This window comes from Trachypithecus francoisi, unplaced genomic scaffold (genome assembly GCF_009764315.1).
Source record: "Trachypithecus francoisi isolate TF-2019V2 unplaced genomic scaffold, Tfra_2.0 Lachesis_group2, whole genome shotgun sequence".
Lineage (NCBI taxonomy): Eukaryota > Metazoa > Chordata > Mammalia > Primates > Cercopithecidae > Trachypithecus > Trachypithecus francoisi.
The window spans coordinates 150184593-150252733 of NW_022681465.1; the positions used below are offsets into that span (position 1 = coordinate 150184593).

The 68141-nt window shown below is 43.4% G+C and overlaps 3 protein-coding genes across 15 annotated transcripts; 1 reads left to right on the forward strand and 2 right to left on the reverse strand.

Moving 5' to 3' along the window:
• The first annotated feature begins 11480 nt into the window (after positions 1-11480).
• Positions 11481-25508, forward strand: GNPDA1 (glucosamine-6-phosphate deaminase 1). 2 transcript variants are annotated; one of them, XM_033180816.1, is made up of 7 exons: positions 11481-11562; positions 12519-12648; positions 17910-18011; positions 19465-19647; positions 20666-20850; positions 22849-23023; positions 24025-25508. In XM_033180816.1, exons 2-7 carry the CDS (start codon positions 12525-12527, stop codon positions 24123-24125), a joined length of 870 nt encoding a protein of 289 aa, XP_033036707.1. In that variant the 5' UTR covers positions 11481-11562; positions 12519-12524; the 3' UTR covers positions 24126-25508. The 2 variants fall into 2 exon arrangements, with proteins under 2 accessions (XP_033036707.1, XP_033036708.1); XM_033180817.1 differs by lacking the exon at positions 11481-11562 and adding an exon at positions 11626-12266.
• On the reverse strand, positions 14381-14899 carry LOC117065692 (60S ribosomal protein L23-like). The gene has a single exon (XM_033180818.1). The coding sequence runs from the start codon at positions 14856-14858 to the stop codon at positions 14436-14438; it is 423 nt and encodes a 140-aa protein (XP_033036709.1). The 5' UTR covers positions 14859-14899; the 3' UTR covers positions 14381-14435.
• Positions 25509-35154: 9646 nt separating the features above from the next.
• On the reverse strand, positions 35155-57394 carry RNF14 (ring finger protein 14). Of its 12 annotated transcripts, XM_033180826.1 has the most exons (10): positions 57184-57311; positions 55473-55646; positions 52512-52681; positions 51607-51704; positions 50939-51090; positions 47058-47585; positions 45232-45460; positions 41119-41291; positions 39733-39863; positions 35155-36612 (listed from the first exon to the last, which is right to left on the reverse strand). In XM_033180826.1, the coding sequence occupies exons 6-10, from the start codon at positions 47511-47513 to the stop codon at positions 36555-36557; spliced, it is 1047 nt and encodes a 348-aa protein (XP_033036717.1). In that variant the 5' UTR covers positions 47514-47585; positions 50939-51090; positions 51607-51704; positions 52512-52681; positions 55473-55646; positions 57184-57311; the 3' UTR covers positions 35155-36554. The 12 variants fall into 12 exon arrangements, with proteins under 12 accessions (XP_033036717.1, XP_033036711.1, XP_033036720.1 ...); XM_033180820.1 differs by lacking the exon at positions 51607-51704 and having other exon boundaries at positions 57184-57394; XM_033180829.1 differs by lacking the exon at positions 50939-51090.
• Between the last annotated feature and the right edge of the window lie 10747 nt (positions 57395-68141).

A 68141-nucleotide genomic window follows, 5' to 3' on the forward strand; every position in this document is an offset into this window, starting at 1 on the left:
TCGCCCGGCTAGTTTTTTGTATTTTTTAGTAGAGACGGGGTTTCACAGTGTTCGCCAGGATGGTCTCGATCTCCTGACCTCGTGATCCGCCCGTCTCGGACTCCCAAAGTGCTGGGATTACAGGCTTGAGCCACCGCGCCCGGCCTCAAATAACTATTTCAACATACTGCTAACAAAGTATTTTCTGGTTCCAAAATTGCGAGCAAAATTTCAAATGCTAGGATAAAATCGACTGCCCTAATTTTAAAAAAGCTTCATTTATTATTACAGAGATTATCAAATATCTAAATGTCTCATCTTTTTATGGCATAGCTAGAATACAAATATCACAATACAGGTTCAACTTTTCCTGTGTGCACTAGTTTTCTCATGAAAAACACTTGCAATAAGACAATTACAGGTAAAATCCCTTCTAGGTGAGACTTCAGAAACAATAGCAAATATTTGCAGATCCTCTTGAGTTAGCAGTTAATGAGAACATTTTTACTGCTTTTGTTGGAGATAATACAAATAGAACTTTTGGTGGATGTATGCATACAAGTACACTGTTTATTTGATGTTGGAGCAAAGCCTCAATGATTCTATGGAAGGTATCAGTAGTCCTGCCCATGTTCTCATAATGCTGCGTAAATAGCATTGGATGGATGTCTTCTATCGAAACTGAAGTAATTATCATGAAATTGTTCTCCTACTTTAGTATTTATAGCATTCTAACTGAACATTTTAAGGATTTTTATGATTTTGGCATTCAGAATTCTTCATTTCTCTTGCATTCAAAAATCCATTGACTCTCTTTAACAAATATAGTTGAGAGAATCTTCCATTTATTTCAAGCACTGAAATTATACTTTAATTATGAAGAAAAGGCCCCCCAAGTTCTTGACTTTTAAAATAATCCATTGAATGATGCCTAGTTATTTCTCATTCATAGTTTTCAGTGTCAATTCTGCAATAGGATTCTGCAAATTGAAAGAGCAAATAGTGTTATGGAAGTATTACTCCATTGCTAAATGTATGTGTTGAATGTGTTGAAGGAGAATTGATGAAAAACGCATCCCTTGAATTATCAAAACTATTCTTAAAAGGGACATTACATATGAACAGGAAAATAAATTTTAGCTCAAAGTGGACAATTATTACAACACTTGTTATGACCATCTTTCAAGATGGATTTCATCCCTTGAAAAATTCATTTTTTTCACATGGATGTTACTAAATACTCTTCTAGTGTGGGTACAAGTGGAATCACCATGTGTGTGATGAAAAAAAGAATAAAATCTACACTACACTATATTACACTGTTTTTTTTAATACATTGTATTTTTAAATTTATTACATGAGCTTTCCTTCTTTTCACTACACTACATTATGTGTTATGCATACAGGTACAATGTTTATTCAAAGTTGAAGCAAAACCTAAATGATTACATTACGTGAAAAATTTCATGATAATTACTTCAGTCTCAATAGAAAACATCAATGCTATTTAAGAAATATTATGAGAATGTGGGCAGGACAGCCAGTATCTTTCATGGGATCATTCAGGCTTTGCTTCAACTTTGGATAAACATTGTACCTGTTTGCATACATCCATCAAAAGTTCTATTTGTAATCTACATGTAGTGTAGTGAAAAGAAGGAATAAAAACTGATGACAATGCTCCTTTTTGTCAGTGGACAACATTTTAAAGAGTCATTGGCCAAAAGAGGCAATGTGATCCTGAAGAATGGAAAAGCAAGTTATGCATGAAAGATGACACATGTGCTTCAGCCAATCAAATTTGAAGAGTAATTCTCAGAGTTGGTAACTTTATGCCTGTGTATGTTCAATACACTGGCTTGTAAAGCTAATGTCAAGCATGATTTCTCATTAATGAATATTCAGTGGCCAAAAGAGCAAAATAAATTGGATGCAACCACTGCAGAAGTCATGATAAAATGTAAATGGAACACAGACTAATTGCAAGGAATTTTATAAACAAATTCTGCAAAATGAAGAACAATTAGGGCGTGCCAAATCTCCAGGGAAATATAATAAAAAGGTATGTAATTTAGATATTTACAATTTATTTCAGATAAGCAATGAATATGTTACTAAAAGTAACTTACTAAAAGTATAAGTCAGTGCATGCAATATTTTTCTATCTCAATGTACATATGCACAGGCAATTATAAATAATTCAGATTTCATTGATGTCCTGTACTTTTATTTGTTAAATCTACTCCCTCAGCCTCTGTGCTGCTGGGCCTTTGCTTGTGCTGTCTGTAATGCCTTCCTCCTCCTCTTAAATGATCAAATCCTGACTCTTTTGAGCCCATCTCAAAACCCTAGTAATAATGGTAATCGTCCCTTAGTGAGGGCTAACTCTGTGCCGGGCACTGTTCTAAGTGCTTTATATATGTTAAATCATTTGCTCCTCCCTGAGACTATTCTTCTTGAGAATAATAGTACAAACTATGTGGCAGGTATTATTTGCCTTAGATGCATTACATCATTTACCCTTTGTGAGGCCACTGCTCTTGATAATAATAGTACGTACTGTAAGATAGATATTATTTTTCCTATTTTACGGGTGAAGCCATTAGGGAACAAAGACATGTCATAACTTACACAAAAATTACACAGCCCAAAAGTGGTAGAGCTGGGATTCGAAGCCAGATAGTGTGGCCGTGGAGTCCATTTCTGAACCCCGGACCTGCATGTACCCTGCTCTGCCCTGTGAGACTCTTCAAGATATGACCCGCTTTCCCATTTAATGTTAGAACCACACAATTTATTATATTGTTTTTTCCTTGTGACGGAGCCTAAAATTACTAAATTTGTTCTCATTTCCCCCTTTAAAAGGAATTCTGCAATAGACAAGAGGTGGAATCAACTCAAGCATCCATCAACAGATGAATGGATAATCAAAATGTGGTAGGAAGAGGCATAACTACAGTGATGATAAAAAGCTCAGTGAGACCAGATGCGGTGACTCACGCCTGTAATCCCAGCACTTTGGGAGGCTGAGGCAGGCGGATGACTTGAACTCAGGAGTTCAAGACCAATCTAGGCAACATGGCAAAACTCCATCTCTACAGAAAAAATAACATAAAAAAAAACTGGGCATGGTGGCATGTGACTATAATCCCAGCATTTTGAGAGCCCAGGGCAGCAAGATTGCTTGAGCCCAGGAGTTTGAGACTAACCTGAGCAACATAGTGAGACCCCATCTCTACAAAAAAATTTAAAAATTCACCTGGCATGTTGGCCCATGCCTGTAGTCCCAGTTACTCAGGAGGCTGAGGTGGGAGGATTGCTTAAGCCTGGGCGGTGGAGGCTGCAGTAAGCGGTGATCACACCACTGCAGTCCAGCCTGGGCAAGAAAGCAAGACCCTGTCTCAAAAATAAATAAATAAATAAATAAAAAGTTTAATGATTGCCAAGAGGTTCAGAGAGTCAAATAGGTCCTAAATTATAGTGTCATATAGAATAGTTTCACTGTCCTAAAAAAATCCCCTATTTTTGGGGGGATTTTTGACACTATGCATGTGTCAAAACCCAGAGCATACAAATTTTTAAAACATCATTTAGGAGAAGGATCCCAGGATAGAATATAGAATGTGGCAAAACAATATAACTGCATTAAAATGTATTAAACAACCTCACTGAAAGTTATAGAGGGGGAAGGATGCTGACAAGTAACTTTGGAAATTAGTGGAGCCTGTCAGATGAAAGGCAAAAGAAACTGTACATAAGCACTGTGCTCTACTTGATAAAGTTGTTTCACATGGGACTGAGGGTTACAATCCTGGTACTGCTATACATGTGTACTGAAATCAAATAATTAAGTAAATGGATGGCAGATAGTAGGGGAAAATGTGGTATATACATACAATGGAATATTATTCAGCCTTGAAAAAGAAGGAAATCTTTCACATGCTGCAACATGGATGAAGCTTGAGGACATTATGTTGTCAAAAAATTGTTTAATGGCTATAAAGTTTTAGTTTTTCAAGATAAAAAAGTTCTGGAGATTGGTCACACAACAATGTGAATATATTTAATACTATCAAACTATAGACTTAGAAATGGTTAAGATGGTAAACTTAATGGTGTGTGTGTGTGTGTGTGTTTACCAAATTAAAAAGAAAAAGAAAGGCCAGGTGTGGTGGCTCACACCTGTAATCCCAGCACTTTGGGAGGCCAAGATGGGCAGATCATGCAGTCAAGAGATTGAGACCATCTTGGCCAACACGGTGAAACCCATCTCTACCAAAAATACAACAATTAGCTGGGTGTGGTGGCGCACACCTGTAGTCTCAGCTACTTGGGAGGCTGAGGCAGGAGAATCGCTTGAACCTGGAAGGTGGAGCTTGCAGTGAGCCGAGATCGTGCCACTGCACTCCAGCCTGGTAACAGAGCAAGACTCTGTCTTGACAAAAAAAAAAAAAAAAGAAAGAAAAAGAAAGAAAAAGAAAGAAAGAAGGAAGGAAGGAAGGAAGGAAAGAAAGAGAAAGAAAGAAAGGAAGGAAGGAAGGAAGGAGGGAGGGAAAAAAGAAATTCCTCCTTTGCCTTCTAGGCTTCTCCCCTCTCTTCTGCCCTCTAAGAAGCCAATTTTTGGTGGTTTCAAATCTGGGCTTTTGCGATGAGAGAGAAGGGAGAAACAACTGAGAAGCCAAAAGGACTGAGAGAAATTTACTACAAGGAAGAGGAGAACAGAGTTAAATTGAAAGGAAAGCAAAGTAGAAACCCACTTTGGTTGGTCATGTGGGTGTGCTGTTGGGACAAAGAGATTTTTTAGTTAGAATTAAGAATGAGTAGTTGGGCCGGGCACGGTGGCTCAAGCCTGTAATCCCAGCACTTTGGGAGGCCGAAACAGGTGGATCACGAGGTCAGGAGATCGAGACCATCCTGGCTAACACGGTGAAACCCCGTCTCTACTAAAAAATACAAAAAACTAGCCGGGCGAGGTGGCGGGCGCCTGTAGTCCCAGCTATTCGGGAGACTGAGGCAGGAGAATGGCCTGAACCCGGGAGGCAGAGCTTGCAGTGGGCTGAGATCCGGCCACTGCACTCCAGCCTGGGCCACAGAGCGAGACTCCGTCTCAAAAAAAAAAAAAAAAAAAGAATGAGTAGTTGGCTGGGCACAATGGCTCATGCCTGTAATCCCAGCACTTTGGGAGGCTGAGGCAGGCAGATCGCTTGAGGTCAGGAGTTTGAGACCAGCCTGGTCAACATGGCAAAACCCCGTCTCTACTAAAAATACAAAAATTAGGTGGGTGTGGTGGCATATGCCTGTAGTCTCAGCTATTTGGGAGGCTGAGGCAGGAGAATCGCTTGAACCTGGGAGGTGGAGGTTGCAGTGAGCTGAGATAGTGCCACTGCACTCCAGCCTGGGTGACAAAGCAAGACTCTGTCTCAAAAAAAAAAGAAAAAAAAGACTGGTGGAGAAAGTTTTCCTGGTTAGAAGTAAAAGAAATTAATGAAGGAGAATTTTAAGAGGTGCTCTGAGTTTTGATTTGGATCATCTTTGATTTTCTTCTAGAGACACTAATAAAAATGTTAATTTTCAGTTGCTGGATTGTTTCTCTGAATATCTCTGATGAGAGAATAATAATAATATTAGGTTAAACAGTATGAAATTGCTGATATTTTATAGTTTTTGACCCAGAAAAGTCACAATTTCATATGGTTTAATAACTGGTATTTATTGACCACCCGCCATATGTCAGGTGCAGTTCCAAATGCTCTACACGTGTCAATTCATTTCATCCTCACAGCTAGCCTATGAGTGGCCACTATAATTATCCCCATTTTACAACTGAGGGAGCTGAACTACAGAAAGGTTAAGAAAAGTATCCCAGCTAATTAGTGATTGATCCAGAATCTGAATCCAATGGGCTTTTGAGCCAGTATTCTGAGCCACTTGGGGCTTTGGCTTTTATGTGCAAGGTACCACTGAGCTACAGGGAGTATGGGAAATGCAGGGAGTAGTGACATAATGGCTATCATTATAGGAAGTAAGACAGGGCCTCTGAAAATGAAAAGGTGGAAAACAGCAAGTAGCAGAAAGAAAGGCTCAGCAAAAGCCTTGGCAGGGGATTCCACAAGCATGTGGAAGGGGGCATGATGTTGGAGTATAGGGGTGGGGAGTGGGGAGTCTCTGACGGGTCTGACATTGCACCTTCAGACACAAGGGAGTGGGTACAAAGGTTAAATCTCTTGTTCGCCACCCTCCCCATTTGTGGATTTTTTTTCTGAGCGTATTCGATACACTGCTGCAAAACAAATCACTCGATTTAGCAGCTTAAAACCACAAGTGTTTATTATCTCACAGCTTCTGTGAGTCAAGAATTCAAGAATGACTTAGTTGAGTGGTTGTGGTTAAGGGTCTCTCATGAGATTTCAGTGAAGCTACTGACCAGGGTTGCAGTCATTTGCAGTCTTGACTGGGACTGGAGGATCTGCTTCCAAGATGGTTTCCATGGCTGTTGGGAGAAACCTTGTTTCCTCGCCACCTGGGCTTTTCCATAAGGCTGCTCCAGTGTGTCCCCCAAATGGCAGCTGACCTCACTGAGAAAGTGATCCCAGAGAGAAAACAAAGAAGAAGCTGCAATGGATGCTATGACCTAACCCTAGAAGACACACCCATCATTTCTGCACTGTCCTGTTGGTTACACAGGTCACCCCATCCACTGTGGAATGAGACTACATAAGAGTGTGAAGCACTAGGAGCCATCTTGGAGGCTAGCTATCACACCAAGTTACTAAAATTCATAAAAATGTAATTCCTAGAGCCTGGAGGTCCACAAGGGTGTGGACTTGGCTTTGTTCATTGTTGTGTCCCCAGAACCTAAAATAGTGCTGGGCACATAGTAAAGGCTCAATAAATATTTTATAAATGAATGACAAAGAAGACCGTAGGGCAGGTGGCACTTTACTTGGCTTGGATGGAAGCATAAGATTCGTTAAGTTTTCAAGGTTTTGTTGTTGTTTTTCCTTCAAGACAAAATCATTCATTTCATACAAATATTAGGCAGAATGTATCCTACCCCACAGCACCCATTTACAAAAATATGAGTCAATGAGACAATGCTTTAAAAACTTTTAGCACAGTGCCTAGGACAGAGTAGATGGTCAATTATTTTGATCAAATCTTTTTATTAAAATTTTTTTTCTTTTTTTTGCCAAATGGGGGCGCAGTTTGTTTGTTTGTTTGAGACAGTGTCTTGCTCTGTCGCCCAGGCTGCAACGCAGTGGTGCAATCTCGGCTTACTGCAACCTTCACCTCCCGAGTTCAAGCGATTCTCATGCATCAGCCTCCTGAGTAGCTAGGATTACAGGCACGTGCCACCATGACCAGGTAATTTTTGTATTTTTAGTGGACACAGGGTTTCACCATGTTGGCCAGGCTGGTCTCAAACTCCTGGGTTCAAGTGATCTGCCCGCCTCTGCCTCCCAAAGTGTTGGGATTACAGGTGTGACCCACCACTCCTGGCCAGATCAAATCTTAATAACAAGTTAGTGTGTGTCTATGGCAGATTGTATTTTTTAAACATGGTCATACCCATACATGTATCCCATCCAACATGCTTTTCTTATGATATTACTGAACTTCTTACACAGAAAGATAGGGGTCTATGTTTTCTCTTTTTAAATCTGAGTAGGGGCTTGTGATTTCTCCAACCCACAGAACTCAGCAGAAGTGATGCTATATGACTTCTGAGACTAGGTCAGAAGAAGGATACAGGCTTAGCCCACCTTTGTCTCGATACGCTTGCCGTCGGACCCCACCACTATGTTGTGAGGAAGCCACGGCGACGAGAGCCATGTGTGAGTGTTCTACTGACAGTGAGCACCCGTTGCCAGACGTGTGAGTCAATGAGCTTTCATGTGATTCCAGCCCCAGACTCTGAGTCTTTCAGTTGAGGGGCAAGATATCATCGCCACTGTATCCTGTCTGAATTTCCAGCCCACAGAAACTGTGAGAGATAGTCATTATTGTTTTAAGCCACTAAGTTTTGGGGTAATCTGTTATGCAGCAATACATAACTAATAAAATATCCTTCCAGAATTTCCTCTAACTAGCTTCAGGGGAAAATGATATTTAATTATGTATTCACTCATTCACTCACTCAACCACCAAACCCAAAAGGGTATATTTGGCTTCAGACATGCTATTCTAGGGGGCTCAAATGATGTCATCAGAGTTCTGTGTCTCTCTTCTATTTGTTGTACCTTTCTGTAGCTCTAAGCTTTGCTCCATTTTACAGCTCAAGATTTCAGGAGAAGAGTATTTCCCCCCAGTAGCAGCATAAACCCCCAGGAAGACCTGAATCACCTGCTGTAACAGTGAGTCATGTTTTCAATTTCAAGTCACAGGCAATTCTCCTAAAAGCCAAAAGGACATTTACTATTTACTTATAAGAAGTCCAGAGTAGGAGGTCCCAGCACTAGTCAGATATCAAGGACATAAGTGTTTTCTCTCCTCCCCTCTATCCTTATGCTTGGTGCCTCACAGGTACAACGTGGCCTCCCCAGCTTCAGTCATCACAACTGCCTTCAAGGCAGGAAGGAAAGGGAAGGAACCAGAAACTGCCAGTTTGTTTCTCAAGCACAGCACTTTTCTCAGGAAGTAAAATCTCTAACCAGAAGCCATCCTCCTCCCTCATGGGGCAGAACGAAGTTACTTGGCCACCCCGTAGCTGTGGGAGAAGCTGTGAGAGTCGTTGACTTTCCAGTTTCTCCAGTGGCAAGCAGCTAGGGAGAAGGAGGCTGTGAATGGCTGCTGGGTTAGTGTTTTCCATGCCTGCCTGGCCTTGAACTGATCATGGCCAGAGCCATGGAGTCTCTAATTGGTTCGCTCCTAGGTCAAAGGGTAGGGCCAGCACCATACAAACAATGAATTGAGCAGAATTTGGGGGTTAACAGCTGGACAGGTTGTTTGCCCAAAGCAAGGGTGCATTAGAAGGTATAAAAATATCTGACCATACAAGAGTTGCAGAGTATTCCACTGTGTGGATGAACTCACAATTCTTCTAATTTGCCAACTTTGGTTCCAAGACAAGAGGATGGGAGGATAAGTGCAATTTAAACACAGGTGTGGAGTAGGAGGAATACAGGGAGACAGGAGGTTAGGGCTAGAGAGCATTTCAGTATGGTTAGAGAGTGGGCTGCAAGGAGGGTTAGGAGGAAATAAGGGGTAAGTAATTACAGCTGGCTGTGAATGCCATGCTATGCTATTTCATTTAATAGTCACAACAGCCACAGGAGGGCAGTATTACTTAATTTCCACTCAATTCTCATGTTGCAGGTAAGAAAACTGAGACCTGGAGAAGTTGAGTCATTTGCTTGAATTACTCACTCAAGAACCAGAAATTAGCCAGACCAGAATTGAAAGGCAGGTCTTTCCGATTAGTCCCCATGTTGACCCAAGAGCCTCCAGGCTTCACAGAGACCCTGCACTGGTTCCCTGCAGAAGGGGTAACTTAGGGGAAATGGGCTCAGTCACCAGAAGTCACCGTCTTCCTGGAAAGGTCTGGATGCAGATGCTGCAGACCTGGCCCATGTTATCAGATCTGTTTGGAGATTGGAGTTGGAGCTTCATTGTGAAACATCTGCAGTCCTAATGCTGAGACATTTCTGGCTGGGCGCGGTGGGCTCACGCCCAGCACTTTGGGAGGCCAATGCAGGCAGATCACCTGAGGTCAGGAGTTCGCGACTAGCCTGGCCAACATGGTGAAACCCTGTCTCTATTAAAAATACAAAAATTAGCTGGACATGGTGGTGGGCACCTGTAATCCCAGCTAACCAGGAGGCTGAGGCAGGAGAATCGCTTGAACCTGGGAGGTGGAGGTTGCAGCGGAGATCACACCACTCTACTCCAGCCTGGGCAACAGAGCGAGACTCCATCTCAAAAATAACAAAAAAACAAAAAAGATTTCTGACTGAATTTAAAAATAAACAAAAACTACACCAACACCAAGCCATTCACAGGCTCTCAGGATTTGGAAAATAAAAAACAAACAAAAAATAACACTGAGGCAAAAAGCAAGTCCCCCACACTGTAAAGGTATCAGCTCCAACATCTCTGATGTCATCAGGGCCTCACCAGATGAAGCCTACTCCTAGCAAGCTGGTCTGGAGCTGCAGCTGGGCCCAAGGGCTGGGTGAGCGCCTGGGGCTGTCCACAGTGAGCAGATTCAGCAGAACTGCAGAACGTGGCCACCCGGCTGACTGAGGAAGGCCCTGTCACCTGGCATGAAGCCAGGATTCCTTTGGCCTTTTGCTGCTGGAGGAAAACTAGGCTGATTCAGGAGATCTCGCCACTGCTCCCTAGCACTGACCAAAGTCCGGGATGTCAGACTGTGAGGTCATATATCACAAGTCTCCGTATTCCTTTGAGCCCCAGTTTCCATATCAATAAAATGGCGGTAATCATATCTGACGATTGGACAGGATTCTATGAAATAATGGGCACAAAGCTCTTGCAAAACCCTATGTAATGGAAGATGTTACTGATGACCAGCACTCAAGTCCTTCCTCCAGCCTCTGCATGGAAAGTTCCCAAGTGTCCCTAGAAGTCTTGAACACTCTAATGTTGACTGGAAAGAATACGATGGATCTCTTGTTCTGATATAGAAGCGTCCCAAATTCAATCATACCAGCTGGGAGGCAGTGCCCGCTAGCGGTAAAAAGCATGGATTTGGGATTTGGACAGATTCCCCTGAATTGAAGTCTTAGGCAAACCACTTGTGCCTCTGGCCAAGTTAACTTTTCTCTCCAAGCGTCAGTTTCTCCACTTGTTAAAAAGTAATGGCAAACCTACTACTGGAGCTTAATAAGGATTAAGTGAAATAGTGCAGGTCAAATATCTGACCCTTGATACACATAAGCCTCATGTGTATGTGTCCCATTTATGTAAAATAACAGTGTAAGTATATTCATAGAAAGCAATTCAGAATGTACTCTAAGCAATGGTTATCTTGGTGTGGGGAGTTGGGGAAACCAGGGACCTGCCTTTTTCTCTATTATATAACGCTGCAAAGTTTGATCTTTAAAAAAGGACATTAAGAAGTCCAATTGTATTTTAAACAACAAAAGTTTTAATACCTGGGTAAATAAATGGCATCTAAATAAAGAAACTGAAGACAGAGCCAGGCCCAACCCTAGGAGACTGACGAAGCGATTCTGCTTTGCCTGCCCCCAGCTCAATCCCTGCACTAAAAACCCCGGCCCCAGCCCCAAGTTCCAGAGGGCTGCATTCCTGGGGGCGACGCGGCACCCCTCAAGTCTCCCTCCTCTTGCACACACACACACACACAAACCAGGCTCGAATCCCCGCCTCCCAAGGGAAAGTGTGTTTTTTACGGTCTGTTCCAGGGCCTGCCGGGGCCACGGGCCAAGGTGGGATTGTGAGTGGCCGGAATCCCTCCGCCGGGAGAGTCAGTCCCAGTAGCTGCGGCCCCGCTGAGTCAGCCCAGCGGGCGGCGCACGCGGCGCCGCGTGACCCGCAGCCACGTGACCCGCGCGGGGCCGGGCCGCCGGCGCAGTAGCTGCAGCCGCCGCGGGAGGCGTCCGCGTAAGTGGGGAGAAGGGCTGGCGGGGACCTTCCTCGCGGGCCGGAGCGCGGAGCGCTGTCCCAGCCCTACGGCACCCGGGGTCGGGATCCCGGGGAGCCGCTCTCACACATTTTCCAGGCGGGATCGGAGGGGCGATGGGGTGGTAATCGGGGTGGGGGACACGCTGTACCCCACCGACGACCGCGCGGGCCACCTTCGCCTCTTGCTTTCCCACTCCCACTAACCGCAGTGCTGGGGGAGCAAAACGTCCTCCTTCCGGAGCGATTGCCTTTTCCCTTTTGTGCTTTGGGGGAAACTGAGGACCCAGAGGGGTTCGCAAAGCAAGGCGGGCCAGTAGGAACACCCCTCCGCTAGTCCCTCAGCACACAGCTCCCGAGGCAGAGCTCATTGCCCCACCTGCTCTAGTGGCCCAGCATGATCCTATGACCTCTCTACTTCTTGAGGAAGAGTCATGGGGTAGAGGGCGGGGAGCGGGTCGAGTATCCCGCTCCCGTGGGGGCAGGGATGAGGGAGGCGGGGCTGAGCAGAGCATCTATCCGGATGGTAACAGCCAACATAGTAAATACTAAGTGGTTTACACGCATTCTCTCATTTCATATTACCCGTCGTGAAGTCTGTGAAGTAGGTACTATTGTCCCAATTTTTACATAGGAGGAAACGGCTCAGAGAAAACTTAGGTCCTTTGACCGAGGTCCTTCAGTTGGTAAGTGAAGGAGCTGAGATTAGAACCCAGATCTGCCCCCAGTAGCGCCTCCTAGTGGACTGTGGGTGGTGGAGGCGACTGGCCCAACCTCTTAGCTCCTCTGTGAATAGAAAGTCAGGCCTTTTTCCTGGCTCAGACAGCTTGGGAAGGGGGGATTGTTGCTGGGTAAGAGAAGCTTCTCCCACCACCTCCATCTCTTTCTCTGCCCCTTACCATTGATTCCTTTCTGTCATCCCCTCTCCCCCACTGCAGGACAAGATGAAACTCATCATCCTGGACCACTATTCTCAGGCCAGCGAGTGGGCGGCTAAATACATCAGGAACCGCATCATCCAGTTTAACCCAGGGCCAGAGAAGTACTTCACCCTGGGGCTCCCCACTGGTGCGTTCTTGGATGGAGAGGGTGCTGTGGATAGGAGTGGAGAGAGTAGGCAACAGGGGCCAGGTACACGGGCTCACTCAGCCAAGGGACTTCCCCAGGGGCTCTGGGGTACTGGTGCTGAGAGAGCACCTTCCTGCCCCTTCCACATACAAAGGACCCAGCTTCCCTTATGGGTTGATTTAGTGCTGCCTGTTCCTGCAGAATCCTGGAGCAGAAGGGATCTTGGTTAGGCACAAAGAACTTGATTTTTAGGCTACATCCTAAGTCAGCCTTGTCCACCAGGGTTTCTTTTTTTTTTTTTTTTTTTTTTTTTTTTTTTTTTTTTTTTTGAGACGGAGTCTCGCTCTCGCCCGGGCTGGAGTGCAGTGGCCGGATCTCAGCTCACTGCAAGCTCTGCCTCCGGGTTTACGCCATTCTCCTGCCTCAGCCTCCGGAGTAGCTGGGACTACAGGCGCCCGCCACCTCGCCCGGCTAGTTTTTGTATTTTTTTAGTAGAGACGGGGTTTCACCGTGTTAGCCAGGATGGTCTCGATCTCCTGACCTCGTGATCCGCCCGTCTCGGCCTCCCAAAGTGCTGGGATTACAGGCTTGAGCCACCGCGCCCGGCGCACCAGGGTTTCTTAACAGAATTAAGTCCTGATACCCTAAGGCATTCATTTTATGTAATGAATTAATTTCTCTTCTCTGTATCTAGAGGGGTACTAGCTAAGTACCATCCTTGGGAGAATTGAGAAGATAGTCACTTAGGTAATTTTCTGTAAGGCTTAATTAAACACAGGACCTAAGTAAAAAACAGTCCTAATTTCTTTTGGAAAAAATCAAAATGTTGCTTTTTCAGAAAGATATTTTGACCCCAGCTCCTCAAGACAAATGTCCTGATTATTTCTTTCAGAGATGGGTGGGTTTGCCCTAGTGGTCCTACCTGGCCCATCCATTAGAGTGTGTATATGTGTATGGTGTGTGTCGGGGGGTTCTTCAAACTTTTTCTTTTTCTTTTTTGTCTTCCTTGCAGTCCAAACTTTTTCTGTAAAAGGCCAGTAGTAAATATTTTAGACTTCACTAGCCATATAGTCTCTGTTGCAACAACCTCACCCTTCTGTTGTTTGAAAGCAGCTATTATTAGCCTGGCACGGTGGCGCTCACCTGTAGTCCCAGCTACTTGGGAGGCTGAGGTAGGTGGATCGCTTGAGCCGGTAGATTGAGGCTGCAGTGAGCCAAGATTGTGTCACTGTACTCCAGCCTGGGTGACAGAGTGAGACCCTGTCTCAAAAAAAGAGAAGACAATATATAAGTGAATGAGTATGGTTGTAGGCCAATAAAACTTTATGGACACTGAAGTTTGAACTTATATAATTTTCACATGTCACAAAATGTTATTATTCTTTAATTAAAAAAAAAAAACTATTTAAAAATGTAAAATCCAGGCCAGGCACGGTGGCTCACATCTGTAATTTCAGTGCTTTGGGAGGCTGAGGTGGGCAGATTGCTGGAGCCCAGGAGTTTGAGATTCGCCTGGGGAACATGGCAAAACCCCATCTCTACAAAAAAAATACAAAAATTAGCTAGGCATGGTGGCACATGCCTATAGTCCCAGCTACTGAGGAGGCTGCGGTGTGAGGTGTGAGGATTGCTTGGGCCTGGTCGAGGCTGCAGTGAACCATGATTGTGCAATTGCACTCCAGCCTAGGCGACAGAGCAAGATTCTGTCGCAGAAAAGAAAAGAAAACTATTCTTTTTTTTTTTTTTAATGGGTTTAAAATTTTTATTTTTACAAATATACTGGAGAATCATGCAATGCTGCCAGCATTGGATGCAATCCGGGGCCACAAGTCTGCACACTCCTTTGCTACTGGTCCTGTAATGGCAGAACCTTTCATCTCGCCTTTATTGTTCACTATGACCCCTGCATTATCTTCAAAATAAAGAAACACGCCATCTTTTCTACGGTATGACTTTCGTTGTCGAATGACCACTGCTGGATGTACCTTTTTTCTGAGCTCTGGTTTGCCTTTCTTGACTGTGGCCATCACCATGTCACCCACACCAGCAGCGGGAAGTCTGTTCAGCCGTCCCTTGATCCCCTTCACAAAGATGATATACAGGTTTTTGGCTCCTGTGTTGTCAGCACAATTGATCACAGCTCCTACCGGAAGACCCAAGGAAATCCGGAATTTCGCACCAGAGGACCCACCACGTCCTCGCTTCGACATCTTGAACGCCGGAAAGAGGAAAAAAGCAAGAAAACTATTCTTAACTCATGATCTGTATAAAAACAGGCCGCAGTGCTGGGCATGGTGGCTCATGCCTGTAATCCCAGCACTTTGGGAGGCTGAGGTGGGTCCATCAGTCAGGAATTCGAGACCAGCCTGGCCAACATGGTGAAACCCCACCTCTACTAAAAATACAAAAATTAGCTGGGCATGGTGGCAGGTACCTATAATCCCACTACTCAGGAGGCTGAGGCAGGAGAATCAGTTAAACCCAGGAGACAGGTTACAGTGAGCTGAGATCGTGCCACTGCACTCCAGCTTGGGTGACCGAGCGAGACTCTGTCTAAAAAACTAAAAAATAAAAAAATACAGGCCACAGGCCAAATTTGGCCTGTGGACCAAAGTTTGCTGAGCTCTGCAGTAGAGGTTTGTGGGAGTAGTATCTACCTGTGCCTGTGAAACCACCAATGTCGCAGGCCCTCTGGAAGCTGTGCTAACATCCTGTCTCCTAACTGTGGAGAGACCCAACCTCTGTATGGATCAGAGTCTGGTCTTCTGAAACCATTCCCTCATTCCCATCATTGCAGAGTCAGATCCAAGCTCTTCAGAGTGGCATTAAGGCCCTCCAAAACCTGACCTCTCCCTGCCTGTCCTGCTTGAACCAACAGGACAGCATTTCCACACGGGTTCCTTGGAACATTCCTTCTGTTAGATGTAGCACCTGTCAGGGTTCTGAGTGGAAACCGCAGAAACCAACTCCAGCTAAATTAAGCAGAAAAGGAGTTTATTGGCTAGATATTGGGAAGTTCAGAGGATTCATGGGAAGGCTAGAAGTTTGGAAAATGGCAGGAGAGAGGAAGCTATGTGGCTCAGGCATAGCTAAGGCCTTGTCACATGGACCAACTGATTATTTTGGGTGAGTTGTGGGGAGCTGCCATTCACTCAGCAGGTATTTATTGAGTGCCCTCTGTGTGCAGAGCTGTTCTAGCCTCTAAGGATACAGCAGTGAACAAAAAGGATATAAACTTCTGCCTTCTAAGGCTTAAATTATAACGGGAGAGACAGATAATAAACAATTAGCAAAATATAGAGTATGTTAGATAGTGATAAGAGGAAAGAAGAAACAGAAGCAGGAAAGGATAGGGAGTGTGTCGGCAGGGGTGGGGCTGTGCAGTGTTGGATATGGTGGCAGGGAGGGTCTTATAGCCAGGGACCAGGTTCTATGGAGCCTTTTTTTTTTTTTTTGGAGACGGAGTCTCACTCTGTCGCCCAGGCTGGAGTGCAGTGGCCGGATCTCAGCTCACTGCAAGCTCCACCTCCCGGGTTCACGTTATGGAGCCTTAGAAGGACTGGTGTTGCTGAGGGTGAAATGAGAAGCTAATGGTGGGTTTTGAAAAGAAGGGTGACACCGGGCGCGGTGGCTCAAGCCTGTAATCCCAGCACTTTGGGAGGCCGAGACGGGCGGATCACGAGGTCAGGAGATCGAGACCATCCTGGCTAACACGGTGAAACCCCGTCTCTACTAAAAATACAAAAAAAAAACTAGCCGGGCGAGGTGGCGGCGCCTGTAGTCCCAGCTACTCGGGAGGCTGAGATAGGAGAATGGCGTGAACCCGGGAGGCAGAGCTTGCAGTGAGCTGAGATCTGGCCACTGCACCCCAGCCTGGGTGACAGAGCAAGACTCCGTCTCAAAAAAAAAAAAAAAGAAAAGAAGGGTGACATGATGTAATCTCGATAGTTTTTTTTTCCTTTCATTTTTTTAGTTTGCAAAATTTCAAATATTCAGAAAAGTTGAAAAAAAAAAAAAAAACAGATCAGTACCATTCACCTAAATTCACCAATTGTTACCATTTTGCCACATTTGCTTTTACCTTTCTCTGGCTCTTGTTCTGTATCTATACACACACAAGTTTTTTTCAGACATCCGGACACTTCTCTCTAAATCCTTCAGCACATATCTCCTGAGAATTAAGGACATTCTCCTACACAACTACGATACCATCATACCTAAGAAAATGAAAAATCACGCCATCATCTCATATGCAAACTATGTTCACGATTTTTTCTCAGTTGTCCACATTTATCTTTTATAGGTTGGTTTTTTAAAAATTAATCCAGTGTCCAGTCAGGATTCATACATCTTTAGTCTTTTAGTATACAGTGTCCTCCTACCTTTTATTATGTGTGTGTTTTTATGACATTGACTTTTTTGTTTTTTTTCAAGATGGAGTCTGGCTCTGTTGGCCAGGCTGGAGTGCAGTGGTGCGATCTTGGCCCACTGCAACCTCTCCCTCCCAGGTTCAAGTGATTCTTGTGCCTCAACCTCCTGAGTAGCTGGGATTACAGGCATATGCCCCCATGCCCAGCTAATTTTTGTATTTTTAGTAGACACAGGGTTTCACCATGTTGTCCAGACTGGTCTTGAACTCCTGACCTCAAGTGATCCACCTGCCTTGGCCTCCTAAAGTGTTGGGGTTACAGGCGTGAGCCACCACACCTGGCCATGAGATTGACTTTTTAATGAGACTCAACTAGGGCTTCGCTGCTCCTCAGGGGAGTCTTCCTTGAACCCTGAAGCCCTGGGTGAGCCTGTGCTTTACCCCATCACAACTGATGTTCCTGCTTTGTGTTCTACTCCTAAACAGCTGAGTTATTTTAGAGTAGCTACTGTCCCTTGCTCCCCTGTGTCCTTATCACATGGCCCTGTGCCTTGCACATAGTACTTGTTCAGGGAGTATCATGTCAATAATTAAGTATGATGTTCACTCAGGTACTAATCAGAGTGATTTCAGTCATCAGTGTGCTGGATATTCGGGATTCAGCAGTAATCAAGGCAGACACAGTCCTGCCCTCCTGGAGCTTAAAGTCTAGTGGCAAAATAGGCATTAAACAAGCAATTAATGGATGGATGGCAGGTAGGATTGGAGTACTGGGTAGGACTTCAGATCTGACAGGTTCTCCCTGTGAGCAGCCCAGACTCATTCCTGTATACCCTCTGGGCTTCCAGACTTGGGGTGCAAGGGGTGTTCATGGCTGTGGTCACTCTTTCAGGGAGTACCCCACTTGGCTGCTACAAGAAGCTGATTGAATACTATAAGAATGGGGACCTGTCCTTTAAATATGTGAAGACCTTCAACATGGATGAGTACGTGGGTGAGTCTCTCTTTCAAGGTTCTTTCCTGATTCTAGGAGACTGATGCTCCTCCTCTCATTGGCCCAGCCCTGGAGAGGAATCAGGGAGCCAGTGACATTTGATGATAGGCTCAATTATCAATATTTACCTCTTGGTTTACTCAGCTATAAAATGGGGCTAGTAAAGCTGCCCTCACAGGTTGTAAGCATTAAATGGTATCATAAAAGATGTGGAAGTTTCTTACACATAACAGATACTTAATAAATATTAGAGTATCTCCTTCTCCTCTGCCTGCTCCCCAACTCCATGCCATTTCTTTCTGGAACAAATGATTGCAAGTGGGATCCTGGCTGGGGTGTTTCCCCTAGGATCTGTATCTGTGCTTTCTCTCCTGTATGTGGCCTCCAGCTCCCCTTTCTGCCAGGTACACTTGGAGGGGACCCGAGATTGGTGTCCTTCCTGCTGCTGAAAGGCTATACCTTAGTCTTCTATCACCTCCCCTTCACCCAGTCCTTTTGTAATAGCTTCATTTTAACATCCTTTTTAAAAGAAAAAAATTGTGGTAAAATACATATAACATGACATTTACCATCTTAACCACCTTTCTATGTATAGTTCAGTAGTGTTAAGTGCATTCACATTGTTGTGCAACCAATTTCTAGAACTCTTTTCATCTTGTAAGACCCAGGCTCTATACCCGTGAAACAATAACTTCTCATTTCCCCCTTCACCAGCCGCGGAAACCACCATTTTACTGTCTGTTTCTATGAATTTGACTACTCTAGAATCAAACTAGAGTATATAACTGGAATCATAAAGTATTTGTCTTTTTGACTGGCTTCTTTCACCTAGCATAAAGTCCACAAGGTTCATCCATTGTTGTAGCATGTGTCAAAATTTCCTTCCTTTTTAAGGCTGATTTTACATATTCTTAATGCTTAACATTAAACATTATTATTATTTTTTTCCTGGCTAAAAAAAAAAGTTGATTTGGGGAAGCCTTGAGATAGTTCCCTCTAACCACCTGGTGTTCAAGCTGGAATTTATTCAGGCTGAGTGGGGTAGAACTGGAAGTGGATGGTGGGGTGAGAGGCACAGGGTGAGGGGTGTGCTTGCTTGCTTTCTAAGATGAGTCCAGCCCTACCCCAGGGGGCCAGAGTGTCCCCAGCCTCTAACCTATGGTCATTGCCTTATGAAAAGCAGATTAGAATGTGGGGTTTCCCAGGCCCTTGGTGTGCAGTTACTCTGGCCCAGCCCTGTGGCCACAGATGGTGGTGCTGGGTGGGTGGACACTTACGGATACTGGCTCAGTCTGTCCCGAGTGGCTAGGGGTCAGAGGGCTGGTGCCTAAGGCTCCCAGATGGGCAGACCCCTGGGAGTGTCTCTGTAGGTCAGCTTGGTGTCCTGGCATCCTTCTTAGGAGGGGGGCTTTGGCTTGGCCTAGGCATGACTGAGTGCCCCATGACCCCACAGGCCTTCCTCGAGACCACCCAGAGAGTTACCACTCCTTCATGTGGAACAACTTCTTCAAGCACATTGATATCCACCCAGAAAACACCCACATTCTGGATGGGAATGCAGTCGACCTACAGGCAGAATGTGATGCCTTTGAAGAGAAGATCAAGGCTGCAGGTGGGATCGAGCTATTTGTTGGAGGTAAGCTTGACACTCTGCAGCACACATGTCCAGGGCCAGACCCATGGGAAGGAGGACAAGACACCATGCCTGTCTCCAGACAGCTTCCTCTGGGTGTGCTAGTGACTGCAGAGACAGGCGGGAGAAATGGGCCCTGCTGGCTCTGTTACTCAGGAACTGTGTTATCTTGGGGATCTCTTTCTGCAGTTTGATGCCTTGTCTGTAAACAGAGGTTTGGGTTTGGACTCTGAGATTCTGTCTACTCCCCAGTCTTAAGGTTTTATGGATCAGTCCTGGAACTTATCTAAACATTTAACATCATGGACTCATGTAGTTCCAAAAGTCCCCACACAGCCCCTATAGATAGGCAGGTGAACCCCAGAGAATTTAGGTGACTCACTCAAGGTCCGCAGGTGGGAGCAGGTGTCTGCTTCTTGGATCTGTGCTCGGGTCCTCTGGGCTGCCCTTCTGTGTGTCCATCTGTCGCCACCTCTGGAGTTACCCATGAGGGGTAACATTGAATTGCCTTTTATTACTCTAGAGATCACTGTTCTGTACTTAAAGGTGGGGAGGAGGTGGGAAGGAGTTCTCATCCTCTGAGATTTTAGAACCTTGGCAGCCCCTGTCCAGGTTCTCTGAGTGTTTTGTTCACTGCACCTCTATCCCAGCAGCAGGACCCTCTAACTACAGGTAGAAGAGACAGAGAAGGTCCACTTTTCTGACAATCTGAGGAGGCAGAAGCTGTTTGGAGTGCTTCTTCCTCAGTTTTTTGGGGGCTGTAGCAAGTTAACAATGTGTATGCCTCAGATAGAAATGGTGGGGAGGGTCTCCTCTGAGACAGTATGTCAAAGAGAAAGAAATGGTAGGAAGGGGGACAGAGCACATGTTTAAGGTGTACCTGCCCAGGGCTGCAAATAAGAAAGGTGACACAGCTTTCAATGATTTTTTTTCAGACCCTAGTTAGGGAAGGAGAAATTGTTCATTCTTGAAATCTTGGATCCCTGAGACTCACAGGGCTGCGTGGGCTCTCTCCCTGTAGGCATCGGCCCTGATGGACACATTGCCTTCAACGAACCAGGCTCCAGTCTGGTGTCCAGGACCCGTGTGAAGACACTGGCCATGGACACCATCCTGGCCAATGCTAGGTTTTTCGATGGAGAACTCACCAAGGTGCCCACCATGGCCTTGACGGTGGGGGTGGGCACCGTCATGGATGCTAGAGAGGTAAGGGCGCAAGGGCCCCACCAGCTTTGCGCTGGGTGGACTTGTCTTTCTCTTATTAGTCTTAACTATACTTGTACCACCTACACTCTTATTAAAGATGAAGACGGCCGGGCGCGGTGGCTCAAGCCTGTAATCCCAGCACTTTGGGAGGCCGAGACCCGCGGATCACGAGGTCAGGAGATCGAGACCATCCTGGCCAACACGGTGAAACCCCGTCTCTACTAAATATACAAAAAATTAGCCGGGCGATGTGGCAGGCGCCTGTAGTCCCAGCTACTCGGGAGGCTGAGGCAGGAGAATGGCGTAAACCCGGGAGGCGGAGCTTGCAGTGAGCCGAGATCGCGCCACTGCACTCCAGCCTGGGCGACAGAGCAAAGACTCCGTCTCAATAAAAAAAAAAAAAAAAAAAAAAAAGATGAAGACATGATAAATAAAGCTAAAATCCCTGCCGACCCTGTTACTCACTGTTCCTCTTGCCTCTTTGGAAGACATCATTATTCCCAGTGTGAGGTGAATCCCTTGAGCATGTTTTTGGTGCCTTTGGCTGACTGCCTGGGACAGCAGGCTCTCTGGCCTCGGGCCCCTTTCATGCTTTTCACAGGCAGAGAGGAGGCCAGCATCACTAATGTTGGAATATGAATTTTGTACCTGACCAGCTATGGAGACAGGGGCTCCCTTTTTCCTTGTAATTGGTAGAGGTCACTGTTTGGACACCAAGGATGCTTGTGCTTCTAGCCCCGTGCTCAGAGATTAATAAATGTGGTGAAGTGTGATTAAAATATAAGTGTTTTAAACTGAATTTAGCTTTTTCCCTAAAAAGTTGACTATCATTTGAATTTGAATTTTTTGTGGTTCCAATTTCCTTATTTTCATTAGAACTTTAGAAGCATTTTCTCTTCCTTTCTGATGTGTATTCAGTGGGAAGCAGCTACAGACATGTTAGATTTACAGTTCTTTGCCCAAGCCAATAAACAAGCATCTAAATCAGTGAAAAATTCCCTGTTTAAAGTGAACTTCTGTGATTTGAGTGACAGCACCCAGATTTCTGTTGGGTAATCTCCAATCAGTACGTGGGGTGGGGGTGTTTACTTGCTGTTTTTAGCCTTGCAGCTTAAACCTGTCTTTATCATGAGGGCATCTTGATCTGGGAAAGGACCTGGGACTGGAAATCAGGAGATTATCTCTTCTAAAAAGAGTTCTGGGTTGCTGAGGGGTCCGGAATAAATAGTCACATTCCCTCTCTGCTTCTGCGTTCTAATCTTTTAAGAAAGGAACAGTACATCCTGTTCACAACTCTGTGGTGCATGTGAATTAAAATGAAAGGAAATCTATAGAACTGAGTTTTTTTTTTCTCTTTTCCTGCGTTTGAATAGAGCTGAGTTCTTTAAGATCACTTACATTCTTGATATCTTAACTGTTAAGTGGAGACTGTGCCTTTGTTTTATTATATATTAACAAAAACCATCATCCCAAGTCACATTAGTTCATAGGTTTAATGCTGTGAACTGAAAGTGACCAGATAATGGGGCAGCCTTTCTGGGATTCAGCCTTAGAGGCCCCACAGATAACTCCCACTATTGCCTGCAAAGCATCCTTGCTGGTGGTATAGGTTAGGAGCCCTCTTTCACAAACTGTGCTTGTGGAGAGTCACCAAGCTGACGGGATAGCGGGCCTGGGCATGGCATGTCTGTTGACAGGGCACTTTCATAGGCATCATCAAAGATACCTGGAGGCACTGTCACGTGGTGGTCAAGAACATGAACTTTAGGGTCATAAATGACCCTGGGCAAGTTACTTAAACCCCATGTTATCATATAACATGGGGATAATGATGCCGCCTGCCTCGGGTTCTTTGTGTGATAAAGCACAAGGAGCACTGAGCAAAAGTATGTTGCATGGTAACTACTTACAATATGATATGAAAAACAATCATCCTTACAACTGTTTAGGGTGTCTGGAATGCTCCCCTCTATCACAGACTTGTTTTCTGATCCCCAGGTGATGATCCTCATCACAGGTGCTCACAAGGCATTTGCTTTGTACAAGGCCATTGAGGAGGGAGTGAACCACATGTGGACCGTGTCTGCCTTCCAGCAGCATCCCCGCACCGTATTTGTGTGTGATGAGGATGCCACCTTGGAGCTGAAAGTGAAGACTGTCAAGTATTTCAAAGGTGAGGGAGGTGTGGGTCCAGGAGGAGGTGGTCAAGCTCAGGGTGTACCAGGAGGGAGTAGTAGATCCAGCTTTCATCCTCTGGTCATTTTACTTGACAACTGTAATCTTAAGAAATATCAAACCCAACTGCATCACACCACACTGTCATTTCTTTTCCACCTGTGACTGCAAAGATCCATTTCTGGAGATATATTTGCTCGGAGAAGGAGGAAAGAAAATGCCGAGTATGGTCCAAGGACTATGTGGTGACCTCACAGTGCCAATGAGCTTCAGGTTTTCTCTTTTCAAATCTTACACAGCCATTCCCCTCTAGGTGAGACACTGAATTATCAGGACGATCTTCCTTTCTTTTACTTTTTTTTTTTTTTTTTTTTGAGACAGGGTCTCACTCTGTCACTCAGGCTGGAGTGCAGTGATGTGATCTCAGCCCACTGCAACCTCCACCTCCCGGGCCTCAGTGATTCTCCTTGCCTCAACCTCCCAAGTAGCTGGAATTACAGGTGCCCACCACTACACCTGGCTAATTTTTGTATTTTTAGTAGAGACGGGATTTTGCCATGTTGCCCAGGTTTGTCTCAACTCCTGACCTCAGGGGATCCACCCATCTCGGCCTCCCCAAGTGCTGGGATTACAGGCATGAAAGCTGCCATGCCCGGCTCTTCTTTTACTTTAAAAGGATGCACACTGCTTTAGGCAAACATGTGAAAATCCTCCTTTACTCAAGCAGGTCAATTAGGAATTGGTTCTTTGCTGAAAAGACTAACCTTTAAATAGCCAACTCCCATAGTGATTGAATTTATAAAAGTTCCATGAATATAGTACTCACTGTGAATAACTCTTCTTGTACTCTTAGGGTGTTTATCATTTGGGGATCATAGAGAAAAGAGGGAAGAGTCAGCTCTAAGACAACATTTGAGAGCTCCTGGATGTTATGATTGATAATCAAGGAACTCTTGCCACTGTCTGAATTAACTACTTTTTCTTTTTAATTTTTTGTAGGTTTAATGCTTGTTCATAACAAGTTGGTGGACCCCTTGTACAGTATCAAAGAGAAAGAAACTGAGAAAAGCCAATCTTCTAAGAAGCCATACAGCGATTAGCCTGTGCTGGGGCCCAGTGTCAAGTAGCCATAGGGAAAGGCAGGTCTTTCTGGAAATTGTCTTTAGAAGAAAGAATTGTATTTCTTTAATCTAGTATGGTTACTCCAGATAAGTGGGTAAACTTATTGTTCTTGGCCATGAGGCTGGGAGCCTAGTCATGGAGTTTAGCTATAGGGAGAATGATTTGTTTGTAACTTAATCAGAAAAAAAATCTCTGCAAAATGTACTCCATCATTTCGATGTCTACCAAACCCAGGTTGGGAGTTTTAAACTTTTTGTTCTGCTTCAGCCACGGTTCACATGTACAACACACTCCCGTCAGGAATTTCTCTCCTTACATGCACTGATTTTCAAGTGGGAGGGAATTAGGGGCGTGTGTATATTGGACACCACCTCTTTGAAAAGTCTTGAGAGTCCTTCTTGCACAGGCCTGCCCCTTGGTTGAGAACCATTGTTCCAGGTTAAGGCACAAACTCTCAATATGTAAAATAAGTGCAAGGAAGCAGGCTCTTTGGTCAGTAACAAGTGCAGTGGAAAGAAAACGATCCCTTCCTTCCTTCTTCCAGTTGTTTTCCACTTCCACAGCTTTTCTCTGAACTGGGAGAACCTGGGGGTGGATTTGGGTGGGTGGGGTCACAAAGAGGCAGCTTCTACTGATAAACCCAGAGCCTCAAGGGGCCCAGCCATGTCAAACTTCTCTCCCTCAGGGACTCTGCAGCACCAAGAGGAGGAAGGTGAAAGCCGTTTTCCCCCTAGAGCCCTGTGTTTTTGTGAAAGGCCTCACTGTGGCTCCTCTGTTTTACATACTCATTAGTAAGTAGGAGGTCCCCTGGGGCAACAGACACTGCCACAATTTCAGTGTTGTGTTTAGCCAAGAGGACAGTCTGGGCAGGCAGCTTAAGTGTGAGTTTAGTCACAACTCCTGAGTGTCCTGCTGTCCTGCTTCCCTAGGAGGTGAGTGCCAGGAAAACACACCAAATGTTTCTAGTATTGTTTCCCCACTTAAAATAGTCCTGCTTAGATTCACATGGTGTGGTCTGATGTTCTGAGAACATCAGGAAATACAACTCTTTTGCCCATTTATCCTTCTCCGCGGATCCCAAGGTGGTCTGTTGCTCTGGCTTCCTTTCATTGTCTTAGGCCTTCATGGAGTGGATGCTGCCTCCTCCTGGCTGTTTTTGTGCCTGTTTGAAGCTACTGCTGCCTCTATTTCTGCGAAAGACCTTTAAGAGCCTGGCTCAGGCCTAAGGGCTATGTTTGGTACCAGTGTTTTGTCTTTAGCTTTTCTATGTGATTGTGCTGTCATTCTGTTTTAAGCTCATGGATCAGTGGATTTGTTTACAATGTGATATTTTCTATTAAATCCAGTATTTTCAAATAACATGTCATTTGTGGATTTGAGCCCCCAATTTTAGAAGACTGGGCTATTTACATATTTTAGAAAGAGCTGGTAAGCAAAGCGTCACACTCAGTCCTCACAAGAACTTGCAGGAAGGTCACAAGCAAAGCAACCATCTATTGATCTCTTCTTCAATCATCAGAGTGAAAAATAAGAGATTTTAAGAAAATGGAGCACCTATAGGAAAAAGGGTAGGAATGAACAGATGAGCAATAAATTGTCATGTTCTGGCTGCACCTGAGATCCAAACGAGGATACAGCTATTATAAAGATTAAGGCAGATTTGTGATGAGGGATATTATTGCAAGGTATGGAAAAATATTTATTTATTTTTTTTTTTTAAGTTAATATAATGGAATAGCTTATTAGGTCAATATAGCCAATTAAGGAGGTAGATGTAGAAGTTAAAAGAAGGGTTTAATTTTTTTTTTAACAATTTTGAGGCTGGGTACAGTGGCTGATGTCTGTAATCCCAATGCTTTGGGAGGCCAAAGCAGGAGGATCACCTGAGATCAGGAGTTCAGAACCAGCCTGGGCAACATAACAAGACCCTGTCTCTACGAAATTTTTAAAAATTAGCCAAGCATAGTGGTGCATGCCTGTGGTCCCAGCCACTCAGGAGGCTGAGACGAGAGGATTGCTTGAGCGCAGGAGTTCAAGGCTGCTGTGAACTATAATCGCATCACTGTACCCCAACTCTGGACAACAGAACAAGACCCCATCTCAAAAAAAATTTCTTGAGATATAAATCCAATGATTTCTATGATTATGGAATTGTGTATTTCCTTAGCACAAGTCTTTTTTTTTTTTTTTTAAAGAGACAGTCTCACCCTGTCTCCCAGGCTGGAGTGCAGTGGTGCGATCTCAGCTCACTGCAACCTCTGCTTCCTGGGTTCAAGTGGTTCTCCTGCTGGGATTCTCCAGTAGCTGGGATTACAGGCGTGTACCACCACACCCACCCCACCTAATTTTTGTATTTTTAGTAGAGATGGGGTTTCGCCATGTTGGCCAGGCTGGTCTTGAATTCCTGGCCTTAAATGATCTGCCTGCCTCAGCCTCCTAAAGTGCTGGGTTTATAGGCATGAGCCGCTGCACCCAGCACCACAATCCATTTCTATCATTCCCAAAAGCTCCCTACTCCTAACCCCAGCCCCAGGCAACTACTGGTCTGCTTTGTGTCTATAGATTTACCTTTTCTGGTCATTTCATATAAATGGAATCATGTGACATGACATCTTTTGTGTCTGGCCTTTTTCACTAAGCATAACATTTTTCAGGTTCATGTAACACATAGCAGTAGTCCATTCCTTTTTTATTGCTGTATAGTATTCCGTTTTGTGGACATACATTCTGTTTATCCAGTCAAGAAGGGTTTACATTTTAAGTATGTTATTAACTACAGTAAATTAACTACATTAACTAAATTACATTAAAATGAGACAAAAAAAGGACTAGGTGATGACAGCAACTGGAGATACCTGTACGAACCTGGGACCTTAGAAAGATCTGATGTCTTTCCCAAGTCTGTGTTTTCCTGGTGGCTCAACAGCAGTGTCCTGCTACAACCAGTGCTTATGCGATCAAGTGGGATGTACACCCCTGGGTCATCTTGGGCCTCTAATATCAGGGCTCCTTGTGCAGGAGCTAATTATGTTTGGGGGTAGGGATCAAAGTGGGCCTGGAATATCTTGTTACTGGAAATAAGGGTGCTTTCAAAAATGTCTGTGGCTGACCCAGCGCGGTGGCCCACGCCTGTAATCCTAGCACTTTGGGAGGCTGAGGCGGGTGGATCACCTGAGGTCAGGAGTTCAAGACCAGTCTGGCCAACATGGTGAAACCCCATCCCTACTAAAAATATAAAAAATTAGCCGGGTGCAGTGGTGTGCACCTGTAATCCCAGCTACTGGGGAGGCTGAGGCAGGAGAATTGCTTGAACCAAGGAGGCAGGGGTGGTGGTGAGCCAAATCATGCCACTACACTCCAGCCTGGGCTACAGAGCAAGACTTCATCTCCAAAAACAAAAACAAAAAAAAAAGTCTGGGGATGAAATAAAACAAAACAAAAATGTCTGAGGCAGTTCTGAGAGGACAAAACAGCCAGTTAATGGGTTCCCACTGGGCAGGTTTTCACAATTTGATCAAAAAGGAAATACTAAATACAGCTGACTGGAACACGCTGAATTTGTAAAACAGCAAGTTTGATAAGAAAGGGAAAATGTAATATTAAGTGCACACAGAGTTGTATTGCAGGAAGAGTAGACAGAATGTATTTAAAGTTTTATTACATTTAGTAAAAAGTGGCAGTGTTGACATCAATGGTTGCTGCCTGCCTTCTATTAGTCTGTTTATAAAGTAGAGGTGAACACAAGAGCCTGGCTCACTATTCCCCCTATGGCCTACTCTTCTAGTCTTTCTGTCCTTCAGGCCTCACCTCGAATGTCATTTATCGGATAACTCTTCCCTGACCCTCCAATATAAAGCTGCAATCCCCAAGTTCCTATCCTTGCCGTGCGCTATTTTCGCAGAACCCTTTACACTGGACATGTATTTTGTTTCCCACTAAATGTAAACTCCATGAAGGTAGATGTTAAATACTGCTTTATTCTGCCCCTATAGCAGTGCCTTGATACCTAGAAGGCACTGGTACTTGTTGAACCATAAGCCTGATAGTTGTCCCCAAGAGTAGTGATCGTACATAACAACCAGGGGAAATCATGGCATATTATATAATGGATTAGCCAACTGGCCTACTGAGGAGATCTAACTTGGCAAACTTGATGCTTCTTTCCTGGGAACCAAAATCCTTACTGTGATGAGATGCTAGTGAAACTCGTCCATTTCCAGTAAGACACAGTGTAACAGGATTTTGAGTTATGCAACAATGGTCAGGTAAAACAGAATATAGTACTTTGGACCTCAGGGGAGCCATTACCACCAGCTGGCAGTCATACTGTATTAATAATCACACTAGTCCATTTAGTATCCTCAAAGACTAAATCATAAGGTCCCAAACCTCTAACCCCTCTCCCCCAGCTTTCCTCTCAGCTGATGACCTTGAAAACAGAAGCAATCAGAAAAGAATGTCCACGAGTTCCCACCACCACACACCCACACGTCAGCCCTGCTCTCACACTCTGCTGTCTTCCTGTTACCTGCTCCTTGGCCAAGCCCTCTGCTTGCACACCAGATCCCATTCTCTCTTGCCTCCTTGAGGACATTGCTCTGGCAACACTCCCATCTCTCACCTACAGCATCAAATTATCCTCTCCTAGACCACTCCTATGGCATTCAAAACAAGACTTAAAAACAAAACTCTACCTCATTTGCCCCGAGATACATCATTTCTCTGATCTTGTTTAGAGCAAAGTTTCTAGAGTTACTCATACTCTGACTTTAATCTCTTCCTCTTCTATTCTCTCTTCTTCTGGTATGGTAGTCGCCCCTTCATCCACAGGGCATATGTTCCAAGACTCCCAGTGAATGCCTGAAACCGTGGATAGTACTGAACCTGATGTATAGTTTTTTGTTTGTTTGTTTTGTTTTTGATACACATATACCTATGATAAAGCTTAATCTATAAACTAGGCACAGTAAGAGATTTATAAAAATAGAATAATTATAATAATACACTGTAATAAGTTATGTGAGCATTGTCTCTCTCCCTCTGTCTCAAAATCTTATTGTACTGCACTTACCTATTTTTGGACTACAGTTGACCATAGAAAGTGAAACTGTGGATAAGGGAGAACTACCGTATTCCCATTATGCATAGCTACACTTTACTTTTTTTTTGAGACAAGTTCTCACTCTGTTGCCCAGGCTGGAGTGCAGTGGCATGATCTCAGCTCACTGCAATCTCCACCTCCCAGGCTCAAGCGATCCTCCCACCTTAGCCTCCTGAGTAGCTGGGATTACAGGTGTGCACCACCATGCTTGGCTAATTTTTGAATTTTTTTTTTTTTTAAGAGATGGGGTTTTGCCATGTTGCCCAGGCTGGTCTCAAACTCCTGGCCTCAAGCAGTCGCCTGCCTCAGCCTCCCAAAGTGCTGGGATTATAAGTGTAAGTCACTGCATCCAACCTACACTTTTAAAAATTATCCCACAGTTCTTGGATATTCTATTTAAAAATTTTTTCCATTCCTTTTTGGAATCTTTCCATTTCAATATGGGAAGTTACTATTGACATATCTTCAAGCTCACTGACTCTTTCTGGCTGTGTTCAGTCTTACGAGCCCATCAAAGGCATTCATCTCTGTTTCAATGTTTTATTTCTAGCATTTGTGTTTTTGTTTTTGTTTTTTTTTTGAGACAGAGTTTTGCTCTTGTTGCCAAGGCTTGGAGTGCAATGACAGGATCTTGGCTCACAGCAACCTCCGCCTCCTGGGTTCAAGCTATTCTCCTGCCTCAGCCTCTCGAGTAGCAGGGATTACAGGCATGCACCACCACGCCAGGCTAATTTTGCATTTTTAGTAGAGACAGGGTTTCTCCATGTTGGTCAGGCTGGTCTTGAACTACCGACCTCAGGTGATCCTCCCACCTCAGCCTCCTAAAGTGTTGGCATTACAGGCGTGAGCCACCGCGCCTGACCTTTTTTTTTTTTTTTTTAGCATTTCTTTTTTTTTTTTTTGAGATGGAGTCTCGCTCTGTCACCCAAGCTGGAGTGCACTGGCCAGATCTCAGCTCACTGCAAGCTCTGCCTCCCAGGTTCACGCCATTCTCCTGCCTCAGCCTCCCGAGTAGCTGGGACTACAGGCGCCCGCCACCTCGCCCGGCTAGTTTTTTGTATTTTTTAGTAGAGACGGGGTTTCACCGTGTTAGCCAGGATGGTCTCGATCTCCTAACCTTGTGATCCGCCCGCCTCGGCCTCCCAAAGTGCTGGGATTACAGGCTTGAGCCACCGCGCCCGGCCTGGTTTGTTTTTATAATGAAGGGAGAAAAAGAGATTCAAGCAAGGAAAAAAAGTGACTGTGTTGACTTTGTACTTAGCGACTTCAGCATCAAATCTCCCTAAGTTTCCAATGTATACAATCTTCTCCAAAGCATCCTCTGGCTCAGAGAAATGTGGGAGTCCTTGGAGTGGTAAATCTTCAGACAACCTGAGAAACTGTATGGTCTAAACGATGAGTGGTGAAAGTTGATTATTACCATAAGCATTTTTTTTTTTTTGTTTTTTTTTTTTTTTTGAGACGGAGTCTCACTCTGTCGCCGGGGCTGGAGTGCAGTGGCTGGATCTCAGCTCACTGCAAGCTCCGCCTCCCGGGTTCACGCCATTCTCCTGCCTCAGCCTCCCGAGTAGCTGGGACTACAGGCGCCCGCCACCTCGCCCGGCTAGTTTTTTTGTATTTTTTAGTAGAGACGGGGTTTCACAGTGTTCGCCAGGATGGTCTCGATCTCCTGACCTCGTGATCCGCCCGTCTCGGCCTCCCAAAGTGCTGGGATTACAGGCTTGAGCCACCGCGCCCGGCCGAGCATTTGTTAAGAATACCCCTAAAGCTCCCATAGCCAGATTTCTGACCACACTCAGTCTGGCCTGATTTTTTTTAGTTAAGCTAAGGTTTGGGGAGCAGGCTGGCTACTCTTACCAGCATCAGAGGGCACCATGGTGTTACAATTCCTTGGTCCTACTTAGGAGCTTCATATACAACTTAATTTCCCTACTTTGGTGGCTGAAGGTTAAGTGCCACTATCAGGAGTGACACTCTGCTATGTAACAATTGCATAAGATGTCAACTGTGGTTCATCTACACTTTTGAGTATTTAAAAATTTCTGGTAATACTGCTGTTCCTGCCTTGATAGTATTGTTAAATACCATTCTGTCTACTAAAGTATAAAACAGACTATAATTAAATATAATGAGGAAAATTTAAATACCAGAAATTAAATCTACTTCTGTAACAAAACAACATACTCTATATCTGTCTTAACTAGTGACTGTATTTTTATAACATGGGAACTGCTGCCACCTGCTGGTGATGCTTATGGCAAAGTTAATACTAGGTGGGAGATCCAAACTCCAGTCAAAATTCTGAAATTCCCTTTCAAAGCAGACAACCACATGAACAACTTTATTATTATCTCCTCTAATTAACTCTCATTACTCTTGACAGAAAAAAAAAATACTACGTATATTAAGAGATTACTAATGTAAATTAGAACTGTCTACTACTAAAAAAATGGGCAAATGACTTTGGGCTGGGCACAGTGGCTCACACCTGTAATCCTAGCACTTTGGGAGGCTGAAGTGGGTGGATCACTTGAAGTCAGGAGTTCAAAACCAGCCTGGCCAATATGGTGAAACCCCATCTCTACTAAAAATAAAAATATAAAAAAATTGGCCGGGCGCGGTGGCTCAAGCCTGTAATCCCAGCACTTTGGGAGGCCGAGACGGGCGGATCACAAGGTCAGGAGATCGAGACCATCCTGGCTAATACGGTGAAACCCCGTCTCTACTAAAGAATACAAAAAACTAGCCGGGCGACGAGGCGGGCGCCTGTAGTCCCAGCTACTTGGGAGGCAGAGGCAGGAGGATGGCGTGAACCTGGGAGGCGGAGCTTGCAGTGAGCTGAGATCCGGCCACCGCACTCCAGCCTGGGCGACAGAGCCAGACTCCGTCTCAAAAAAAAAAAAAAAAAAAAAAAAAAAAAAAAATTTAAAAAATTAGCCGGGTTTGGTCGTGGGCACCTGTAATCCCAGCTACTTGGGAGGCTGAGGCAGAAGAATCACTTGAACCCAGGAGGCGGCGGTTGCAGTGAGCCAAGATTGCGCCACTGCACTCCAGCCTGGTGACAGCAAGACTCCGTCTCAAAAAAAAAAAAAAAAAAAAATAGACTGCTGACACCACAAATCTGTCTGGGAATATGGCTTCTGATTCTGAGCCTTTCTTACGTTCACCAGCTCCTCCACAAGTCAACAGGAAGGGATGCATCTACTCAACAAACTTTGGGATGTAGCCAAGATGGCAGGCTAATTCTCACACCAGTGCACAGTCTAATGGGTCCAGCTGACTTCCTGACTTGATCAACTTGCCCATTGTTTAACGATGTTTTTCAAGAAGCTGAGCAGGAAAATTACCAGAATAGGGGAACAGCCTAAAACTGAAGCATCCTGAGAAGTAACTGATTTAAAGCTACAAAAGACCTCAGTCAAAAAGAAATCACTGATTTGCTGAGTCTGCTAGGATTAGGTAATGTGTCTTCAAAAAGTTTTTTGGCTCCTGCCCAGTCCAAGGTATAATTAATGTTTATATAACAATAAAAACAGATGAGACAACTGTGACAGCTGAGAGGGGTCTAAGGAGACATGGCGACTAAATGTAATAACGTGGTGTCCTAGAAGGGATCCTGGAACAGAAAAATGACATCAGATAAAACTAAGAAAATCTGAATAAAGTATGAACTCTACTTAATAATATCAATACTTCATTATTGATATTAATATCAATATTAATATTATTGCTTCATTAATATGATAAATGTGTTACACTAATATATTAATAAGGAAAACAGAGTGAGAGGTACATAGGAACACTGTACAATCTTGGCAATTTTTTCTGTCAATCTTTTTCTAAAATAAAAAATTTCTTTTTAAAAAATGGATGGTCTGTTAATAGGGTAGCTAAAAAAATTAAAATTTTAATAAAAATTTAAAAGAAAACTGGATGAAACAAGATGCATCTCAATTGACAAAGGCAGGCCCTTAAGTTAGTTTGATCACAAGCTTAAAATGTCACAGAGCTTCTATTGTGATTTAAAAAATAAAAGTTATGGCCGGGCACGGTGGCTCACATCTGTAGCCCCAGCATTTTGGGAGGCCGAGGTGGGTGGATCATTAGGTCAGGAGTTCAAGACCAGCCTGGCCAACATGGTGAAACCCCGTCTTTACTAAAAATACAAAAAAAATAGCTGGGCACGGTGGTGCACGCCTGTAGTCCCAGCTACTTTGGGGGCTGAGGCAGGAGAATCACTTGAACCTCGGAGGTGGAGGTAGAGGTGAGCTGAGATTGTGACACTGCACTCCAGCCTGGACAACAGAATGAGACTCCATCTCAAATAAATAAATAAATAAGTCATTTGATAGCTTATTTTCGTTTATCAGCTCTAGACCCAAACCTTTTATATAAAAATGAAGAGACACTGACTATTCAAACTCCCCAAAAAACACCCAGGAGGCCAGGCACTGTGGCTCATGCCTGTTAATCCCAACACTTTGGAAGGCTGAGGCAGGAGGATCACTTGAGCTTAGGAGTTCACAGCCTGGGCTATATAGCAAGACCACATTTCTACTACAAAAAAAAAATTAGCTGGGTATGGTAGTATGTGCCTGTAGTCCCAGCTACTCAGGAGGCTGAGGTGGGAGGATTGCTTGAGACCAGGAGATCAAGGCTGCAGTGAGCTATGATCGCATCACTGCACTCCAGCCTGGGTGACAGAGTGAGACCTTGTCTCAAAAAAAGACCCATGAGCTTCATACTAATTTATGGCAAATCTCAACCTACTCGTAAAAAAGGCTTTCATGAAATTAAGGCAGGTACAAAACTCTTTATCATATATTTTGCTGACACTGCAACCTTCCATAAACCCATTTGTTTTACAGGGCATTTGGGGAGTTACCCAAATCTTTCATTTTACTGAGACAAAAGTACTCTATCAAAACTATACCATCAGGCCGGGCGCGGTGGCTCAAGCCTGTAATCCCAGCACTTTGGGAGGCCGAGACGGGCGGATCACAAGGTCAGGAGATGGAGACCATCCTGGCTAACCCGGTGAAACCCCGTCTCTACTAAAAAATATAAAAAACTAGCCGGGCGAGGTGGCGGGCGCTTGTAGTCCCAGCTACTCGGGAGGCTGAGGCAGGAGAATGGCGTAAACCCGGGAGGCAGAGTTTGCAGTGAGCTGAGATCCAGCCACTACACTCCAGCCTGGGCGACAGAGCGAGACTCCGTCTCAAAAAAAAAAAAAAAACTATACCATCTTAAAATTAGCTCATAACTCATGCTTCGAAAGTATAACTTTATAAGCCCTATTTTCTTTGTTAAAATTGAGTGATGAAGACTTTGCACCTAAGAAAGAATCACTAAGGTGACCAAACAAATTTTTAAGACTAAACACCAAATACCTGTGTTGTTTTTAATATCATAAATGGGAAATAAAGGCTCCCATTTCTTTCATAAAACTCTATTATAAAGGCTTCTTTCCTGCTTCCATGACATCATCAACAATGTACAACAGCTTAACATAAAATGATCTCTAGAAAATATCAAGTAGCTCATGAACTATAGAGCTTCTGAGTAGTTCTTTCTAAATAAATCTGAATTGAGCTCCTCTTTGATCACAGAAATCACTCTTCTCAGGTATATATTATAGAACAAATCATTTTAATTTCCATTTCTTATCTTTAATTTATTCTTTAAATTAACCTCAATTTTTACACAAAATGTCCTGAATGTAAGACCATGAAACTATCTGGTTTAAACAAAATATGGGCCCTAAAACCTAAGCTCAGTCACAAGCCCAGGTAAAAGAGATGCTATTCTGTGACCTTTTTCTTCTTACTTCAAGAATATGTTATATGCCCAACAGTTTTAAAATGTGATTAGTTGTCTTGGTGACAGAACAAATAGCAGCAACTCTGTTCTGATTATAAGATGATTTTTAAATTTATTTTTATTTTAAGATTAAGCATCCTCTTTGACAATCCAAAAACATAGTCCTTGCTCACTCTGGACACATATACCTAAAACAGTTAAAAGTGATTCCTCAATTTTCAATGACAAAGTAGGAAAAAAAGAATACGTTCTCAAGCTGCAGTTCAATTTTTCTGTCCTCTTTTCCAAAAAACTGTTATTTTGCTACCAAGCCACCCACCAATGATAAGAAAAGACAATTTTCAAAAAGCCAACAAAACCCAAAAAAAAGAACAGGTATCAATTCAAAATTATCACCCAGAACACTGCTGTTGCAAAAAAAAGAATATGAAGCCAAATTCCCATAGCTTGTTAGAGAAGATCTTTAAAAATAATTCAGAAAGTTAGGACTGGAACTACCGTGGTATAGACAGGTTATACTGTCACTATATGCATATACAGTGGTAAATGCAGATAATTCAAGAACATTCAGCTTGGGAATATATTAAGCTTTCTCCTATTCCAGCAGAGGAAATAAAAACATGTGTTCCTGGAATTAATACTAAAATCATCCTTACAAACAGAAGGTAGGGCAAAGGTAAAGAGAGAGAATGTGGAACAAAAGTAGCAATGACAAGTCATTTTGAATCTAGGTTCTAACTCCTAGGAAAGTTGAATAGAACTTAAATTCTTCTGAGCCAGTATCACTAAATTCTAGATTTGGCCTGAAACCAGTGGATCATATACATCACTAATAAATATCAAGTGCCCCACAGTGTTTGTGGTATTAAAACATATATTTAAATTATTATAAATTTCCATTCTGAAAAGCAGATCAAAATGACACTGGACCATCCAATCAGTTACAGAGTAAAGGGCTTCCTCCAAAGAGAACTCAGTTGGCAGAAATTTAGGTTGGTAGGAATGGGATTAACATGGAGTAAGTGAGATCACGTTCTCAGTATAATTTTCGTAAGGCTTCTACCCACTCCAGTTGTAAGGAATAGTAGTACTGAGGGAGCTCCAACAGAATGTCTTAGAGGGATGCTTCTCAAAGACAAAGGGTCTTTAAGTTTAACTCTTGACCCCTCTTCTCCTTACCTAAAACTTGGGGAAGAAAATAAATATTTAATTTTTTACTATTCAGAGCTTTGGGCACATTGTAATATTTAATATTCTATAGTTTCATTTTCTGAACCTTTGGCTTACTTTTCTCAACTTACATTTAAAAATGTATGAATGCACCTTCCTCAGTAGTACCACATGAAAATATAAACCTTGTTCTTCCATATCTTCTACACAGGAAGAGTGAATGAGTAGTACCCTAAATATCCCGCAAAGTTACTTTGTGTACTTGACGAAAGATTAGGGAAAAACAATCCACTTCCATATCTTGAGCAGTAGTTAACTAGTCTTCAACCTCATCTTCCCAAATATCGTTGTCAACATCCACAGCATAAAACAGCCTGGAAGCATTAAAAAAGGTACATTTCTATACACTTGAATGAAACAATGCAAATTGCCTCTCCGCTGAAAAATATTTTCTGTACTCTTATGATAACATTTTTGTATATCTTTTCTTCTCCTTTAATCATTCCACTGAGGAGGGCTGAAATATGGGTCCCTTTGAACAATCTACCCTAAAGTTGGTTAAGAACGGCCCGTTTGGGCCGGGCGCGGTGGCTCATGCCTGTAATCGCAGCACTTTGGGAGGCTGAGACGGGCGGATCACGAGGTCAGGAGATCGAGACCATCCTGGCTAACATGGTGAAACCCCGTCTCTACTAAAAATACAAAAAATTAGCCAGGTGTGGTGGTGGGTGCCTGTAGTCCCAGCTACATGGGAGGCTGAGGCAGGAGAATGGCGCGAACTTGGGAGGCGGAGCTTGCAGTGAGCCGAGATTGCACCACTGCACTCCAGCCTGGGCAACAAAGTGAGACTCCATCTCAAAAAAATAGAAAATAAAAAATAAAAGAACAGCCCGTTTAAGGTGGATGAGTGCCTGTCCAGCTCCATTCCCATGTGGCCTAGAAGATGTAATTGGCTGTCTTATGGCCTTAAGTTCCTTGGCCATAGGGGTCCCACTGAGGGCCTAGATGGAGGCGAGGCAGGTTAGCCACCACACTCCAGCAATGATATGGGACAAAATAACTTTGACCATCAGTGGTGCCTCTGGCAAATCTCAGTCAAAAGGGGGAAAATGAGAAATAAAAATGATACCCTAAGCCCACAACCAACTGAACAGACCCTCTCCTGGCCAAGGGAACCCCAAAGAAACCTCGAAAACAGTTCCCAGCCATGACGGGATGGGAGGCCAGACACACCTGGTCATACCCCCCTCCCTCATTGACCACCATTAGGCTTTCTTTCCCTAAGGGTTCAAACCAACCCTCTGGGAAGACTTGCTCCACTGCTGATATCAACCAACCGCCTAACGCTGCCCCTCCCTTCTGCAGTTTTGGCACAAAAACCGACCAGCATTTCTTCCTGTCAATGGACCACTGACCATGGAGTGGTTCTAGCCAGTCTATGGAGGATGTGTACTGAGGTTTTCGTGTTCTCTGCTTCACCTTTTGATATCAGAGACCTCTCCCAGAGATCGTGCTAATGCCACCATTTTTTGAACATGGGTCCCTGAAGGGTAATGAAGCTCAACTGCACATGCAGCATATTTTTCCTTTCATAAATATTCATGCCTCCTCCTATAGCTTACTGAATATGTGTATCTGGCTGTCTTGTAGAACATAAATCCCTGTCTTCCTCTTCCCACCCTTAAAGTGTCTGTTTTCAGCTTCTGGCTGAAGGCTATGCTTCCCAACCTGTCGGAACGGCCACCTTGCCGGCTTCAACTCTTTATGAGAAATAAAGCTCTCCTTTCCAAATTAAAACAAACAAACAAAACAGTCCTTTTAGAATCCAGACAAACTCTCCAGGACCAAGGATAAACAATAATGGGGGATGGGTATCACAAAACTGATACTCAGCGTATACAATACATGGAATAAGCTAAGACTGGGGAAGTCAGGCAATTTAAACTGAACTCTTTCAAGACACTATTATTACTATTACATGCTCATCACTCCATTCTATCTTCACAGTCCTTGCACCCTCCATTTATAGAATGTTTTGTAGCTGTCAATTTGTCTTCCTTTCCTTATCTACAATTTATGCAATTTCCAACACTAGATTTCCAACAGTTCACGGCAGGGCTTGTTTCTTCAATTTCTCTTATAGTTTCACAATACCAATGTGTTTACTTAACAGACACCTCTTAACAAAGATCATCAACTGATGCTGAAAGTGGAGAGCTCTTGGAGAACAGGATATTCACATTGTGCCAAGGAATCACCCCACAGATTACTTCCTAATAACAAAATGGAAACCTTGCCTTTACAATAAAGCAAACTGTAGAACTGAGCACCACACTAATGAGGGACATCATGGACCTCTTGATGTGATCCAATACGGAATACACATCACTCCTCATGAAGTATCAGCATAAAAAATATTATTCTAAATCTAATCAAACTTCTGTCTAGACCTAATTTCCAGTTTATAGCAAATAAGATAGAGAAACAAGCTAAAGGACACCATGGACAAACAAAACTCTGGAAGGTAAGACGTTATATAAGACAACTGGCCTGGACTCTTCAAAAAGTGAATGTTCAGCAGGGTGCGGTGGCTCATGCTTATAATCCCAGCACTTTGGGAGGCCGAGACGGGCGGATCACAAGGTCAGGAGATCGAGATCATCCTAACACAGTGAAACCCCATCTCTACTAAAAATACAAAAAACTTAGCCAGGCGTGGTGGCGGGCGCCTGTAGTCCCAGCTACTCGGGAGGCTGAGGCAGGAGAATGGCATGAACCTGGGTGGCGGAGCCTGCAGTGAGCCAAGATTGCGCCACTGCACTCCAGCCTGGGTGACAGAGCGAGACTCCGTCTCATAAAAAAAAAAAAGAATGTTCACAGAACACACACACAAAAAAGGTGGGCCAAAGCTTTTCTGCATTAAGAGACTAAAGAGATAGAACCAAATACAGTGACTGAACTTGTTTAGATTCTGGTTCAATGAAATAGCTTTAAAATATATTTTCAGAAATAATTAGGAAGTTTCAAATATGTTTGTTTACTAGATAACAGTATGCCACTATCATTAAATTTTTTTAAAGTACTGTCATGATGTAGAAGCATTTCCTTATCTTAGGAGAAATGTGGAAATATTTAGAGTTGAAGCATTATCGTAACTCCAACTTCATGTAGTTCAGCAAAAATGGTAAGGGAACAAATATGGCAAAGTACTATCAATTGTTAATTTGGGTGGAAAATATCCTACTATTCATAGTCCTATCCTTTCAAATTTTCTGTATGTTTGAAAACTTTCACTATAAAAACTTCCAGATAGTGTATATTCTCATTATAAAGATCATTTTTGAGAAAATAATATAAAAATTCCTTTATGGGGGAAAACATGTAAGAGAATTCTCTAAATAAGTCCAAGTACTTAAATAAAACACTGGATTTGTGGTCTGCAAATCAAGTACCAAAAACTGCTGGAGAGCCTAAGGAATTCTGTGTATACATACCGTTGAAAACATGGTGAAGCACGGTCATTGAAATGTTTGTAAGGGTTTGCTCTAGAGAGAGAACCCATGCAAATCCAACAGAAATATTGCTTACAACCAGTACATGTCATCTTGTTACATCCATCTAATTTCTGGTGGGAAGGATAGAAAGAGAAAAATATCAAGGCTGTAAAAGCAGAAGGGACATGCACATGCCAAAATGATTCAGTACAACATTGTCCTGGTCTTCCCCTTTTTCTTATGCAGGGTTGAGATATCAATGTAACACACTGATGACTATGTAATTCTATTTTGCACTCTAAGTAAAACACAGAAAACAGCTAGTGTTACTACAACTAGTTACTTGGCACAATCTCTTCTGATAAGCAGTAGATAAAAATCACACACATATAACTGGAACATGTAGATTAATATTAAAATGCTTGGATATAACGTGTGGGTTTTTAATTTTTACATAAATGCAAGTAAATATTTGGTACCAAGTCCTCTACTCTGTCATAGGGCTAAGGTATGTCAAAAGTGATTACATGGCCAGGTGTGGTGGCTCATGCCTGTAATCCCAGCACTTTGGAAGGCCAAGGTGGGTGGGTCATTTGAGGTCAGGAGTTGGAGACCAGCCTGGCCAACATGGTAAAACCCCGTCTCTACTAAAAATACAAACATTAGCCAGGTGTGGTGGTTGGCGCCTGTAATCCCAGCTACTCAGGAGGCCGAGGCATGAAAATTCCTTGAACCTGGGAGGCGGAGATTGCAGTTAGCCTAGATTGCACTACCACACTCCAGCCTGGGCAACAGAGAGAGACTCAGTATCAAAAAAAAAAAAAGTGATTATATATAGTGCCAGTTTCCTTAACTGGAGCATCACCACTATGTTCAGTTCAGACATAATAGATTAGAACAATAGAATCAAATGCAAAGATGTACTTTGATTTTAAAACATATTAAGATATTTGTCAAGAAGCAATAGATTTGTATAATTATTTTGACTCATTAATTCCTGAGTATCTTAAACAGGTGTGTAGCACTCCAGGATAAATAGTTCTGAGAGGTCAGATTTGATTTTTTTTAATCACATAGATGAGGTAAGAAGTGACCATAGCTCTAGTATGCCCTCCTTACAACCCATTCAATTTTGAGATGGATACAATGTGAGAACAATGGTCACTGTAAGAAAGACACAAAGAAAAGACTCTGAAAAGGGAAGTCTACAAACATTTAAGGTCGATAACAAGATTTAGTAGTGAAATTTCCATCTTCCAAGTAAGGAAGGTGTAATAATACCAGCATGTGTTTTGTAAGTCATAAAATTGACTAATAAGGCTTCTTAAGGTAATCATAGCATGCTTGCAAGTCTGATGGCCTCCAAGTCTGTCCCAAATCATTTACCTCTATGGGAGTTCCACAACATGGGCAGCTCTTTGAGTTCTTCTCTAGCCACTCCTTGCTTTCCATCTCTTCCAGTGCCTTCTGAATCACTCTCTTACCATACCTTTGATCCAAAAGTCTTTTATTAGCCTCATCTGCTTGTAGGTATTCATTTCGTAAGTCCATTAATTTCTCTAGAAAGTGAAATGGAAAATTAACTTTTATATAACTTTGTAATGCTGACTAAAAATCATTAAAAATGGCTATAATCTTTGACTATTCAATAATGTTATTCCTAGAACTTTATCATAAGGAAATAATCCAAAGTCATATGCATGGAGATGCATATAACAGTGGCAAAAAAATTAAATTTCTAAGGAAATAATTATGTTTGGAAGAGCCATTTAATGACATAATATTCAAGTATTAAAAACATAATTAGGTTCGCTACAACCCACTTAAAACACTCGTCACAGAATCCAGAAAAAAGGTATATTTATGTTACAACCCAGTAAAAATTATACATGCACAAATGATAATGAATGGAAAGGAACCCCCAACTAGAAAAGATGTATCTGCTAAAAGTGGTAGAATAAGATAGGTTATTTTTTTCCTTTGTTTTGATTTCTTTTTTTTTTTTTTTTTTTTTTGAGACGGAGTCTCGCTCTGTCGCCCAGGCTGGAGTGCTGTGGCCGGATCTCGGCTCACTGCAAGCTCCGCCTCCCGGGTTCACGCCATTCTCCTGCCTCAGCCTCCCGAGCAGCTGGGACTACAGGCGCCCACCACCTCGCCCGGCTAGTTTTTTGTATTTTTTAGTAGAGACGGGGTTTCACCGTGTTAGCCAGGATGGTCTCGATCTCCTGACCTCGTGATCCACCCGTCTCGGCCTCCCAAAGTGCTGGGATTACAGGCTTGAGCCACCGCGCCCGGCCTGTTTTGATTTCTTAATGTTGGTATGTTTATGCAACTAGAAGTATGCAGTTAAAGACTGACTTATCTAGAAGACACAAAGGTTGAAACAGACATTGATTTTTCCACTAAGTTGGCACCATTCACCGTTTGATAATGAAGAGGCCTACCAAATACAAAGGCACCTTTGGCTTAAGAGCAAAGACTACCTCTTCAATTCTGTGTTTAAAAAAAAAAATTCAGTGAATAAAACTTACCACTCAAGTCTCACCCTGTACTATGCTTTGCTATAGGTGCTGAAAAGTTTTCCCTGGATACTCTTCAGTCTGGCTTCTACTGCTCTATCATTTAACTGAAATGGAACAGGTAACCAATCCCAAAGGCTTTACTTGCAGACAAGAAGCTTTTGTTCACAATTCTATCACTTAATTTTTCAACACAATTAACGAGTTTTCCCAACAATGTTCTGTTTATTCTATCAGTTTACTTTCCTCACATTATTTGGAAGCCTATCTCCCTTTTAAAGCAAAAGACATCTTCTGATATAGAATCCTATATCGTATCTCCACTCTTTGCTTTCACCTGTGAATTCTTCCTGTGTAGTGCATTCCCACAGCTCCATCACCTCTACTTCAATGTAGCAGTGAAGTAATATAAATCTCATCCCTCTAATAATTCAATGCATTTTTGTGTTCCTAGGCATCTTAAGGACAAAGGTTATACTGCTTTAGTCTTCTCAAAATAATAAAATTGTTGGTATTTCTTTTTTTTTTTTTTTTTTTTTGAGGCAGAGTCTTGCTCTGTCGCCCAGGCTGGAGTGCAGTGGCCGGAACTAAGCTCACTGCAAGCTCCACCTTCCGGGTTCCCGCCATTCTCCTGCCTCAGCCTCCCGAGTAGCTGGGACTACAGGCGTCCACCACCTCGCCCGGCTAGTTTTTTGCATTTTTTAGTAGAGACGGGGTTTCACCCTGTTAGCCAGGATGGTCTCGATCTCCTGACCTCGTGATCCGCCCGTCTCGGCCTCCCAAAGTGCTGGGATTACAGGCTTGAGCCACCGTGCCCGGCCAATTGTTGATATTTCATCTTTTATATAATATATATATACAAAGAAAGGAGAGATTCCTAATTTTTTTTTTTTTTTTTTGAGACGGAGTCTTGCTCTGTCACCCAGGCTGGAGTGCAGTGGCCGGATCTCAGCTCACTGAAAGCTCCGCCTCCCAGGTTCATGCCATTCTCCTGCCTCAGCCTCCCGAGTAGCTGGGACTACAGGCGCCCGCCACTGCGCCCGGCTAGTTTTTTGTATTTTTTAGTAGAGACGGGGTTTCACCGTGTTAGCCAGGATGGTCTTGATCTCCTGACCTCGTGATCCGCCCGTCTCGGCCTCCCAAAGTGCTGGGATTACAGGGTTGAGCCACCGCACCCGGCTGAGATTCCTAATTTTACTAAATTCCTGAATGCTGTGAAACACCTGAAATGTACCGTCGAGTTTTAATGAAAAGGTTACAGAAGTCTAAAGTAAAGGCTTATATTATACTTTGCTAACTTCTCCATCCCATTTGGCCTTACCTTCTACAAGATGCTGCCTGAGAAATTATCTACTCACTCTTTCCTCTCAGGATACTTTCTTGGAAATAATGACAGTCTGCTAACATTAGCAAGTAATAACTACAATAATAATAGCATTAATAATTACCATTTTTCTTTTTCCTTTTTTTTTTTTTTTGAGACAGGGTCCCATTCTGTCCGCTAGGCTGGAGTGCAGTGGTGCAATCTGGCTCACTGCAGCCTCTACCTCCCGGGGTCAAGCGATCCTCCAGCCTCAGCAACCTGAGTGGCTGAGACTACAGGTGTGCACCACCACACCCTGTTAGTTTTTGTATTTTTTTGTAGACATGGGGTTTTGCCATGGTGTCAAACTCCTGGACTCAAGCAATCCACCCACCTTGGCCTCCCAAAGTGCTAAGATTACAGAGGTGAGCCACTATGCCCAACCCCACTCTGCATTTTACATGGATTAGCCCACTGTTTCTCAAACTATTTATGGTAAAGGCCCAGTTTTTTTCTCTAATATGTCAAGGATCAACACTTTTATAAGATATAATCAGGTTTGCTTGATTTAATTTTTTTAAAGGCAGAGTCTCACTATGTTGCCCAAGCTAGTCTTAACCGAGGCTCAAAAGATTCTCCTGCTGTAGCCTTCTGAATAGCTACAACTACAGGTGTGCACCACCAGTCAGCTAACAATCAATTATTAGAAAAATGAAAACAAGTCTAAATTTTTATTAGATTTGACTGACATAAAATTATGTGAAATCACTATAAAAGTTTCTAACCCTCTCAATTTCTGTATCTCATTATAGACCAGTATAACAAATATAACAATTTTGAATAGCACAATATTAGTTCCCTTCATCCTTAGAATAACCCGGTGAAACTATGTTGTCTGCTTGGGCTGCAATTTTGTGAAGTAGCTGTTATCATTACCACTGTTAGTCTGAGAGAGACTAAGCCACCAAAGTCCAGTTAAATCGACATTAAGGGCCTGATTTATGATTCCTTATCTAGACTGGAAATGGCAAACATATTTCACTCCTGTGTCTACTTTATCAGAGGGTAGTTGTCCGAAGTGCCATGTTGAGGAAGGTTCTGAGGCCTCTCTGGGCTCAAGGAGAAAGCATTTGATAAATGGGCAAACACATGTGCCATGGAGACAAGAATGGCAGCTTCGATGCCCTGCATTTGCCATCCAGGATCTACATTATTCCATGTTCATAGATGGAATTTGCCATGCCATTTCTTCTCCTGGAATGTTCCTCCCTGGTATCTGCATGGTTTTTCCTACCTCCTTCAAGTCTTTACTTAAACCATTTTGCCAGTGAGGCCTCCCCTGGTTTCCCTAACTAAAATCCCAAGTCCCCTCCCCTTCAGAACATTTCATATCCTGTCCTTGCTTTATTTCTTCTGCCTCTTCAGCACTTACCATCACCTAATATCCTTATTTTGTTTTCCTGTCTCCCCTAGCAGAATGTAAGTTCCATGAGGGCAGAGATTTTGTCTCTTTTGGTCACTACTACAGCCCCAGGGCCTGGGATAGTCACTGACACAGAAATATCTTCTAAAGGAATACTTCTAAATTGAAGAATGAAGTCATAAAGCACTGGTAGGAAAGTAAAATGAGAGGGAGAGATTAGGGATAGAGGATTTGGGTTCACAGTTAAAACATACCTGCAGTCACCTTACATGGAGAGACCCCATGGTAGGTCAACCTGCACAAAGTACAGAAGGCAAAATTGCAGCTGGAGCAGATACCCATGGTGCAGCCAGGCTCCTGCATCACAGGCAGCTGGCAGCACGGCCGGGGGCAGTACACCACATCTGCCATCAGGTCCAAGGTGGACTGGAGGAGAAGGCGGTCATAACGGGCAAATAACTCTGCTTCCACTAGCTCTTTGACCTGGAGGGAAATACAAAACACCATAGGTTTGATGATTCCACAACCAGTTCTGAACTGAGGAGGTTCTTAGGATGCTAGTGTAAACCAGATGGGCACATAAATTAAAATCTCTCTTTCACTTTAAAATCAAACCAAGTATATTTTGACTCAGATGGCAATTATAGGGGTCTACATATTTGTTTTTTTTTTTTTTTTTTGAGACGGAGTCTTGCTCTGCCACCCAGGCTGGAGTGCAGTGGCCGGATCTCAGCTCACTGCAAGCTCTGCCTCCCGGGTTTATGCCATTCTCCTGCCTCAGCCTCCCGAGTAGCTGGGACTACAGCCGCCCGCCTCGTCGCCCGGCTAGTTTTTTGTATTTTTAAGTAGAGACAGGGTTTCACCGTATTAGCCAGGATGGTCTCGATCTCCTGACCTCGTGATCCGCCCGTCTCGGCCTCCCAAAGTGCTGGGATTACAGGCTTGAGCCACCGCGCCCGGCGACATATTTGTTAAAACTAAGCAAAGTGTACAGTTCATTTTATATTTTAGTTTTATTTCTTTAGAGATAGGGTCTTACTCTGTCGTCCAGACTGGAGTGCAGTGGTGCAATCACAGCTCACTGCAGCCTTGAACTCCTGGGCTCAAGTGATTCTCCGCCTCAGCTTCCCTAGTAGCTAGGACAACAGGCACTTGCTATCATGCCTGACTGATTTTTTTTTTTTTTTTTTTTCAGACATGGAGTCATGCTATTTTGCACGGGCTGATTTTAAGCCCCTAGCCTCAAGTGATCTTCCTATCTTGGCCTCCCAAAGTGCTGGGATTATAGGTATAAGCTACCATGCTAGCCTTGTATGCTTTAAATGTGTAGTTTAAGTAAAATTATGCTTTAATAAGAAAACAAAAAACTGGCTGGGCGCAGTGGCTCACACCTGTAATCCCAACACTTTGGGAGACCGAAGTGGGAGGATCACTTGAGGTCAGGAGTTCAAGACCAGCCTGCCTAACATGGTGAAACCCTGTCTCTACTAAAAATACAAAAAAAAAAAATTAACCATTCCAGCTACTTGGGAGGCTGAGGCAGGAAATCACTTGAACCCGGGAGGCAGAGGCTGCCGTGAGCTGAGATCGTGCCCCTGCACTCCTGCTTGGGTGACACAGCAAGACTCCGTCTCAAACAAAACAACAACAACAAAACCTAAGTAGGCTGTACTTATGCTGAAGTCTATAAAAGTTGGTTAATCATTCCAAGAGATGTGCCCTTCAGATCCCAACCTCACACAAGGATAAGCTAGTGATTCCCCAAGGTTTATGGAATCCTAGCAGATATACAAAGTAAATTATCACAATTACTTAATAACTAACACTCATCCTTGCCCATTGCAAGGCCAAAGGAAGCATTCCATTTGCTTAAGCAGTAGACTAAGACCACAGCATTCTTTTTTTTTTTTTTTTTTTTTTTTTAAGACCATAGCATTCTTAATGGATACAGCAAAACAACTTGTGGGCTGGCTCCAAGGCCTCAGACTGCCCCATGAGCCCTATCAAGGAAGTTCTTGAGATGCTATCTCCATTTATGGAAGAGAATTAGGAGGCAACCATCAGCAGGGTAAACAGTTACCTGACCAGGAGTGGCCACCGAAGGGCACTTTGGTTCTGGACAGTTGAGGCATTGAACCTGGCCATCTCTGATCTGGATTTCAAAGTAGTCCTTCAGACAGGCTTTGCAGTACACATGCCTGCACTCCAAGAAGTACATGCATTCACTACCCAGCTTCTCACAGAAACAGATATTGCACAGGAACAATTTACTATTAAAGCATTTTATCTGCTGAGCTTGATCAAAGTCCAAGATTTCCTGGATCAGATTTGACAATGATTCCACATCCTGCACAGCTCTCTCATCCACAATTTCCTCTTGGTCTACATCAGATCCAGCAGCTCCTCCAAAATCTAGCTCTGTGTTGGGAGAGGCTTGAGCTGTCCTTCTCTGCACTTTTTTCTGAGAACCAATCTTGAGTTCAAAAGGAGAGACAATATTCAAGTATGCTAGGGTCTCTTCCTTAAGAAATTGCATCCACGCAAACAGGACCACACTGCCACGGTGTTCTTCCCATAGGTTGTCTAAGTGCTTGCATAGAGCAGATAGCTAGGAGAAAACACATGAAGATGTTGGTGAGTTTGGAAAAATGCTGCTGCTCCCAACTCCTGGTTTCCCGAGAAATCTTTTCCACTTGCAAGTTAGGCCCTTATTCTAACACTATTTTTTACTGCTGTGATACACTGTGCTACAAAACAGTATAAACATTCTTACTGGAGCACTTCTTAAACTATTCAGCAACGTGAGCCAAAGTAGAACACAAAGTCAGAAGCAAGAAGTACCACGAGAACAAGAGAAATAGCAAGACTCCATAAGGTAGAGAAATAGCTGTAAATTTTAGCCACTGAAATGGAAGACTTTTTTCTGTTCTTTAATCTTTTAGTACTGCCATATATCTCATGTAGGAGAAAGAGATCTAGTTCTAAAAATAAACTATTTTTCTTCCTTTAGGAGTCCTAGCCCTGTTGGTATCCTAGAATAATGGTTGGAAAAAGAATAATTTAAAAATACTACTCAAGTTTTAAAATTAATTCTTTCAGTTTTATCAAAAAGTCAACTCATCTGAAACAATCACTCACAGAATTCAACCTCAGAGTCCTTTTTCAGATTTACAAGCTGCTTTTAACTAAGCAATCAGGGCTTATATCAGATCCTGGTTAATGGAGGGAAGTTGACTGACATTGACCTTAGTCCTAATCACAAGCCCTCAGCAAGGTTTGGCAGCCATAGAGAAAGCTTACACTTCCTAAGCTAAGCAACCAAAGTTAAATTATTTGGAATTTTCCTCTTTAAAAGTGGTCTGTTCAATTTGAAAGGCAAATGTAAGAGGATTTTCCATTAGAAATATAAAATATTTGTAACTAGAGCACACGAATTATAAGCAGTTTTTCTTTTTTAGGTAAACATCCAAAAATAGGCTTTCCAGATGGCAAACAAATTTTGTAAATTTAAATGACAAATGAAAAGGGACTAGATTTTCTGTTTCTTATGCTTTGTGTAGTGCCACTGACTAAACTCTGCACAGGTACTACCTTCAATACTTATTGATGAGTTAAGATTGAACAACTAATAATTTTTCACATTTGCATAAATATCCTTATAAATCAACCATGCTTTTGAGAAATCTGCTAAAATCCATAAAATGTGATAAATACTAAAAGGGAAGCTCTGAGTGCTGTGTGAGCTACCAAGTCTTATGAAGAAGCCATTCTCCAACTTCTTTTCTTCTCCAGTCCCTTCTCAAGAGAGGCAGCTGGGGCCGGGCATGGTGGCTCATGCCTGTAATCCCAGAACTCTGGGAGGCCAAGGCAGGTGGATCACCTGAGGTCAGGGGTTCATAACCAGCTTAGCCAACGTGGTGAAACCCTGTCTCTACTAAAAAATACAAAAAATTAGCAGGGTGTGGTGGTGGGCGCCTGTATTCCCAGCTATTTGGGAGGCTGAGGCAGGACAACCACTTGAACCCACTAGGCAGAGGTTGCAGTGAGCTGAGATTGCACCCCTGTGCTCCAGCCTGGGTGACAGAGCAAGACTCCATCTCAGAAAAAAAAAAAAAAAAAAAAAAGAGAGAGAGAGAGAGAGAGAAAGGCAGCTGGAATGCATGTAAATGGAAGGGGGATGGGAATTAAGGGAAAAGAGCACAAGACTGTGTAAGTATATTGGGGAAGGAATAAGGAACAAGGTTTTAGAAAACTAAAACCACTTCTGTCTATCCACCCCAATTCAGGGAATGACAGCTCTATGTGTCAAATTCACTATTAACAGGTGAGAGTCATAATGCCAAGGAATCAGGGTACAGCAACAAACAAGAACTGAATAAAGAAGGAATATAAGAAACCAATTAAAATGTTAATTATATGCATAAACATTTATTTGATAAAGAATTCTGTAATTTTAGCTGTAACACATAGAACAACTCTCTTCCCCAGCACACACCCCCCACCCGCAAATCCAGCATTAAGTAGATACTGGTTAGCTGGAATCTGAAACCGCAACCACACATCCAGTTAATCTGTCCCTGTTTTGTGCGTGTGTGTGTGTGCATGCACACACATGCATGGATGTAAAGTATGAAAAGCTCTCTGCTGAAATAGGACTAGGAAGATCCAAATAATTCAGCCAACTATCAGTGGCCTAAATGCCAAACAGTCTTGATATTCCTGAACAAATCAACTGTCTTGCAACTGTTGCCTCTGGCACAGATATTAGAATGTAAAGTAATATGCCTTTTTATTCTACCTGTATTATCCTTTTTAAGGTTTAATTTTGCTTTTAAGCCATAAGCTCAAGTTTGCAAAAGTACTCTCAATTAAAAGATTAGATTGGTGCATGGGGGAATGAAAACTGCATGATGCAAAGATAAAAACGAATGAGCTACTGCTTGAGGTCAGCAATTCTGACAGCTTTTGTCTTTTTTCTTTTCTCTTTTCTGAGACAGGGTCTCTCTCTGTCACCCAGGCTGGAGTGCAGTGGGTCAATCTCAACTCACTGCAATCTTTGCCACCCAGGCTCAAGTGAGCCTCCCACCTCAGCCTCCCAAGTAGCTGGGACTACAGGGATGCACCACCACACTTGGCTAATTTTTGTATTTTTTGTAGAAATTGGGTTTCGCCATGTTGCAGAGGCTGAGCTTTTGTCTTAATACACATCAGTCTATCAATCTTCATTATGACTTCTAGAAAAGCAGCTGCTACTGATTCATTATCTATCCCAGAATGCTTTATATTATTTATATTTAGCTTCAAGTCATATTTATTTCTCAATCAAGAGTTGAGGTTGTTACTAGAAAAGTATATATAACCCAGAGGAAATGAGGCTCTTAACATAAGGCCTCAAGCCTTACTGAGATATCTACAGGAACTATACACATTTCTACTTGTATGCATTTATGTCTATGTGATACCAGTTGACTGTTATTTGTTATTAATACAGATTTTACAAAGAAAATCAGTTATTGTATTTACTCAGAAAATTTGCTTATTATAACTACATTAGCTCAATTTTTAGTCCTAATTACAATGGAATCTTTCATTTAAGGAATGGATAAGAAACTAAGAAAAAAGTAGTATCAATATCTAAGGAAAATGAGGAAGACCTCATAGTCTCCATTATAATACAGATTAAATGGGAAAATAGCAAAACAAGAAAAGAAATAATATACTTGCTTAAAAATTACTCCTACTACAATTCATGATTGTTTCAATTACTGCCATTCCTTTTTAAAACACCAAACATTTTCAATTTCTTAACATCAGGATTCACCAAGGCAAGGGAAAAAAATTACAAAACCAAAGCCATTTGTTTTTCATGCACTGAATTCAAGATCATTAAGATAGTCTTCAATTCAAGATGATTTTTAAGTTTCTAAAAATGGATAGGAAAAATTAAGTTTCAAGTCTAACCTGAGTTGGTGACAGCCATTTGCCACTAAGTGTGAATGAAGGTGGGGAAGAGGATGGATAATCTGGTGGCAGTTCAAAGTTCAGCACAAGTGGAGGCAGAAAGCAAATGGTGTATTCAAAGCCACTATTCTGGAGACACTCATTTGAATTGCCTGAACCAAAAACAAAGATTAGAAAGGATCAGTTGGTCAACACTTGAGTGTCCATTACTGTTGAGCAGCGCTCAAGAAAGACTTAATGCTTTAGTTGAGGGAATAAAAACCCTCCCCCAAAGCACTTTCTATTTCCTAATTTTAACTTGGTAGCCACCACCTTAAAAAAAATCTTGTAAGCCCTTGAAAAATCTACTCAGCACCATGAAATGTATAATGAAAATACTACAACTTACTCTTGTATACACTTCTGGGTACAATTCCTAACACTAATGACCAAGGAACACACAATGTTTGATTTGTTGTGGTTTGGTTTACAGTAGATGATTAAAGACACGATCTAGAGAAAAGATGTTCATTTCCATTAAACAGCATGACCTACTTAGACCAGCATGTCCCAACTACCCATGAATCAGTTGGGAAAATTTGTGCCAACACAATGATCTCAGGTTTGAGGATATGATATAGCATACAACACTCTCATAACCAAAGTTGCATTTAAATTACCACACTTACGTTCCTTACTCAATCCCTTTATAGTAGAAACATTTTGAGAAAGTGTGCATCAAGGTCTTCTGTAAATGTCCTTATCAAAACCAGCAGGTTTGTTTTTTCTGAAGCAAAAGGTCACAGAGTAACAGCATGTGTCATATGTTTATAGTAGTTGAAATGATTCTGGAAACCAAATAGTATTAGCAACCACCACTGTACTTGAAAATGTCTAAAATGTCTAAGTGTTTTCACATACATTAATTTTCTCTTTGATTATCACTATGTAATAGCCAATGACTCATGGCTGATAAACTGCTAGTCAGCAGACGAGGATATATGAAATATGCAGGATAATATCCCTCTTCAGTGATCAAAAAGGTAGAATCAAATTGAAAACTGCTTGCCCCTCATTGCAATTTTCATTTAAAACAGAAACATGCTGGGTGCAGTGGCTCAAGCCTGTAATCCCAGCACTTTGGGAGGCCGAGACGGGTGGATCACAAGGTCAGGAGATCGAGACCATCCTGGGTAACCCAGTGAAACCCCGTCTCTACTAAAAAATACAAAAAACTAGCCGGGCGAGGTGGCGGGCGCCTGTAGTCCCAGCTACTCGGGAGGCTGAGACAGGAGAATGGTATGAACCTGAAAGGCGGAGCTTGCAGTGAGCTGAGATCCCGCTTGCAGTGAGCTGAGATCCGGCCACTGCACTCCAGTTTGGGCAACAGAGCGAGACTCCGTCTCAAAAAAAAAAAAAAAACAAAACAAAAAAAAAAACAAAAACAGAAACATGCATTAAATCTGTAATACTACCACCTATCACTAATGCCTATAAACACGAAATGACAAATAGTTTAAGGTACACTAAGGTACACTAAGAAATAAAGAATAATATTTAGAAAAATCTGTTTAAGAAAATATTATTAACTAACCGCTCACAAATATCTTGAAATTCTGTGGCAAATCCAAATAGATCCTGGTTTCTCCACCTTGGACAGACTCTGCTTTTCTAAATTCATCTCCATCGTAAATACTTGCCAGGGCCAGCAATTCATCCTCCTGAGCTTCTCGGTCTTCTGACGACATTTAATTTTCTGAGGACCTGAAAACATTAAAATCGGTTAAGAACAGAAAATGCACAGAGGGTGGCCAGGTACAGTGGCTCAGGCCTGTAATCCCAACACTTTGGTAGGCCAAGGCAGGCAAATCACCCCTGGGAGGTGGAGGCTGCAGTGAGCCATGATAGCACCACGGTACTCCAGCCTGGGTGACAAAGCCTGTCTCAAACAAACAAACAAACAAAAATCTCTTTTTTTTTTTTTTTTTGGAGACGGAGTCTGGCTCTGTCGCCCAGGCTGGAGTGCGGTGGCCGGATCTCAGCTCACTGCAAGCTCCGCCTCCCGGGTTCACGCCATTCTCCTGCCTCAGCCTCCCGAGTAGCTGGGACTACAGGCGCCCGCCACGTCGCCCGGCTAGTTTTTGTATTTTTTTTTGAGGCGGAGTCTCGCTCTGTCGCCCAGGCTGGAGTGCAGTGGCCAGATCTCAGCTCACTGCAAGCTCCGCCTCCCGGGTTTACGCCATTCTCCTGCCTCAGCCTCCCGAGTAGCTGGGACTACAGGCGCCCGCCACGTCGCCCGGCTAGTTTTTGTATTTTTAGTAGAGACGGGGTTTCACGGTGTTAGCCAGGATGGTCTCGATCTCCTGACCTCGTGATCCGCCCGTCTCGGCCTCCCAAAGTGCTGGGATTACAGGCTTGAGCCACCGCGCCCGGCCAGTTTTTTGTATTCTTTAGTAGAGATGGGGTTTCACCGTATTAGCCAGGGTGGTCTCGATCTCCTGACCTTGTGATCCGCCCGTCTCGGCCTCCCAAAGTGCTGGGATTACAGGCTTGAGCCACCGCGCCCGGCCAAAAATCTCTTAAGTAGCACCAAAAGTCCTGGGGCAGGATGGGGGTTGGAGGAAAAATTGCTCCCAGTTGGGAAAACTGTGCTTGAGGATGTTACAGGCATAGATACTATACAAGAAAATTAGAGCAAAACAATATTAAATTTTTGAAATAACAGATTTTGTCAAATCCAAGCAGTCATCAATTTTAAGATTTACCATTATGACTTAAGAATATTTAAAAGATAATAATTTTAAGAACGATTTACCATTATTTTAGGTAATACTAAGAATTTAGCAGGGCCGGGCGCAGTGGCTCAAGCCTGTAATCCCAGCACTTTGGGAGGCCGAGATGGGTGGATCACGAGGTCAGGAGATCGAGACCATCTGGCTAACACCGTGAAACCCCGTCTCTACTAAAAATACAAAAAACTAGCCGGGCGAGGTGGCGGGCGCCTGTAGTCCCAGCTACTCGGGAGGCTGAGGCAGGAGAATGGCGTAAACCTGGGAGGCGGAGCTTGCAGTGAGCTGAGATCCGGCCACTGCACTCCAGCCTGGGTGACAGAGCAAGACTCCGTCTCAAAAAAAAAAAAAAAAAAAAAAAAAAAAAGACTTTAGCTACAAGGCCCAGGCACAGTGGCTCAAGCCTTTAATCCCAGCACTTTGGGAGACCAAGGCAGGCAGATCACTTGAGGCCAGGGGTTCAAGACTAGCCTGGCCAACACGGCAAAACTCCATCTCTACTAAAAATACAAAAATTAGCTGGGCGTGGTGGTGCACGCATGTAATCCCAACCACTTAGTGGCTGAGGCACAAGAACTGAGAATCACTAGAAACCAGCAGGCGGAGGTTGCAGTGAGCTGAGACTGTGCCACTGCATTCCAGCCTGAGTGACAGAGACAGACAAAAGGAAGGAAGGGAGGGAGGAAGGGAGGAAGGGAGGAAGGGAGGAAGGGAGGAAGGGAGGAAGGAGGGAGGGAGGGAGGGAGGGAGGGAGGAAAGAAAGAAGGAAAGAAAGAAAGAAATTAGTTATTATTAAAGTATGAACTGGCTGGGTGTGGAGGCTCATGCCTATAATCCCAGCACTTTGGGAGGCCAAGGCAGGAGGATCGCTTGAGGCCAGCAGTTTGAGATCAGCCCTGGCAACATACAAGATTCTGTCTCTATAAAAAATTAGCCAGGTATGGTGGTGTGTGCTTGTAGTCCCAGCTACTTAGGAGACTGTGGCAGGAGGATCGCTTGAGCCTTGGATGCTGAGCCATGTCTGCACCACTGCACTCCAGCCTGGGTGACAGAGCAAGACCTTGTCTCAAAAAATAAAGTATGAATCAATGTTTTTTAGAATAGCGTCAACTGAAAGATACAGCAATTTCAGATAATTTAAATGTGGAAAAAATAAGCAATGAGAATTTACAAAAATCATTTTAGTAAAACAAAACTACCATTCTGTCAATTAAAATACTGAACAACAATTGCATTTGCAAATATCCTCTCTCACAACTGAAGTATTTTTAATTAAAATGTACATAATTAAACAGTTAGGATTTTTTTTACATTCTAAAAGGTCATACTGTGAAATTTAAAATGATTTCATTTCAAAAAACACTTTTTCTGTTTTTTTTTTTTTTTTTTGAGACAGAGTCTCGCTTTGTTGCCCAGGCTGGAGTGCAGTGGCGCAGTCTCGGCTCACTGCAAGCTCTGCCTCCCGGGTTCACGCCATTCTCCTGCCTCAGCCTCCCGAGTAGCTGGGACTACAGGCGCCCACCACCACACCCGGCTAATTTTTTGTATTTTTAGTAGAGACGGGGTTTCACCGTGTTAGCCAGGATGGTCTCGATCTCCTGACCTCGTGATCCGCCCGCCTCGGTCTCCCAAAGTGCTGGGATTACAGGCGTGAGCCACCACGCCTGGCCAAACACTTTTTTTCTAGGAGACGTTAGTTCATGGCTCTGCTCAAGTTGCCTCCCTAAAAGACACAATTACATGTTCTACTTGAGGTCAGTTAGTACCTGTTAATAACAATCAGAAGAAAAGGATATTAACACCACAGTGTGTATTTCAGCTCAGAGTGGAGTTCATGCAAATCCCATTTACTCTCTAACTGGTGGAGCTGAGACCGCTGAAGCTGGATAAGAGGCCAAGATGTGGAACTCATACTACATATACTATGAAAATCCGGCCATCTGCAGAAAAGAAATACAAAAGATGGTGTTAGGACCCTCTCCAAATTAAAATTCTGAATTTCCATGATCACCACTTAAGTCAAACATATCCTAACATACAGCCAATCCTAATCTACAGGTGCATGTTACTCTCCTAGGGCAGACTGACTGAGCCATGCGGTTAAAGGAGTATTTGCATGTGCCCAGCAATGACTGAGGACTTTTTATCTGTGTGCCCTCAGCCATGGGAGGAGGTAAGGAGGAACACCAAGGTCATATGAGAGGACAGGACACCATGCCCCATAACAAACAGCCTCTTCAGTTTGTTTTTTTTGTTTTTTTCTTTCCTCTTCTGCTTTTTGTATTCCTTCATTTGCCATCCCCCTCCAGTTTTTCCTCTCTTGTTCATGAATTAATACCACCAGTGGCACTCATGGTTAATTTTGAAAACAGAAAAATACTTAAACAAAACAAGAATACACAAACAGAAACTTTTAAGTTTTATTCTAAATGCTTTAGAGCTAGGCTTCTTCACTGGGGTGAGGGGAAAAGGGAGTATGGTCTCAGATGGGTTATGGAGAATCCTATCAACACCCTAAAATTATATGCAAAAATACCATATACAAAACCATAATTAAAAACCAGATTCTTGGATGTGTAACTCCCAAATAAGAATGAGATTCAGAATCAATTTACATTTATTGAGCACCTACTATGTACAGTATTAGGTCCTTTCACATTGTCTTATTTAATCTTAAACAATTTTACTAGGTGGGAATATATGGTGCTAATTAAGCTTTTTGTTTCTTCCTGTTAAAACATTTGCAAAAGGGATGAGAGATTCATTTATGCAGTTTATGGTTTTAGGTTAGTGTTGTCCATCTGACTGCACATTAGAATCTTCTGAGGAGCTGTTTTATAAAATCTCAATACCCAGGCCACACCCAGAACAATTAATTCAGGCCTCAGTAGTTGTCCAAGTTCTTCAGGTGATTCCGATATGCAGCCAGGGCTAACAACTTCTACTCCAAGCAGTGTTTCAACAGTTCCTCATGACCTACCCTACTAGATTTCAGCTTGTGAAGCTGTCACTCGGAATCCAGTACTCAATTCTGGTTGCTAACCCCCATTTCCTTCTCATTCTACCCATTTGGTCTTCGGGTGTCCTGGTCTGGGTTCAGCTCGCCACCCGGCGTGCGGAGTCGTTTGGGCAACTACCCCAAAACAGGGGCAAGTCCAAGGCTAGCTATCCGCCCCAGCGCTGGGATCAGAGGGCGCTACGCGGGCGTGTGAGCTGCTGGCCAGACTGGGGCCTCCCAAAGGAGCAGGGCCTACACCTTCCTCTTCCTCCTCAGGAGCGTCCGGAAGGGAGTGCCGGCCAGCTGGGCTGCGGACGCCCAGTCCCGGGTTTGAGCGACTGAGGCCCACTATACAGTCCCGGCCCGGTCCCCTTTTCTGCCTCGCGCGCCCAGAGGGCTGTCCCCACCGTACCTTCCGGCCATCCGGCAGTGCCAAGCTCCAAAGTTCCGCCCTCCGCCCTTGCCCAGGGCCCACAAACCGCCGCCAGCCGACCAGGCCTAGAAACTCCCTGCTCAACCGGCGCACCGCCTCTTCCGTTCTTGGGAGCTGTCAGCTGAGCCAGGCGGATCCCGCTGGTGGGGCAGCCGGCGTAGAGAAGACTCTGCGCAGCCGCCGTGGTTGCCCCTGTCTCTCGGGCGCCTCCCGCAGGCCCAAGGCGGCGCTGCCGGCGCGACCACCGTCACTCCCACCACTGCGAGCCCAGTGCTCACAGGAGGCTCTTTTCAGTAGTTCTGATGGGGCCCGAGAATTCCAATTTTTACCAATCCCTAGAGGTGATCATGAGGTAGTGGTCTACCTAGGGCAGAGACTCTCATAACAATCCCAGACCTGCTTCTCTAAGTGGACTAAGCAAGCCTGCTTCCTCCCGTTTACCTTCTCAGAAATGCTGCCCGTCTTTCTGGAACTCCACTGCAGAAGCACGCATTCATCGCTCATGTTATAACTGGAACAGGGACCGCATTTATTGAGCAGTTAGGATGCTTCAAGCACTGTGATAAATGCTCTACGTAAATTTTCTGTCTATCTTCACTGTAACCTTATGATTTAGCTACCATTTGTTATTCTCACTTTACAAATAAGGAAATTGAGACTTAGGTGCAAGAACTTAACGAAGGGTCACATGATTATCGTCAGGCTAAGCAGGAATTAAAATTATATGCTTCCTACCTCACACCATATGCAAAAATTAACTAAATATGGATCAACGACCTAAATGTAAGAACTAAAACTATAAAACCTTTAGAAGGCCGGGCGCAGTGGCTCACGCCTGTAATCCCAGCACTTTGGGAGGCCGAGGAGGGCGGATCACGAGGTCAGGAGATGGAGACCAGCCTGATCAACATGGTGAAACCCCGTCTCTACCAAAAATACAAAAAATTAGCAGGGCGTGGTGGCGGGTGCCTGTAGTCCCAGCTATCGGAGGCTGAAGCAGGAGAACGGCATGAACCCGGGAGGCGGAGCTTGCAGTGAACCGAGATTACGCCACTGCACTCCAGCCTGGGCGACAGAGCGAGACTCCCTCTCAAAAAAAAAAAACAAAAAACCCTTAGAAGAAAATGTAGGAGTAAATCTTTGTGAACTTGAATTAGGTAATAGTTTCTTAGATATGAAACCAAAGGCACAAGCAACAAAGGAAAAAAACACATAAATTGGATTCACCAAAGCTAAAAACTTTTGTACTTCAAAATGTCAGAGGCGTTTGAACCAGAGCAACTTCATCTTGAGTAGGGACTGGGTAAAATAAGGCTGAGCAACCTACTGGGCTACATTCCCAGACAGTTAGGCATTCCAAGTCACAGGATGAGATAGGAGATTGGCACAAGATACAGGTTATAAAGATCTTACTGATAAAACAGCTTGCAGTAAAGAAGCGGGCTAAAACCCACCAAAACCAAGATGGCCACAAGAGTGAACTCTGGTTGTCCTCACTGCTACACTCCCACCAGCGCCATGACAGTTTATGAATGCCATGGCAATGGCAGTAAGTTACCCTATATGGTCTAAAAAGGGGAGGCATGAATAATCCACCACTTGTTTAGCATATCATGAAGAAATAACCATAAAAATGGGCAACCAGCAGCCCTTGGCGCTGCTCTGTCTATGGGGTAGCCGTTCTTTCATTCCTTTACTTTCTTCATAAACTTGCTTTCACTTTACAGACTCGCCCTGAATTCTTTCTTGTGTGAGATCCAAGAACCCTCTCTTGGGGTCTGGATTGGGACCCCTTTCCTGTAACAAAAGGACACTATCAAGAAAATGAAAAGACAACCCACATAATAGAATAAAATATTTGCAAATCTTATGTATCTGACAAAGGTCTACTTATCCAAAATATATAAATAACTCCTGCAACTCAATAACAAAAAGACAATTTTTCAAATAGGCAAAGGATCTGAATAGATTATTCTCCAGAGAAGATATGCAAATAATCAGTAAGCACATAAGAAGATGGTCAACATCATTAGTCATCAGGAAAATGCAAATGAAAACCACTATGAGAAACAACTTTACACCCACTAGGATGGCTATTTTAAAAAGACAGATAATAGCAAGTATTGGTGAAGATGTGGAGAAATTGGAACCTTCATATACTGCTGATGGGACCATAAAATGGTGCAGCCATTTTGGAAAACAGTTTTTCAGGTTCTCAAAAAGTTAAGCATAGTTACAATAAGACTCAGCAATTTCACTCTTGAAAACATAAGTTTGCACAAAAACTTGTAGACAAATATTCATAGTAGCAGTATTCACAATAGCTGAAAAGTTGAAACAACCCAAATGTCCATGAATAGATGAATTAACAAAATGTTATATTCATACAATGGAATATTTTTCAGCTATAAAAAGGAATGAAGTGAGCCGAGATTGTGCACTACACTCCAGCCTGGGTGACAGAGTGAGACCCTGTCTCAAAAAAAAAAAAAAAAAAAGTAATGAAGTACTAATACATGCTACAACATGGATGAACCTTGAAAACATTATGCCAAATGAAAGAAGTCAAACAGGGCTGAGTGTGGTGGCTCACACCTGTAATCCTAGCACTCCGGGAGGCCAAGGCAGGTGGATCACCTGAGGTCAGGAGTTCGAGATCAGCCTGGGCAACACAGTGAAACCCCATCTGTACCAAAAATACAAAAATTAGCCAGGCATGATGGCACATGTCTGTAGTCCTAGCTACTCAGGAGGCTGAGGCAGGAGAATCATTTGAACCCAGGATATGGAGGTTGCAGTGAGTCACTGCACTGCAGCCTGGGTAACAGTGAGACTCCATCTCAACAACAACAACAACAATAAAAACAGTCAAACACACAAAAAGCCACATACTGTTTTTAATTTACATGAAGTGTCCAGAATAGGCAAATCCATAGAGACAAAAAGTAGTTTACTGGTTGCAAGGAACTGAGGCAGGAGGGAATGGGAAGTGACTGCTAACAGATATGGTGTTTCTTTGGGTGATGAAAATATTGTGGAATTAGAGGGCAGTGATAGTGTACTAGAAACCACTGAATTGTATACTTTTGAAGAGTTAATTTTATTGCATGTGAATTATGTCTTAATTAAATTTTTTTTTAGGTACAAAGCACTGTTCTCAGCACTTAAGTGGGATACAGAAATGTTGGCTCCTTCTCCTGGGACGCATCAAACTAATGTGCTCCTTACAATCTAATAAGCTCCGTGTCCGCTTTTTCATAGATTTCTTCCTCCAAAAGAGTAACTTGCAGAGCTAGGACTGTAACCCAACCTATAGGATTCTAAAGCTCTTACCACCATTGCCTCCCAGGCAGGATTAGATTCATGGGCCAGCAACCCATGCAGTCACATAGGGCCCTGCACTTAGAAGGGCTCCAGATTTAGAAGTGCTCTGCTCTTAAGAATGATACAATGGAGGCCGGGCGCAGTGGCTCAAGCCTGTAATCCCAGCACTTTGGGAGGCCGAGACCGGTGGATCACGAGGTCAGGAGATCGAGACCATCCTGGCTAACACGGTGAAACCCCGTCTCTCCCAAAAAATACAAAAAACTAGCTGGGCGCCTGTAGTCCCAGCTACTCCGGAGGCTGAGGCAGGAGAACGGCATGAACCGGGGAGGCGGAGCTTGCAGTGAGCTGAGATCCGGCCACTGCACCTCCAGCCTGGGTGACAGAGCGAGACTCCGTCTCAAAAAAAAAAAAAAAAGAATGATACAATGGACTTTGGGGACTTAGGGGGAAGGATGAGAGGGGGACGAAGGGTAAAAGACTACAAATAGGGTGCAGTGTATCCTACTCAAGTGATGAGTGCACCGAAATCTCACAAATCACCATTAAAGAACTTACTCATGTAACCAAATACCACCTGTACCCCAATAACTTATGGAAAAATTAAAATAAAAAAGAAGTGCCCTGCTCTTGATTCTGTGCTGTCACCCTCTTGAAATTCTTGATAATTTTTGAATGGGAGGCTGCATTTTTATTTTGCCCTGGGCTTTGTAAATTATGTAGTTGGTCTTATACCCAGGAGAGAGAAAAAACCAAGTGAGTAAATCGGGGCACCCAAGAGATTACCTGGCTGCCACAGACAGAACCTTGAAATACAAATAATCACTTCTAATTTTCTGTACTATAAATCTAGATTGCCACAAAACAGAAACCAAAATACCCTTCTAATAGATACCAAAACCAGAAACATATCTCTGAAAAATGCAAAGGAAGGAAGAAGAATCTCCAAAGCCATTCATTAGTATCATTATTCATGTTTAGCCAAAGGAATAAGACCAAGAGCAAAAAGCACAGCAACTTTACCTCAGAGTGCTCAGAGATGGGAGACCAGAGACCTCTTAGATGCAAGAAGTGAGGGAGCCCATGCACCTACCAGCTTGGGAAATTCTCACAAAGTCAGAGCAGGAAGTGAATTGTGACATCATGTCATGACCTTGTGTCAGAGGTCAGAGGACAGAGAGAATAGAAAGAGAATTTCAAAGCAGTGTTAATAATTGACTGAATGTTTAAAGTGAACTAAAGATTTAGAGTCAATTTTGAGGACAAGACTGGGTAAAGAGAGCCTTCTAATAAGTTTTGTTTTTGACTCTAGAAAAATAACAGACCTTTGTGTCTTTGGTCTCAGGTGCCTGGTTAGTCTTTTAAATGGCATTCTCCCCGTGTGCCTAGCCCTCCACAGTGCTAAATATTTCACGTACATTCTTTCATTTAAATGCCCAGGACCCTATGACTTAGGTAATTTCATGTGCCCACTTGACAGAAGAGAAAATTGAGGCACTAAGACTTGTTTTTTTTTAATAAAGACTTTTATATTTACACAATTACTATTTATGACATTTTTATTTATTTATTTTTAGTATAAAAAGCTGTAATAAAAGACAGCAATGTCATAAAGTTGAAGTCAGATGTATTATACTTTGCGGTTTTGTTTTGTTTTGTTTTTGAGACTGAGTCTCACTCTGTCACCCAGGCTACAGTACAGCGGCACAGTCTCAGCTCACTGCAACCTTTGCCTCCCGGTAGAGGGTTCAAGTGATTCTCTTGCCTCAGCCTTCCAAGTAGCTGGGATTACAGGTGCGCACCACCACATGTGGCTAATTTTTGTATTTTTAGTAGAGGTGGGGTTTCACCATGTTGCCCAGGCTGGTCTTGAACTCCTGGGCTCAAGTAATCCACCCGCTTTGGCCTCCCAAAGTGCTGGGACTACAGATGTGAGCCACCATGCCTGGGCTACTTTTTTTTTTTTTTTTTTAACTTTTAAGTTCATGGATACATGTGCAGTTTTGTTATGTAGGTAAACTCATGTCACAGGGGAGTTTTGTACAGATTATTTCATCACCCAGTGACAAAATATTAAGTCTAGTACTTATTATTCTTCCTGATCCTCTCCCTCCTCTCATCCTCTACCCTCTAGTAGGCCCCAGTGTCTGCTGTTCCCCTCTTTGTGACCATGTGTTCTCATCATTTAGCTTCCACTTAAAGTAAGAATATGTGGTATTTGGTTTTCTGTTCCTGTGCTAATTTACTAAAGATGATGGAGGCACTAAGGTTTGGCCAGTATCACACAGTGGTGGAGCCAGGGTTAGAGCCAATTCCTCATCAGTCTGACTCTCTCCAGGAGTCTATAAGAAAATTAGGAGTTTTTGTAACAAATGCACAGAGAGTAAAATAGTTCCGGCCTTAAGAACTAAACGGTAAGGCCCTAGGGAAGTTAGGATTCGAGTTTATGACTTAAGGATAGGTGAGAATGAGAACACAGATGGAGAAAGAGACCCAACTCCACCACCTGTCCCCGGACACACTGGATGATGACAGAGCCTAGGGAGAGGAGAGGTTGCAGTGTGCAACTTAGACCAGAGGTCGAGACCCAGGTCATGGAGTGGAGAGTAGGAGTGAATCACAAACTATGGCTTGTCACTATAGGGATTAGCAGACCTGACGGTGCCTGCATTTGTTCCCATCCATCACTGGCATCTGGTGACTGTCCAGAAACTTTGCTGAACTCATCCCACCATCCCAGGGGGGACTGCCTCCTTTTCCATGGCCACCACTCACAAGCAATCCTGCAACAAGCCCTTGAACATAGAGGGGCAGCAGCGTGGAGAGGAAAACCCTGCCCAACTCTTGGATGAAACTGAGCAGTAATGAGCCCTACCCCAGTACAGAAGTATCCCTGAATTCTTGCTGGTCTCTTGTCATTGTGTATTTGCTCATCATGTAGATCTTAAAAGTCTACTATCATGTGGGAATCTGAAACACTGTGTTTAAAAAAATAGAGAGAGAAAGGTTTCAGGCCAGGCGTGGTGGCTCACGCCTGTTATCCCAGCACTTTGGGAGGCCAAAGTAGGCAGATCACCTGAGATCAGGAGTTTGAGACCAGCCTGGCCAACGTGGTGAAACCCCACCTCTACTAAAAAAAAAAAAAAAAAAAAAAAAAAAAAAAAAAAAAATTTGCCAGGCATGGTGGCAGGCGCCTGTAATCCCAGCTACTCAGGAGGCTGAGGCAGCAGAATCACTTGAACCCAAGAGGCGGAGGTTGCAGTGAGCCCAGATCGCACCATTGCACTCCAGCCTGGGTGACAGAGTGAGATTCTGTCTCAAAGAATAAATCAAAATTTTTTTAAAAAAATAGAGGCTTCATCCTAAAAAACTGGAAGTGCCTACACTAGAAGCACAATTATAAATAACGCTTAAAGTGCTGCTTATGTCCCAGGTCCCACTCTAAGTGCTGTACGTTAACTAAGCTAAACCTGACATCAACCCTATAACATAGCACCATCATCATCATCATCACTCCTATTTTAAAGCTAAGGAAACTGATCATAGATAAGTTAATTGACTTGCCATTGTCACACAGATGGTAAATTACAGAGCCAATCCCTGAACCCAGGCAATTGGTGCCCTGGGCCCACATCATTAACCCCATTGCTATGCTTAGACCAAGTCAATACTTGGCTCAAGGAAAGTGGTCAGCTGGGTCTATAAGGAGAAATAGCCAGATTACCTGTGTGACCAGCTTCCCTGGCCAGTGCAACCTAAAGAATAACTCAGGTCAGGTCAGCCTAGAGTTATATAAAGACAGACTGCTACAAGGGCTTGAGGTGGCTGACAGTATAAAATGTTTTCTGTGCTTCTGATACAAGGTAAAATTTGATTTACAATAATAGGCTCAGAATGATCATGTTTATACTCGCAACCTGGCATTTTATTATTATTCCCCTGAATAACAGTGAAAAGAATTTTGTAACCCCAAGGTAACATGGCTCTGTAAGGAGGAAAGAGGGGTGAGATTTAGCAGCAGCTGCCATCATAAATCAGTGTGCGGCTGTTTCTCTCAGAGCTCTAGGCTCAACTCCTGGCTGTCATAAACTTATAAAGGGAAGCCCCATGAGAATTTATGTAACGATGGGAAGACTCATTTTCCTTCCTGCAAGAGCCTTTCTGAAGCAAGGAGAGAATTAGGCAGATTAGATTCTATATGAAGGAAAAAACCAAGCCAATGGTTTAGAGGAAGGGAAGATGTGGGTCAACTTGAGCTACTTCCCTTGCCAAAAAAATGACCTTGTAAATAGAGAGGAACATGCTGAATTCCTCCAAATAAATGAGTGACTGGATGACCAAATGATTTAATAAATGAGTGTAATCTAGGCTTCCTCCAGGGTGGTTCTTTCTGTGTAAAACAGTTCGATCTTGGAGTCACCCAGAAATGCCGAATACATAACAAGGCCAATCAACAGAGTTTGCTTCTGAATATTCATGCACAGATGATGTTCCCAGTCAATATGTTTGACTTTTTTTCTGTTTACTAATAGATTTTCAAATTCACTGTGTAAACCAAAATTCTTTTAAAAAAAGGAACTTGTGTTGAAAGCATACATTATTTCTGGGCAGAGTTGTCAGATTAAAATCTTTATACTAAAAATTATTCATTGTTTATCTGAAATTCTAATTTAACCGGGCACTCTGTATTTTTATTTACTAAATCTGGCAACCCCTTTCTGGACCAATAACCCTACAGAGAGAAGTGAACAGATGATAGCTTCTAAGGGACATGCCTGCATCTGGGAGTTAGAAGGAAGGAAAACGAAAGAAGGAGCCAGAGAGGCAGATAGTGGAGTCTGCAGAAATATGGAGAGAGAACCAGGTGAGCATGGAGCTCTATTGAATAGTGACACGCATGTCGGGGAGAGGTGGGGACCATGAGGATGTTGGGTTAAGAAAGGCCTGATCGCTATAGAGTTTGGCCTTTGAAGGGGGGATGGTGCTTCTGAGAAGTTCTAATGAGTGGTTCTTGATGAAGTTGGGGTGGAGATAAGGATGCATGTTGGAATCAGTCAGAATATATCAAAATTGAAATTTATGTACCAGAAGTAGTGCCCTTCCTCTCGAGGGGTGGGGAGAAAGACATGTGTGTGTAACTTTTATCAACCCAGAACTCAAGTGGTCAAGTTTTGGGTCCATGTTATGGTTACTAAAGTACAAAATAAATTTGGAAAAGAGCATATAAATCTTTTCTTGTATTTTTCTTGAAAATCACGAAGGAGGTCTATAATTTGCAATAATGAATTCAAAAGTCCTTCTCATCTTCATTTTACCTCCTTCACAGCCTCTGCTGTTGTCTGCTGTACTGCTCTCCATAATTTTCTCAGATTGCAGAAATCCCCCTCCTCCCGTCTATTTATTTTTATCACATAAATCAACTTAGCCTCTCTTTCCAGCAAAAAGGTCCAATCAACTTCCTCAACCCTGTCCCAAATGAAGGGTGCGGAACTGAGCTGGCAATTACAGACTATTCTTTGGCAATATTCTGGGAAAGGGAAAAGTACGAATTTTCTTGCCCTGTCCCTGGTATTTTGTAAAGCTTTCCAAGTGACTTTGATATCTGGACCCCTTTGAGAACTGCCGCTCTTAACCAAGACATAAATCTTTTTCATTTCTTGAAAGGTCCTATTTCTTGACAAATTTCTCCCTGCAAAGTGCATTCTTTTTTTTTTGAGACGGAGTCTCGCTCTGTCGCCCAGGCTGGAGTGCAGTGGCCGGATTTCAGCTCGCTGCAAGCTCTGCCTCCCGGGTTTAAGCCATTCTCCTGCCTCAGCCTCCCGAGTAGCTGGGACTACAGGCGCCCGCCACCTCGCCCGGCTAGTTTTTTGTATTTTTTAGTAGAGACGGGGTTTCACTGTGTTAGCCAGGATGGTCTCGATCTCCTGACCTCGTGATCCGCCCGTCTCGGCCTCCCAAAGTGCTGGGATTACAGGCTTGAGCCACCGCGCCCGGCCTGCAAAGTGCATTCTTTTTTCTGCACTGACCCCAGAAAGAGGTGCCATTGTGTGGGAGAAAACACCTGTCATCTGTCTCAACAAAGTCCACAAAGTGCCCTGCTAGGAGCAGATAACCCAGAACATCTACCTGAATCTCCCAGTTAAGATTCCTGGTCTGACTAGGAATCTAACTTCAATAAGATCTTCCTGAAAAAAGATGCTGAGCTTGGATGGTCCAACCACCTTTCTATCTGGGATGAGCCAGAGGATACTTCTTGGCTTCCCCAAAGCTGCCTTGGTGGTGATGCTGGGGCAGCCACAGGGAGATTCAGGAGGAGCCAGCCTGGAAGACCTAAGCCCTGGAAGTGGGCAGCCAGCCCAGCAGGACATTCATTGGGGCAAAGTGTGATCTCAGCCTTCATTCAGCTGGCCTGGGAGTCCTCCAAGCGCCAGAGTCACACCCAACTCGTCTGACCCCTCAAGGTTCCTTAGGACTCCGGGTGTTTTAAGAAAATTCTCTGACCCCCCACCCTTCCCACTTCACCCCTCAGCCCTCCTGGTGGTTAAGAACTCAAGTGTGAACAACCCCAAAGTTGGTGGTTAGTGAGGCCTTCAAGCACAAACCCTAATCCTGCCCTTTTTAAAAAAATATTTTGGACTTGAGGGAGGCTGTCCTCAATTGTTTCAAACCTCTTTCAGAGTACCACCACTCCTTCAAACCTATTTTCAAAACTCAGGAAAACGTCGCCTTTCCAGACGAACTCTAGTGACAGCTCCATTCACCCCCTGGCATTTGATTGCTAAAGATCAGCTGACCCCTGCAGCCAGAAGGAGGAGAGAAAATTACTAAACGGGGACCTCATTCCCAGAGGTGATCACCTTAAAAAAGCCTGGGGCCTTGTTTGCCAGCTTTGAAATTTCAAAGGGTTATCTTAGCTTCATGCCCCCAGTGTGAATAAAACAAACAATAAAAACCACCTATGAAATCTATATTCAAACTTTCTTGTGACCTATGCATCATTTTTTGCATTCACATTCCCAGTCAAAACACACACACACACACACACACACACACACACACACACACCAGACATATAACTGCATGTAAAATATATATACATAAAACAATATCCTCCAAAGAATATAAATGTTAACACAAGTAAAATTATCATGAATTCCGTAACTCCTTCTGTGGCCTTGGTCCGCGTTAGGTTTTCCATTAAGAGACACTATTGTCATCCGTGAGTAGCTTCTCCTGTTGTGTTCTTCTGTGCAGCACGAGGCTGGAGCTGTGGATATTTATGAACCCCAGGCACCCACTTCCTGTCTTCGTGGCTGTCCCCGTGGCTGTCCCTGGTCCATGCCTCTGTGCGGTTTTCTCTACCTTTGGCCACCAGATGGCGCTCTGGAAACGAGTTTTCTGCATCAAAGCTCCCCTGCATTACTCTCAACTAGGCTCCCTCCCTCTTCTCTGTTCCCTTCCAAGTCATTTTCCAGGGTGCAGCCAAAAGGCCTTTCTGGAGGGTACATCTGTGTGATCTTGGGCAAGTTACCTAACGCTCTGTGCTCAGCATCTTCAATGTGATGGCATAGCTGTGAGTGTGTCATGAGAGGATGTAAGCGAACCACTCAGGACAAAGCCTGGCATGTGGTCGCTGTTCTCATTATCCTACATTGAGCTTTTCAAAAGCGCCCCACGACC

What these genes read in the sequence shown, in the direction of transcription:
- GNPDA1 (XM_033180816.1), top strand. Translation starts at nt 12,525, where the DNA reads ATGAAACTCATCATCCTGGACCACTATTCTCAGGCCAGCGAGTGGGCG. An exon ending in CCGTCATGGATGCTAGAGAG is followed by an intron (nt 20,851 to 22,848) that starts GTAAGGGCGCAA and finishes TCTGATCCCCAG; the next exon opens with GTGATGATCCTCATCACAGG. An exon ending in GACTGTCAAGTATTTCAAAG is followed by an intron (nt 23,024 to 24,024) that starts GTGAGGGAGGTG and finishes AATTTTTTGTAG; the next exon opens with GTTTAATGCTTGTTCATAAC.
- LOC117065692 (XM_033180818.1), bottom strand. Translation starts at nt 14,858, where the DNA reads ATGTCGAAGCGAGGACGTGGTGGGTCCTCTGGTGCGAAATTCCGGATT.
- RNF14 (XM_033180820.1), bottom strand. Translation starts at nt 52,665, where the DNA reads ATGTCGTCAGAAGACCGAGAAGCTCAGGAGGATGAATTGCTGGCCCTG. An exon ending in TTTCAAGATATTTGTGAGCG is followed by an intron (nt 51,091 to 52,511) that starts GTTAGTTAATAA and finishes TTTTTGGTTCAG; the next exon opens with GCAATTCAAATGAGTGTCTC. An exon ending in GCTTCACCATGTTTTCAACG is followed by an intron (nt 36,613 to 39,732) that starts GTATGTATACAC and finishes TAATGCTTCCAG; the next exon opens with GCTGTTTTATGCTGTGGATG.